Source organism: Pinus tabuliformis, chromosome 1_2 (genome assembly GCF_031772625.1).
Source record: "Pinus tabuliformis cultivar Carrire ecotype Pingquan chromosome 1_2, CPIR1, whole genome shotgun sequence".
Classification (NCBI taxonomy): domain Eukaryota; kingdom Viridiplantae; phylum Streptophyta; class Pinopsida; order Pinales; family Pinaceae; genus Pinus; species Pinus tabuliformis.
Window position 1 is genome coordinate 865,900,989 of NC_142298.1, and position 72,089 is coordinate 865,973,077.

General features: G+C 38.4%; 1 protein-coding gene and 1 pseudogene across 2 annotated transcripts; both read left to right on the forward strand.

Moving 5' to 3' along the window:
- Positions 1–29,324: 29,324 nt before the first annotated feature.
- Positions 29,325–31,544, forward strand: LOC149208673 (SNW/SKI-interacting protein A pseudogene; annotated as a pseudogene). The gene is made up of 2 exons (XR_016252787.1): positions 29,325–29,537; positions 29,651–31,544. The product of XR_016252787.1 is annotated as an SNW/SKI-interacting protein A pseudogene (transcript).
- An 8,270-nt stretch (positions 31,545–39,814) lies between these two features.
- LOC149208674 (uncharacterized) lies at positions 39,815–40,866 on the forward strand. Its single transcript, XM_089394118.1, has 3 exons — positions 39,815–40,089; positions 40,183–40,275; positions 40,448–40,866. Exons 1-3 carry the CDS (start codon positions 39,961–39,963, stop codon positions 40,643–40,645), a joined length of 420 nt encoding a protein of 139 aa, XP_089250244.1. The 5' UTR covers positions 39,815–39,960; the 3' UTR covers positions 40,646–40,866.
- Positions 40,867–72,089: the final 31,223 nt, after the last annotated feature.

Consider the following 72,089-nt stretch of genomic DNA (forward strand, 5'->3'; position numbering starts at 1 on the left):
TTTCCTTTAGAATGGTACTTTTCCATTTCTTTTATTTTCCTACATGAAAAATGACAATAATTAACTAATTTTCCATAATCAATGACCCCTTAGTTTTCAATATAATTCTTTGATTTATTACCATCTTAGGGTAGAAAGGAGATATGATTAAGGAAAAAGACAAGGAAATAAATATCAAATTCATACCTTTCCCATAGCTCAACACACCCCCCTGCTTACCCTTTTTCATGCCCTCATGAAAACCATATAATTTCTACGCAGAGCAGTCAAAGAATAGGCTGGAGAGGGATTGTCATGAAGTGGTCCAAAACCATGATTTGTAGCTAAAACTTCAAACATAAGCCCTGTCTACCCTCCAGGCAATTCATATATGGCCTTATACCATTCTGCAGGATACCAGATGATAGGGCTTCAAAACCTACAACCAACCCAATACGGGCCTTCCATCAAGGTGAGGTTACTATAGGTAACCAGGTGATCTGAAGCTAACTTAAATTTTTTGTAGTTGAACGACTCTCGGTCCTGTATATTCCGATTGGAAATATTCCATTTAAATTTAGCTGCTATCACGGAATTGTCTTTGATAGAGAGGAAATATTTTACCCCTTTCTGGACAATTTCTTTGTGGAGAGGTCCCAAGGTCTGGATCACTCCCTCATTTTTCATTAGGCCTTTGTGTTTAGCCCACAGTTGCAATGGGTTTTTCGGTTCACCCCTATCCCAGAGGTCTAACCCATTCTCTTGTCTGTGAAAAGTGTTATGGGCCTTCAGCCACTTTAACTGGTTAACATCAAATGAAATAAATGCTTGAAACTGTATATCACCCACAAAAGGGCTAGGATTCTTCTCCATTTCCTCTTCCAATATAAAATTATGTAAATAAAACTCACAGAGTAATCGTTGAACTTCTACTCCATGGTGTTTACAGCAATCTATAAAATCATCAATAATTTTTAGTTCTATAGGTTTCCCTGCTTTAATAGCCTTAATTTTTAACTGTAAATATCTTTCTAACAAAACTAAAGCATAGTTTTTCGTACAGGACCTACATTCTAGAACATTTGTATATAAAGAACAGAGAGCATCCATTTGACTCATGACTATTTTTATTTTTTTCTTTACCTCTTCCACCTTTTCTTCTTCCCTCCGATATTTATCAAAGGCTTCATTCTCTGATCCATTGATAAAATTCCTTAATTGCTGCTATAATTCTTGGTATTTCTTCTGAGGAATGGTTTCTTCCTCAAGCTTCTCTATAGTCTACTAGGCGTGTGCCTGATCCTCTTGGAGTTTTGCTACACCTGGATTGTTTTCCATCGAAATCTCTTTGGGTTGAAGATCTGTTTGGGTACTCTTATTACAATACTGAGTGCTTATAGTCTATTCTCTTTATCATGGAATGGAATGCATGAGGTCTATGTTGCTTACTATTCCTTATTGTTTTGAATGAATATGGGCTCAGTTTGAGTCTTTGTGTCCCTTGTATCATGGGGTTCTTCTTGGATAGCTGCATCCACTATTTTCGGGATTCTTCCTGAGATTTTTCCCCTTTTCAATGTCCTTATCTTTCGTTAGAGTTGTTTCACTAAATTTTACAGCTTTTGCTATTCCTTTCACAGCCTCTTAATTTCACTCTTCTTTTTCTTAGAAGGAACAATTATTTCCTTGACTGTTTCTATTCTTTCTAGGCTTGGCTGCTCAACTGGATTTTGTTCCTCAAGGGCTGTGCCTTTACCCTGGCTAGTTTCCATATCCTCTGTTTGGAGTATCTCTTCAGTGTTCACATTATCTAGACTAGGTTCCTTTGAAGAGGTAACCCTAGCTTGGTCTGGCACTTTCTGAGTGGCTTCTGCTCCTACTTCTTCCTCATCATTTATTTCCTCTGATGTATTCTTGCCATGGGCAGGCTGTTCCTGTGATTGCTCTACCTCAGTATTGGGGTTGAGTGGACTTTGGGGCTGAATATACTCACCCATATTGGCCAAAATCTGGGCCAATTCGTCCTCTTGTAATGGGTTCTATGGTGGACTTGTGTTGGGGGTTAAAGGAAGTTCCGCTTCCTCCCTCTCTTCTTCACTAGTGTGCTCAGTTTCTTCCTCCAATTCTGATTCTTGGTAATTTCCTCCTTCAGGTTGTGAGGGTTGCTCGTTTTCAGAACTGTGTAATTCTAAGGGTTGGCTGCTACTAGCCTAGAGGTTCTCAAACATTCCCTTACCTGTTGTTAATCTAGAGGAGTGTCTGTGTTTTTGAGGTCTTCTTGTTCTGCTGGTGGTTCTTTTTCTTTTTGGGGCGGGTAAAGCTAGTCCCCCCTCTATAGAAAATACCAATTCTTCCAAACTGGTTTGTTGCTGAGCGAGGTTATAACTTACTGTCAATTGATTTAAGCAATGGTGGCTCACTACCATACCTATATGACGGGATTGTTTTATGCTCTGAGCAGCATCATGCAGCAAAAAATTTAAATATGCATGCAAATTTACGACACATTTCTATTTTAGTACTGATAATAATTTGAGGTGGCGTGGTCTTATGACATCCTTTCTCCCATCGCATGTAATGTAGCTTTGCACTACCCTAGCTAGTTCCATCCATGGTTCTCCCAAAGATGAAGGCTGGACTCCTTTTCCTTTAATGATCAGGTTTTGTCCCTCATTCCGAAAGGTGGCCATGGTGTCTTGAAGTCCCAATTTCTTATGTGTCCATATGGGTCGCACTGCTGGTAGTCTAGATACCTCTACAACCATTGTATCTGTCATTGTTATTCGCCTTCCTCTTACAATGGAATGATCATCTAGCAAATCCCACAAAAATTCGATATCCATGGCTTCATGGGGCTACTGTACTCGTGTAAAGTAGGCGATCCATCCTACTCTTACCAAAATTTCTTGTGTAGCATCAGAAACTGTTAGTACCTATGGCTCGCTGTGTACTGATCACCCTCCCATTTCTTCCAAATTCTGCACACTGTTAATTTTATACATCAATACATAGAGATAACAATGGAACAAAAAACTGTGCATATCGAATAATATTCCTTTTTAACATTAATACCATTAAAAGTTGGCTATTAAGGGATCTGATGCAGTGTAGTACCTTCGAATAGGAAACTGGCACATATGTAGGAGTATTTTGGAAGTCACCCCTACCCCTCTGAAATGTGATAGGTCATCCTCGACTCGTTAAATGGAGGAGCAACGTACTGGATGGCAATCGTACAGTATAAAAAGGGAAAGTTGTACCTATTCATGACAAGATCACAAAAAGTATCAAATTGTTGAAATCAAGGCTTATGATGAGATCGTGGATAGATATGGAGATGCTATGGAGTGATGTGAAAAAGAGAAGAGGACAACTGACGTAGGTAAAATGCTATGCGGTAATTATGTCAACAAAAGTGTTATGATTGAATTTTTTAATGATATTTCATGCATAAACGGTTCAAAGGGAATTGGGAACATAATCTCATTTGTAATGAAGATAAAAAAAAAATAAGAAAAGGGTTTAGAGTTACTATTGATGTTGAAAAATATGACTCCAATACCATCAGCAGAGCTCTGTTGCCCACAAGTGTTTATAACCTTGATAAAGTTGCTTTTTCACCCTTTGGATCCATAATCCTTTATGTATGCCTAGGAAAATGCTTTTTGATGTCAGAATGGAGGCCACTGTGCAGGCCTGGTAACCAGTTGAATCACAATGCCATTCACTAGGAAGGAGTGAGAGGTGGGCAGGTTGGCTCGTGATGGGACCTCTTGTTCCAAGGACTTTTATTTTTCTGATGTGCCCATTGGATCCTATCCCTGGTGTGGTGGCCATAGTGGGAATGCTACTTCACTACTTTGTTATGACCATGGTAGGCTGGCTCTTGATGAGACCCCCTATCCTCCATCTGGCAAATCATAGAATTGTTAGTAATCATAATACATATTTTTTCTGTTTTTCTTTTCTTTTATATAACACTTCCTATTTATACATAGAGGATGGCTCAACACTCCTTAAGAGTAGGGATGGTGGAAGAAGTCTGAACGTCTCAATAGAAAAAAATATGGCCTTATTCTTGTTCAATAATAATAATCAAAGAGAATTATGAGAATTAGGGAAGAACCAACATGATAAAAATAATCAATCAAATTAAGTTTTAGTGAAGATAAAGATGGAAAAGTTATATAGATAGTTTTGTGCTTTCCTTTTTGTTATCAATACAAAGCAATCTCTTTAAAGATGACAATTTTTCTTTGACTTGCTTATTTCAGTAGGCTTTAATTTTTTTTTTCTTGCATAAATTTGTATCTTTGCCTTGAAAGGATCATGAAGAGTGAAACATTATTTTGAAAAATACTCTCAAAAAATGTTATTCTTTAAGAGAAACAACGAAAAATGCACTGAAAAAGTGTTATTCCTTAGATGGAACAGCTGTTGTTCCTTAAGAGGAACAACAAAAAGAACATCTGCATGCAAAACATAGGTTCCTTTAAAAGGAATGGCCAAGAAGCAAAAAAAAAAAGAAAAAAATTACATGCGAAATTGTTGTTCCTTTAAAAGGAACAACAACTATTCATTAAGCGGAACAATAAGTAAAGAAAATGCAAAATAAAGTGATGATCCTTTGGTAGGACAGCCTAAAATAACTTTAAATCGAAACTGTTGTTCCTTAAAAGGAACGGGAAAAAGTTAAAAAAAAGTAGCAAAACTGTTATTCCTTTTTAAAAAGAACATCAGTTGTTCCTTAAATGGAACAACAAAAAATATGAACACGTAGATTTTCTATTCCTTAAGAGGGACGGTTACTATTCCTTAAGAGGAACAACATCTATTCCTTAAGAGGGACAACAAAAATAAAACACGCAAAAATTTTGTTCCTTAAAAGGGACGATTGTTGTTCTTTAAGAGGAACAACAACTGTTCCTCAAGAGGAACAGCAAAAATACAATCATGCGGAAGTGCTGTTCCTGAAGAGGAATTATTGTTGTTCCTTAAGAGGAACAACAAAAATAAAAACACGTGAAAATGTTGTTCCTAAAAAGGGACAACTGCTATTCTTTAAGAGGAACAACAACTGTTCTTTAAGAGGAACAACAAAAATACAATCATGTGGAAGTGTTGTTCCTTAAAGAGGAACGACAATTGTTCCTGAAGAGGAACGAAAATTGTTCCTGAAGAGGAACAATGAAAATGAAAACACACAGAAGTGTTGTTCCTTAAGAGGAACAACAAAAATACAAACACGCAGAAATGCTTTTCCTTAAGAGGAATGGTTGATATTCCTTAAGAGGAACAATAGATGTTCCTTAAGAGGAATGATTGCTGTTCCTTAAGAGGAACAATGAAAAAAATAAGAAATGCAGAGGTGTTGTTCCTCGAGATGAACGATTGTTGTTCCTTAAGAGGAACAACAACGATTCCTTAAGAGGAACATCAAAAATGATAACGTCAAATGGGACATGCAAAGATGCTATTCCTTTAGAGGAATGGTTGTTGTTCGTTAAAAGGAACAACCGTTGTTCCTTAAGAGGAACAACAAACAAATAAAAACACGCAAGATTGTTGTTCCTTAAGAGGAACGACCGTTGTTCCTTAAGGGGAACAACAACTGTTTCTTAAGAGGAACAACACGAAAATATAAGCGCACAAGATTGTTGTTCCTTAAGAGGAATGGTTGTTGTTCCTTAAGAGGAACAACAATTATTCCTTAAATGGAATAACAGTAAAAATCTGTACAAAAAAAGTAGTTTATACAAGCAAAATTAAAGAGAAAAGTTTATGTACAAAATTTAGAATCAAAGGAATTGTTTAGTGAATTAATGCTGAGGAGTGTTATCTTCCCCAGCAAGAATTTAAATAGTAGAATCTTCCCATAATTGTTGGTAAAAGGATTCCCAAGTAAGCGGTTTATGATAAAGTCGCACTCAATGACCATTTGCTTTGAAAGAATGTCTAGATCCATCGATGGTAGTCAATGTAATGGTGCCATTTTCATGCACTTTCTGTATCTCATAAGGTCCAAGCCATCATGTCTCGAGTTTTCTGAGGAAATCCTGAAACCTGGAATCATATAGGAGTGCCCAATCTCCTTCATGGAAGATTTTCTTTTTAATCAGGGCGTCATGCCACTTTGCTCTCTGTTGTTGAATTAATGCAGTGTGTTGAAGAGCTGAGAGACTGATTTTGTCTAACTCATTTATTTGTTGTAATCTATTAGTCTAGGCCTCATTTAAATTCAAACCCACCTCCTACATTGTTCTTAATGTTTGAATTTCAAATTCGATTGGAAAGATGGGTTCTTTTCCAAATACTAATTGATATGGTGAATACCCAGTGGTGTTTCTCCACATTGTTCAATATTCCCAAAAGGCTTCCAACAATATTGAAGCCCATTCATGTCTATGTGATGCGACTGTTTTTGTAAGTATTGCCTCAATCACCTTATTAGTGATTTCTACTTGGCCATTCACCCCTGGGTGGTATGGGGTTGTAATTTTGTGCAAAATGTGGTAATTTTTTAATGTTGTAGTGATTTTATTACCTACAAATTGCGGTCCTCCATCTGTAATTATGTCCCTCGGGAGGCCATATCACACAAATAATTGGAAAAGAAAATGTATTACTGAATCTTCTATAGCTCTTGGCAGTGCCTCTGCTTCAACCCATTTGGTAACATACTCTGTTGCAACGAGTATGTATGTTTTCTGATTTACTGATGGGTTAATAAGACAGATAAAATCGAGCGCCTATTTCTCAAATGGCTCAATTACTAACTTCAAGTTCAAAGGAACTTCATCTATTTGTCCACGACGTCCCGCCCTATGGTAGCTACCACAGGCTTAAACAAATTTTTTAGCATCTTTAAAAATAGTGGGCCAGTAATAGCCTGTTTGTAAAACTTTGTGACCGATCCTACGGTTTGCAAAATGTCTGCCACACGGCCCATCGTGGCATGCTTTCAGAATGTCAAATATTTCATCTTCTTGGACGCATCTTCTGATGTGCATATCTTCCCCTGTATGAAATAAGTAGCCCACAATCCAAGAGAATTGGGTACTGTGCTGCACTATTTGTTTACATTCATTAGGCGTCAGATGGTTAGGTAATTTGCCTACTGGTAAATAATTTGCCACGTAGGCATACCATGGTGTTCTGATAGTAACAACAAACAAATTTTCATCTGGAAATTGATCTTCGACTGTTGTTGTGTCCGTTGGCTTTGGCATTTGTGAGAGAAAATCAGCTACATGATTCTCTTTTCCATGTCGATCCTTAATTTTGATGTCAAATTTCTGCAAGAGAATCAACCATCTTGTCACTCTTCCATTTGTAACTGGTTTATTTTCTAAATATTTTATGGCAGAGTGATCTGTATATAAAACTACAGGATACCCAATTATATAATGTCTAAATTTATTTACATGTATTACAGCTAAAAATTATTTTTTAGTCTCAGTGTAGTTTAATTTAGCAAGAGATAGATTCTTGCTAATATAATAAATTTCATATGGCTTTTTATCTTCTTCCTGCCCAAGAACTACTTCGATTGCTGTGTTTGAAGCATCAGATGAGATTTGAAATGGCAAATCTCAATTTGGTCCCCTTAGCACTAGGGCTGTTGACTCAAGCTTTTTCAAATCCTCAAAAGCATGGTCACACTTGTTTGTCCAAATAAAATCAACATTTCCTGTCAGTGCATATAAAGGCGCAACAATTTGAGAAAAACGCTCTATAAATTTTCTATAATAACCAGAAAATACCAGAAAACTGCATACCTTTGTTTGTGTGGTAGGAGTAGGTATTAACAAAATTTTCTGAATTTTAGTCAGATCTACTTGTATTCCAGCTGTTGAGATATAATGACCTAAGATGACTCCCTCGGTCATCATCATATGACACTTTTCATTTCTCAAGCAGAGTCTGGTGGCAATACATCGTTGCAGCACCTTCTCTAATGTTTGTAATGCTGGCTCAAAATCATCTCCATAAGGTGTGAAATAATCCATATATACTTTTAGCCCTTCATTTATTAAATCTGAAAAGATGCTGAGGATGGCCCTCTGAAATGTGGCAGGAGAATTGCAAAACCCAAAGGGTAAGACTCTATAAGGAAATGTTCCCCAAGGACAGGCAAAAGTAGTTTTATCCTGATCTTCAGAGGCAAAGTGAATTTGATTGTATCCACTGAAGCCGTCTAGGAAAGAAATGAATTTATTTCCTACTGATGTGTCTAATACCTGATTAATGAATAGAAGGGAGAAGTGGTCTTTCTGGGTTGCTTTGTTCAATTCTCTGTAGTCTACACATATCAGCCACTTTCCATTCTTTTTTGGCACCACTACTAGTGGAGAGACCCACCTGCTGTCAGATATTGGGTAAATAAAGTTTACATTTACAAGTTTTTGTAATTTAGCCTTCACAATATTCTTGAGATGAGGGTTTAATCTCCGTTGGGGTTGGCAAACGGGTCTAACATCCTTCTCTGTATAAATGTTGTGGGTACACAACTGGGGATCAATTCCTTTCATTTCGGGATAATCCCATGCAAAAGCTTCCTTATATTTTCTCAGTAGCTGGACCAACTTTTCTTCTTGTTCAGCGGTCAGATTTTTGTTGATGTTTAAAGTTTTTCCTAGCTTAATTTCTATAGTTGTACTGTTGTAAAAAGAGGTGGCAGGTATTGATTGATCATGAGCATCTTTCAAGGGATCTTCTTCTACATCATTATCAAATGCTCCCTCAATCATGTGACATTGTAAATGGGATCTGGTTTCTAGTTGGTTAATGATGTTGTTAATGATGTCGTCCTCAGTTTGGTCTTTAAATTCGAGGGCATCTTCTATGGTTAATGGTGATCTAATGTTTTCAGTCAGGTATGATATAGGTTGTTATTTTGTTTTGATTATTATTAAACATGGTTGGCCTGGAGAGTATAAGGCTAAATTCTTGACATTACTCCCTCTTGCTATAGGCATGTTGCCTTGTTGACAACCAATGTAAGCGTTAACAGTTGCTAGCCAAGGTCTACCTAAAATTAAGGGATGTCCATCCAGTCAATTTTTAGGATTGATGATCAGGAAGTATGTAGGGTATTCCTGGGAGTCTACAGATACCATTACATCATGTAGTGTGCCTTCTAGTCTGACTACCGATCGGTTAGCCAACTCCAATAAGGTTGTGGTTGGATCTAATGATGTAATGCCAAGCCTTTGACAAGTGGTGGTTGTTAGAATATTGATTTTAGCTCCTAAATCAACTAAGGCATTAGGGAAGGAGTATCCATTGATTTACACTGTAACTATAGGATTCCCTGGGTCCTCATATTTTACAGGTGCTTCTCTTCCTAATTGTAAGTCAGATAGGGTGCCGACTACTTGGACAGTTGGGTTAGTTGTTATTCTCCTCTTTGACTTTTTTATACATAATTCTTTAATGGTTTTTGCATAAATGGGGATGTCTTGGATAGCTTGGAGGAGTGGAATTTTTATACACAAAATTTTTAGTTCTCCCAGAAAATCAAAATCACGATGTTCTATTGGGCGAGGTATGATTAGTCATTCTGGAAATGGAGGAGAAGAGGTGGTTGCTTGTTCATGAGTTTTCTGTCTAACTAAATTATCCTCTTGTAGTGCTTGTTTTGAAGGTAACAAATTTTCAACTTGAGCATTTTTGTCTCCCTCTGTTTCTATTATGCACCCAGATCTTAATTGAATGTCAGTGCACTCCCTTAACTCAATTTCTAGTTGTGGTCCTTCAATTATTTGAATAGATTGAACAAGTCTATTGTTGGGGTTCGAGTTGGGTTGGGCTAGGAGTTGCGGTCTTAAGTTGGTCTGGGGATTTTGTTGCAATGTGTAAGGTGTTGGCAGTGTAGTTTGAGGGAGAGGAATCGTTCCAACTGGCTGATTCATAGGTCTTTGCCAGTTCGACTGCTAGGTTTGACTCTACGAGGTGGAGGGTGACCATTGCGTTGGATATGCATTACTTTGCCAAAATGGTGGATAGTAAGGAAAGTTCGTCCAATTGGTTTTATTTGTTTGATTTGGCCATGATGACATGGGAAATGGATGTTGTGACCAGCTGGGGAATGGTGGCTGATTCTGCCACATTCCATTATATTGCTAAGCATTATACTGAGGAGACTAAAAAGAAGAGGACAGATCAATGGGCATACCTGTTTTTCGCGGCTACCACTGGCGGCACTGATTAAGTAGGTAAACCGATTTTGTTTCTTCCTCTGCTTCCTTGTAGACTGCTTTCAATCCCAGGAGTGAGGGGAAAATTTCTGTGGAGTGATATTTTGTGCAGATGTCGCAAACTTGGACTGTATCCAGTGGGCAGTCTTTATGGCTATGTTTCTTTCTGCATCTAGGGCAGAATATCGCCAAATTTTGTTCTATTTCTACTTGGTTTTGTTTACCTTGCATGATATTGAACTGCATTGTTAGAGTCCCTAGAATATCAGTTTTCAAATCTTCTAGTAAATTACCAACTTTTGAAAGGTTTATACCTCCACCAGGGACCTTGCTATCTCTTGTGATCATATCACGTTGAGCCGGTTTTAGCCTTGTGCTGCCTCTCGAACTCCTGATACATAAATTAATGATGTAAGCAAAATTTTCCTGATATATGTCACCTTTGCCCATAATGTGTAATGCTTCAACCCATTGTTCTTTCATCCCTTTAATTAATGTTGTTTTTAACACATTGTCAGGCAAGGGTAAAGATGCATAAGGAGATCTCTGGAGATTGTATTGAAAGCGTTCTACATATTCCTCGAGTGTTTCATTAGGTCTCGTTGTCATTTGAAATATTTCATCCTTTAATTCTCTGGACCTACAGTAATACTGATATTTCTTTAGAAAAGCACCTTTCATCTGATCCCAGTCTTTTACAACACCTCCACCTAACCCCATAAACCATCGTAAAGCTGCTCCTTTTAGTGTGGAGGGAAATAGTTTTAGATTTTGGGGATCGGTGGTATAGTCATAGCCCCGGCATAATACACCATATTCAAACAGAAATGCATCTGGATCTTCTAATGTTAGGCCATGAAATGTAGGAATATGTTGGAGAGGAATGACATTCATAGGTGCATTAACTACAGTGTCGACAATGGGATATTGCAGTGTAGAGGTTTGAGGTGTTTGTTGGTTCTGGGCCATTTGATCAAATATGTGGCAATATCCTTTTGGGATTTCTAGGGAGTTGTTCCTAGGTTGACTAGAAGTAGGAATGACCTTGATATCACTTCCTTGGTCTGGGATAATGAGTGGTCCTTACTGAACTATTATCTAGGGGGGATCTTGGCTCAGGTTCTTCTGCTTTGTTCTGGATGATCTTGACAACACTCCCCTTATCTAGGTTGCTGAGTGTTTGAACTATTTCGAGAGTGGATTTTGGTTCTTCTATTTCTCCCTGTTTCTCCTCCTCCTTCGTAGAGATTACTAAAGTTCCCTTCTTGAAAAGAATTTGGGTGAGAATTGTCAATTTCTTGAAAATCTTTCTCAGTCTCTTCTGTTTTGCTATGCACATCAACAAAGGCTATAGATGGTGAACCTGTGGCCTAAAGGGAGCCAGTAGGTTGTCTAGAACCAACTTTTCTAGGGCCCATTGATGGTTGAGATTCAACTTGCTTAATGATATCGTCTATGAAGGTTGATCAACCAAGGGTCACTAGTCCCTTAGCTTTGTCAGGCTTGGGTAGTAGTTTTGGAGTATTTTCAAGTTTTTTATTCTTAGTCATAGACACAACTCAAATGTTTATTCCTACCCAAAAATAAAATTCACAAATCTGCTGGACAGCGGGTGGGGGAGCAGGTCTATTACATGCTCCATATGCAAGTTCTTACCTTCCATTTTTAATACCCATTTCTCTCCTAGAACGCACTCACCAGATGCACACTACTCTCTGGGAAAAAGAAATGGCTGCATTCTCCCCAGCAACAGTGCCAAGATGTTGAGGTATAAAAGGTGCCTTTTCAACTCCTATTTGTCGTACATTAATTATCAATCCAGGTGCGATTTTCTATTTGAAGAGTGTACTTAGTTTGAGGCAACAATTTAATCCAAGAGTAATGTTTTCCAATTTGAAGTACAGTGCTTCAAATAGAAGAGTAAATGGATGCTTGAAATAAAACCTACTTGCAATTTAAAATAAACTCAATGCTCTAAAACTAAATCATTCAATTAAGAAATTAACATCCATTATTAGTTAAGGATGCAGTAGAAATAACTCTTTCCTTTGTAAATTGATCTAAATGAAATCAAACATAAACAAGATCCTCAATCTGATAACTCTGACAGTAATAGCCAATGTCCTTTACAGTTGTTGACCTTACACTCCACACTAAAGAAACTAATTGGAAATAGCAAGAAATTAAATCAATAATGCTGCTAATAGAAATGGAATAAATGCACTGACTGTAATAATGCTAAAAGGCAAAACCAAATACTTGCAGAAAGGAAATGAACAACAATGCTATTTAGTAGAAATGAACAAAAATATGTAACGAACAACAAAGTCAGTTTACTGGAATGAATGACAAATCTTTATAATTGAAATGAATAGCATAACAATATAGTTTGCAGAAAGTAATAATCTTATTATGATGAAAAGGAAAGGCAATGTGATTCAGTTACAGTATATACAATAAAACATTTCATAAACTCTTGAAACAATGAACAATAAAGCAATATGATTCAAATAAATGGAAATCAAACCAAACCATCACACGATTGGAATTGTAAAGTAATGGTATAGAATAGCAAGTGTATCAACCAGGGCCAGACCCTTAGCCGTTGGTGAAGCACCTTCGAACTACTTCAATATAAAAGAATGGAACAACAACTGACTTATGTATTAATCATATGTGAAAATGCTTACATCCAATCATACTCTATTTTAATCAATGAGAGTCTATGATCAAAGTGAAAATACAATAGTAAGTTTTGAATAATGATGATGAATGATTGATCCTGAATCTTTACAAGCGTTGTCCCTTTTATAATGGCCAGGTAGATAAAACAAGAAATAACAGATAGAGTTTGAAACAATGATCCCTTAGGATCAAGATATCCTGAGGGATCTACTCAATCTTCTAACTCTAGTCAACTCTTTGTCTTCTTGTGTTGATACTTTGGTCTTTTCTGTTCTTATCCTCAACTGCACACTCCGTCTTGATCTGCTTGTCTAGATACAACTTCCTCGTGAAAGAAAAACAATTACTCTGTTTTTTCTTTTCCTTCAGAATGGTAGTTTTCCATTTCTTCTATTCTCCTGCATGGAAAATGACAATAATTAACTAATTTTCCATAATCAATAACCCCTTAGTTTTCACTATAATTCTTTGATATATTACCATCTTAGAGTGTAAAGGAGATATGATTAAGGAAAAAGAGAAGGAAATAAATGTCAAATTCATACCTTTTCCATAGCTCAACATGGTGGTATGTGGAAGTCCTGAACCTGGTCAGATTTGCATATGATTAATAAAATATGAGTTCTCTTACTTTTTCACTGATTTATATGTGGATTGAATGGCTATCTTATCTCTAATATTTACATGGTTTTATGCTTGTTATAAGAACAGTTAAATGACTCGTTCATGTCATGGTTATTTCAAGTATTTACCTATAACTGTTAAATAAAGGGATGCAAGAACTAATTGATGATTTAGTAGTTCAGTGGAGAAGGAGATGATCCTTCTGGTCATGTTTCATAAGTTGTTCCAGTCATATATGATCTATCTTCTACCATAGACCTATAGGTTGCATTCATGGAAAGTGTTTAACAGAATGCCAATTTCAGTTAAGGAGGCTTAGGCTTAGTCCTGAGGTTGATTTTGATTACTCAACATTGTGTTGGACCAGTGGGGTCTTAACCCAAGTTCAGATTTAGTTGCGCCAACCAAAAAATCGCTACAATACTGGCCCCTTCGGCAATAACCCGTGTATTGCAGGCTGCAGTCTCACTCGAAGCAATATGGGTGGATGAAAGAACCAAGTTTCTCCATAGAGAGATGAGTCCGATGTATTTTAGCACCTGAGATTGGCCTTTGTGTAGATCAATAAGTTCCTAGGGCTCGGTACTGCAACTCTAACGAAACAGCCTCCAAACCTTCGCAAAGGTCTGCAATTGGCTTTTGCAGACCTTTACCAGTTGGTTTGCCCACTTACGTGAATCTGATAACAACCTTTATTTAGTGTTTGCGTAGATCTAATTAATTTATTTAGTAAACATAACATAATTCAACACAATCCTCATGGAATTACATAAACATGCTTGCATACATCATCTAACAATTATTTAATAGAATTGCGCCTTATTAGATCAATATTTGATAAACATATTATTCATCAACAACATAGTTATAAAAAGAAAAAAACAACAATACACAAGATTTCTCTAGAAACAACTTCTTTATTGATTTCCAATTCAAAATACAAACTCAAACTCCCCTGCACACTCAGCTACAGACTCTACCTAGGCCTCTGCACACTCAACTAAAAATCCTTTTTCTCCTAACCGACCCATGTCTCTGCGGTCAGACTTCTCTTCTATCGAACCATTACTAACATCATTATTAGATATCTTAGAATTTCTAAGACACTTATTTATAGCCTTTTAAATACAATCCCATGGTTCGTGGACCATTGGTGGGTCCTAAAGGCGACTCACACTTTAGATAAACAAGGGGCTAAACCCCTTTGGCTCCTAACCATCTACACATCCTGCACCCAAAAATTGTGGAGACTTTACATCATTTATAAAAATTACATCAAAACATGGGTTATCTTAACCCTAAAATTAACCCAGGGGACCCCATCCCAATAGGCCCCCACACAAAGATCATGACTTACGCTCGAGTCACTCAGTTGGCACCATGATCTTGCTATGAAGATCCCCAGCTCCACCTAAACTACAACAGCTTCGGTAATGCTTTGAGTGGCCGCCTGATTGATCTCTTAAACTAGCTTCCCTGTAGTTGGTCCTTTTGTAGCTAGCCTCATCATCTCCTACATCTATTGCAAGCCCTTCAGCTTGATCATTGTCAAGATTTGATAAGATTCTTCCAACCAAGGCTCCAGCTTGGCCTTAAGCAAGGCCTCCTTCTTCTGTGTTGCTTCTACCTGAGTGAGGAGCTGCTTCCCCTCCTACAACATGGCTAGGTGTTGTGCTAGTGCAATGAAGCACTTTGTTGCCCTGACTTCATCATACTCCTTCTAAAGCTCCCTGATCTCAGTATTTAGTGTTTGCATGTTTGGATCATCCTGCAGATTGGTGGCTAACTCCATGGCTTGCTCAAATATTGTTGTGCAGTCTACAACTTTGGCATCCAGAGTAGCCAGGCCTTCATTGATCGAGGCTCTACGCTGCTTCTAGACCTCTAGCGGAGTCAATGGATGCATCTTCAATTGCAGCTTGGTGATCTTCATGTTGAGTTCAACTTGAACTCAATTAACCTCTTCCTTTGCTTCGCGCACACCAGCGGCTAACTTCTAGGTCTTCACTTTTGGGTGTGAATCATCAGGAATATGAAGCACTGGTACTATTCTACATGCCTCCACGACTGCTGACTCCAGTCATGAATTGTGTGCCTTGAGCACCTCCTTTTCTTGCAGAACCTGTGTCTTCTCAGAAAACAACTGCTGATTATTAACCTTAATTTCACTGACATCACAGAGTGCTCGATATTACTCGGTGTAAAGTTCCTCGACGACTCCTTGTAATAGTGCATGCAACGACTCCAGTTGTGTAAGATTCAGACCCATCTTCAGGACTTTATCAAGGACGGCGCACTGTTGCTTTATGTTGGCGTAGACTGAACCTGCAGGGAAGGGGAAGACTCACACGTCCTATGATGGCCACAGAATTATCTCTACACATATACATTGACCTCAAGCCAAACTGCCTACTGTGCCACTCACTTTCCCTACATCTACTTGTGTTTTATTTTCTTGGAGTTGCAACTCTTAGACATCCTTATTAACTCCACCCAATGTTTGCAAGTACTGCTGTTTCAATTGCTACAACACTTCTCTTGCAGCGTCAAGGACTTTGTCACCAATCTGAACTAGGTCACTTTTTGTGAGCACCATGGGATCGAACTATGTTCTCCAGGTTTTATTCTTCTTATGGGATCCAGCTTGTTGCTCCAACTCATGCCTTTTTAGAAGGATGGGGGTGCATTGTCCTTCCTTGCCTCTATCGCCTTGCCCTTTTTCTATTTCTGTTGCTAGCGAAGGTGAATTGTCACCTTTTTGGGTCTCGCGCTCCTCCTCCTCTACCTTCTCCTTTGCAGCATGTTCCGGGTCTTCTCTGAAGCATATTTCTTTTTCTGTGCAGCTTGCTTGGTTGCCTCCTTCCTATTCTTCGCGGTCACACACTCTGCGCCTATGGTTGGCCCAACAACTATATTTGAAGGGGCATGACACTTGGCGATTCAGTGCGTTGCTACTTCCTGCACATCGATCTATGTTACCAAGTATGTAAAATCATGCCACTTCTATGGGATATCCTTCTGTATTTGGGTATAAACCCACTAAAATTCATCCTTGAAGGTTCCATAGGTTTACAACTACATGTACAAGCTTGGGAACAACCTTGGGTGCTGGTTAACTGCCATGCAGAGACTTGCTTCCATCAGGACCCAAAAAAATCTTAGACTTTGTGATTCGTGAGGGGTCCTTCGTGCCCCATAGCGATGCAAACTATGATTCTTCTCGTAATCCTTCTTCCAACAGAGGAAACTGGCTATCCTCTGGAAATTCCCACGCAACCAACATAATGGAGAGAAGCAACCAAGCATAATGAAACGAATTGGTTTCATCCAGGGCCTCGCGACAATTAGCGAGGAACTCCTGCCACAAGTACCTGGACTAGTTGAACAAAACGCCCTTTGTGCATTGAGTAGCTAGGGACACTATGGGCACCAGAACTTCATCTGCATGACACTTCCTCATTACATTTTTGGCCAATCTCTACATGACTAATTGAACTCCAGGGTTTGAGATGGACAAAATATAATACCTGCGTGACATTTTCACAAGTTCAAACTCTTTCTTCATTCTCTATGCAAGGTCATTTTCCCCCCGTTTTTCCACCAAAATCCTTGGCCGGGTTCAGAACTTCATGCGGCAGGTGTGTAATCCTATGAATAAGCATATCTGTGATCGGTATAGGCCCTCCTAGCCATAAAAACCCATCATGCACCAGAGTGAGCAGCTGGCATATGAAAGTTGTGTTAATTAGGGTGTGGTGGTAATGTGGAACTAAAAGAAAGTTGAACAGCTTGGATTGCTCAATGTCGTGAACCAATTCTTCCATTTCCAGCACTATCACACCCATGTCTTCATAGTATACACACTTCATGAAGTTATCCATTTCTAAGTGTGGGAACTTATAGTGATTCGGTAGGTCCCAGTCCTCAATCTTCAATAATGTGACACACAGAAGCCACAGACCTTCAAAAGACACCTACTCAGGTAGCAGAGGCATGGAGATGGTGAATTTGTTCGAGTTAAGGTATTTAGTGATCTTTTCCTTCCCCTTTCTCGGAGGGATATATCCACGGAGCTTTTTGATGAGCTTTGCATGTTCAGCAACAATATCCTTTGTTCCTTGGCCTTCTTCTCCCTCCATGTCTACAACCTTCTACTTGTCTTTTGTTTATTGTTTATCTTTCTTATGGGCTGGTGTCGCAGCATACTTCTTGGGGGAAGCACGTATCTATACTCGCTTCTTCTGCTTCTCCTTTTCTGCAGGTTGATTTTTCCTCGCCATGGATTGTTTCGGCCTTGACAACCTCGGCACCACGGGCATCACAAGCGTAGCTTCAAGACAGGATATTTTAGGGCCCGGGACGTCGGATACAACAACTTACAAACTCAAAGCTTCTGCGGGGTCGGTGGTAGTCATCTTCTCCATAAATAGCTTATGAGATTCCAAGGAAATGTCTTTGTGGGTGAAGAATTCCTCCCAAAATGCTCGGCTCATAAGCGACAGACAACAAGTTTCACAAAAAACTCCAAGTGTGCAAATTGTTCTATGTTGAGATAGCCCATGTAATTTATAGGCATTTTTGAATTCAATGTCGTCCGTTCCCCCCAAATTTCAACCATTAATGTTTTTTTGGCGGCAGATTTTCAAATTCTGGCCTTAAATGCTGCCAGCCTGCTGCTTTTAACCCTCTTCTAGCTATCAAGTCATGAAAAATAACTCCAACAATCGCTTTTTGGCTATGCTACGTGACACGTCCCCCCATAGCGCAACTTCATATATTGTAACTTCACCATTTTCTGCCTAGCCTGCCTACTACGTAGTCCTCCAATCTTGGCTATGTAGTTTATAGTCCTGTCCTCGCTTGCAACAGCCTCAAGCACTAATATTGTCCTATGACCAGATAGTCATTACACAGGATACCTTGTATATAGCCTTAATTGGCTTCCATTCACTCTTCCCAAAAAACACTCCCCATTCAACTTTGCGAGCTAAATTACACCTCCATCTGTAATTTATTTGATAATATATGGCCCCAGATAATGCATCTGAAATTTACCTGGAAATTTAGCAAACTTACTATCATATAAGAATACCAGATCATTTACCTTGAACATGCAAAGCTCGATGTGTCAATCATGCCATGCTTTTCTACATTATTTGTGTACTTGCTGATGGAGTCCAGCCAAGAATCGATCCTCTTCAAGCTCCATAAGCTGCGTGAGCTGGTCCTCTAAGGGTTTGTGATCTACCATACCTGTGAGAGCCGATATGCGCAGACTAGGCATGATATAATCCATTGGAATCACAACTTCTACACCATATACCAACCTCAATGGTGTTTGTACTATCAACTTCTTGCAAGTAGTCCCATATGTCCATAGTATTGTAGGTATGTGCATGTCCTAGTCATTTCATTGTGCGTTGCAGAGCCTTGTCAGCGCATTCTCCAAAATATTGTTGAATGCTTCAACAATTCCATTGACTTGTGAGTGATATGGTGTACTCTTCTGGTGGTAGACCTGGAATGCCTCTATTAAAGCGCTAATTATTTCATTCAGAAAGTGCATACCTCAGTCGCTTATCGACACTTTCAGGTAGCCAAACCTAGTTAAGACATATTCAAACAAAAACTTCACTGTTGTAGCTCCTGTATAATGTTTAACTGGTTGTGCCTCTGCCCATCTGGTTATATACTCCATCATGGTGATGATGTAGCATGCACTTGTCTTCTTTCCTGGGGGCTGAATTAGCCCATCAAAATCAATCGCCCATCTTTCAAATGGTTGCGATGATACTTGAGGTTTTAAGGAAAATTCATCCCTGCGTGATGGTCTACCCATTCTCTGAAACGCATCACATGCCTTGCAATATGATTTTGGATCCTTCTGCAGCATTGGCCACCATAGACCTACAAGCAAAATATTCTGCACAGTTGCATTTCCTGTATAATTTCCTCCCATAGACCCTCCATGAGCTTTAGCGAGAATGTTATTTCTCTCAAAATCTGGCACATATTTTCAGAATATCTCATCTGCGCCCATCTTATATAGATGTCCCACAATTACTAAAATTCTTCCATGCGCACTACTAGGTCCTTCTTTTTCTGACTTGTATACCCTTCTAGTGCCATCCTCATAGTTAAGAAATGAATGATATCTACAAAATGGTTATCTGCTATGTGCACCGCAAAGAGCTACACATCTGTCAACCCGTCCTCCAAATTAATAGGCTCCTCTCTGATTTCGATTTGCAATATATTCTCAGGTCCTGAATTTAACCTTCCTCGCTTCCAAATTGCCTCAATATCATACTCCTAGAATAGTAGCATCCTTCTACATATTTCCCCCCACAACATGGGCTTATTGATAAGGTATTTCAAGGTAGAATGATCTATGTACATCTTGAAATTCCCTCCTAAAAGATAGTGCTTGAACTTCTACAGTGTGTATACCATGGCCAATCCTTCGTGCTCCATTGTGGAGTAGTTCTTCTTGGCCTCTGATAGTTTCCTACTCATGAAAGCGATAGGGTGGTCCATCTCCCCTTCATTAGCTTGTGTTAACACTACACCCAACACAATCACTACAACAAAACCAGCGATTAGCGTCCCTTTTTACTTCTTTTTTTGCATCTAGAGCCCATTTTTGGTGCTATTTGCATCCATTTATCAAATATGGTGCAAAACTTGACACAAAATTTGCATCAAGTTTTGCACCAAATCTTACATCCAGTTTAGCACCAGGTATTGCAATAGGTTTTGCACCACGTTTTGCACCAAATTTTATGCCAAGTTTTGTGTCATCCTTTACACCAGGTTTTGTTCCAGGTTTTGCATCAAGTTTGGCACCTAATTTTGTTTGACATACTTTTGCATCCTCATTTGCATCCACTTTTTGCACCTACACTTGCATCAACTTTTGCATCGACTTTTGCATCCTTTTTTACATCCTTTTTTAAATCATTTTTTTCATCCATTTTTTCATCCATTTGTGCATCCCTTTTGTGCCAAGTTTTACATCGAGTTTTGTGTCTAGTTTTGCATAAAATTTTGCATCTACTTTTGTTACATCAACTTTTCCCTCTTGTTTGGCATCCATATTTACATCCTCTTTTGCATCTATTATTGTACCCACTATTGCATCTAATACTTTTGTGCCACAATTAGCGCCGAGTTTGGCACCTCCTTTTGCACACACTTTTGATTATAATTTTGCATCCACGTTTGCATCCTCATTTGCGTCGAGGTTTTCATCAACTACTACATTTATTTTTGCATCCCTTTTTGTATCCAATTTTGGACCGGGATTTGCATCGGGTTTTGTGTATCGTTTTGCATCTACTTTTGCATCGACTTCTATTGCATCCACTTTTGCACACAATTTTGCATCCACTGTTGCACCCATTTTAAATTACACTTTTTGCATCCCTTTTTACATCTTCATTTGCATCATACTTTGATTCTTTTTTTTCATCTATCATTACATCCACTTTTGTTATGCCACAATTTGCACCATGTTTTGCACTCACTGTTGTATCCACGTTTGCTTCGAATTTTGCAACCATGTTCAGATCCTCTTTTGCATCAAATATTGCATCTATTTTTGCATCCACTTTTATGTCAGGTTTATGCATTGGGTTTTGCATCTCGTTTTGTATCTACTTTTGCATCTACTTACATTATATCCATTTTTTGCATCCATTTTTGTTTTGCCTGTTGCATCAATGTTTGCTTCCACTTTTACATCCATTTTTGCATCTTATTTTGCATATTTTTTGTCTATTGTTACATCCACTTTTGTTGCACCATATCTTGCGCCTACCATTGCAACCACATTTGCTTCCACGTTTGCATCCCCTATTGCATCCACTTTTGTTTCATCCATTTTTGCATATACTTTTGTTTCCGTTGTTGCATCCACATTTGTTTCACCACAATTTGTGCCAAGTTTTACACCTACCATTGGACCCATGTTTGCTTCCACTTTTGCCTTCATGTTTGCATCCAAGTTTGCATTGACAACTGCATCTACTTTTGCATCCACTTTTGTGTTAGGTTTTTCATGTTGTTGTGCATCTACTTATGTTGTATCCACTTTTCATCCAATTTTACTTCTATTGTTGCCCCCATTTCTATGTTCGCTTTGGCATTCCTTTTCCAACACTCATCATATTCTGCATTGATGATATTCCTTATGGCATTGACAATTATGAACAATTGATGACAATGTCAATAATATTGACAATGATGAAAATGAAGATGATGGCGATGACATGAATTGTGATTATGATGATAAGGACAATAGTGGTTACAATGACAATGATGATGATGGCAATGATTATGATGATGACGATGCTAATGACGTTGGCGAATCTTCCCAATTCTAGATGTTGTCATTGTCATAATCATAAGCATTATCTTTGGTGTCATGATCATCATTTTCATCTAGGTCATCATCAAAAACAATAATGGCATGAATGATGATGATGCATGATTACAACAATGTCGATAGAAATTACATTAATGATGATGATGGGATGATAAAAATGACAATGACGATGATAATGGTGGTGATGATGATCATCATCGATCATCTGTCAAATATAGATTTGTTATTTCTCTTACGTATATCAATGTGTCCTAAACAACCCTTTTCTAGCACTGATCACATTTTTTGGGTTGATGATATTTCTTACAACATCTACAATTATGAACAATTGCAAACAATGTCCATAATGATGATGATGATGGCATGAATGGTGACTATGATGATAATGTAATGATGGCAATAACAATGACAAGGATGATGGTGATGATGATGACAATGATTATGATAATGAGAATGACCTTACAATCTTATGGATTCGTGAACAATTACTAGTTTCAATACCATCTTCTAGATACGTATTACTATCATACTTCTAAAATTTTCTGTCTCTCTTGAGGTATCTTACTATAATGGTGTTGTCAACACTAGAAAGATATCTTGTTGTAATGGTGGTTCTAATGTTAGCACTAGCAAAGTTTTTGTTAAATTTTGGTAAAAAAAAACCGATTTATGCAATTATTTTGACAATCTATGTAAAAAAGTAAATAACATCCAATTATTTTGACTGTAGTCCCATTGATTATCATGAATTCACCAGTCTGAAGACCATCTTCTACATACATATTATTATTAAACTTTTTGCATTATATCCCTCTTATATCTTGTGGTAATGGCAATATTAGCACTAGAAAAATATCTTGTTGTAATGGTGATGTTAGTATTAGCACTAAAAAAATCACTAAATTTTGGTAAAAAAAGTTTATCATTTATTTATTTTTAATTTGGGAAATTTTTGTTTTTATATTTTTTGTTTTTAATTCTATTTTTATGAAGTAATATTTTTTTTGGTTGAATTTTGGTAGTAACTAGTTTTTGGTCTAATCATATGTATTAACCATGTTCTTTATGGTACAAGTATAATTGTTGGGACAAAATTGCTCTTTCAAATAAGTTGCAAAAAGCATATAAATGGAAGAATAGCGATGACAACTATTTTCATTGTCCAATTGTTCAGTATATCATGTATGAAAATATTCAACATTTTTATAAACAATGGATTAGAGGTGAGTCTGTAATTGTACATAATGTTTGGATGATACATAAAACAAAGTTTGTTTCATTGATGTGGTTAGGATCTACTTTGGATACGAAACCCTAGGTTTGGAAGTATGCAAATAATGAATTTGGTTTACCTTTGATAACAAATGAAATTTTATTTCTTTTTCCTCGTAAAACCAAGGAAGATATGGCAATAATTCTCGTTAGAAAACTACTTCTTGTTGAAGGTTTATAATTGGTTGCAAAAGTTCAACAACTGGGTATAGAATTTTTTAGTTGCTATTAAGGAAACAATGTGATTATAGGTTTTAGCAGACATAGATCATTCTTGGTATTTGATTCACTTTGACGATGGCCTCTTCTGACTAATATATGAGATTGTGAATTTGTTGATATTTTTTAGATTACCAAGTAGATATAGTTGTTTATAGGAATTTTGTAAAACCTGAAGTATTGACAAATGGTTTTTCACTGTTAAGCAAATTTAAGTCAAATTGGGTTGCAAAACTTAAGGAGAAAGCAAAAACAATTGTTAGTAGTTGTGAATTGATATAGTCATTAAATAATTCCCAACCATTTTCTTTGTGCTACAAGTCTAATTTTCAAGACAAAATTAATAATTTTGTTCAGTTACAAAGAGCATATAAGTAGAATAATATCAACCGTACTGGAAACTATTTGTAGTGTCCATTAACTATTTAGTATATCATGCGTGAAAATATTTAACATTTTAAAAAACAATGAAAATGACAAGTGAACTTGTAAATATACAGAATGCTTGGATGATACATCCAAGACAAAGTTGCATTCATCAATGTGTTCAAGATCTACCTTGGAATAGAAACCATATGTTTTGGAAGTGTGCAAAAAAATAATTTGATCTACCTTTAAAGATAGTCTAGACGTATGGTAACCTTTTATGACCAATGATTTTTTTTTTTCTCATCATCATCATATACATATATATATTAGAAACCAAGGAAGATATGATGATAATCATTATCAAAAATGACCTATGATAGTGGTGGCGATGGTGAATATGATGACGATGACAATGGCAATGAGGATGATGATTAAATGATGATAACGATGACAACAATACAATGATAGGGACCCTATGCCATTAGGGATTCCCTATATGGGGAAAATATTACCTGCGTGTGGGAAAGTTATTATTGATCACAAAAATGAATAAACTCAGTAGAAAATTTGAATCACCTTCATTACCCATCCAAATATCCTTAATAATTCGAATTTTTATTTAGTGTAGTTTAATATATTTGTGTTAATTAATTCCATAAATTCAACTTAACAAGTTATATTTGTGTGTTAAGCTATATTTGTCTATATTCACAATATGTGACAATTTATACACACATAAATTATTTTCATTTTGTCTCAGTCATAACTTCATATTATTTCTAGCCATTTTCAACTAATAGATGAAACTAACCATAGTAACTCTTATCTAACTAACTGAGCTTGTTATTTCCAACCAACAAACCATATTAACTAACATACATTTTAATGACATTAATTGCATCAAGTAATGAGTATACCTATAAGAATATTCAAAACACCAATTTAGATTATGAGTTCTAAACATGGTAATTAAATGACTATTACAACCAAATAACAATGAATCATTTGGAAATGGGACATAATAATTGTCCTTATTTAAACATGAATGACATACCCTGTAAATTATCTAGAAGTCTTCATTTATGTTATCATCTACATCTATGTCTTCCAATGCTTCCTTGTCAATGTTCATATGTTCTTGCAAGAAATTAATATTACTCTTCCTAAACCATTTTGCTAAAGTAATATTGTGATCATCCTCATCTTCACCTTCGTCATATTCTGTATCAATAAAAGTTGTTTCGTCATCAAAAATATCAGTGTTACCAGTTCTATTAATTTGATCTTCATATTGTATATCATCAATATTGCCTTCTTCTATAAGATCATTTGCCTTTGGAAATTGTTGGTTGTCATGGCGAATTGCCTCATCTAATTTATCATTTTGTGAAAATACACCTCTAGCCCTGCTTTTCCATACTGCTAAAGGAATGTTGTCACCATCATCTAGTTCACAGTCCTCTGGTTGAACATCATCATCTTGAACATCATCATTGATGCCAATTTGTTCAATGTTCCCCGATTCTTGAACTATATTTGGTTGGTCATCATTACTTTTCTCTGTATTGATTGAGGCATCTTCGAATATATGCCTTAATCTTGGATCATGATGAATGACAAATATCCATTTTGGATCCAAAATATCTTAATAGAAAAAAACCTGCATGTGAAGAAGATAAATATATTAGATCTCCAGTGGTATCAAATTTTATTATCAATGAGAATGTATATATCCACAATAAAAAATGAATTACAAAATTACATACAACCGTTATTTCTTATATTTCTTATATTGTTTTAGTGAAAAAATACCTGCTCACAATGAATTGGTAGAACATAGGGCTCCTTATCCTGTGGTAGGTATTTTGATGAATCTATAGAAAACAATCCACTATGGATATCATGTCTCCATGTCCTGTTAAATGCTTCATACCATTTACATTTAAAAATACTACATTTGAAAGAGCGGTAATCTAACTCAATAATTTCTTGTATTTTTCCAACGTATTGAAGATTCCCTTCAATAACATTTTTATCTTTTGAACTTGCTCGACTTGATTGCTTGAAATCAACCATGACCCCACAATCGAAGGATCGTCTTTTTGCATCTACTCTTTCTACACGATAATGATGACTGTATGCCCACATTGCAGGATACTTCCTCACCTGTGACAAGCCATTTACTTGAGTGAAATTAAATATGATTGTGCATAGTTAAATAGTTAACAATGTGATTAATGTATTCAAGCAACATTTTGTAATAATTCAAAATTTACCTTTTTTTCACATCCTCTGCACATGTTGATCTCATCTTCTATTATGTTTGCATCTATTCCTTCCTCATCTATTTGGTTTTGAATTTGTTTAGAAACCCATTCTATTGTGCATTCTTTTCCCCATTGACCAGAAATATTAGTGGGAAGTGGGGTATTCCTTGGGTTTGATATCTTAAATTGTGTCCTTGCTTCTAACACTTCTTTCCTTTTTATATCATACATATCAATCCATTTATTCATGAATTCCATTTGGTAGAGGACAAATTTGTTGAGCACAACACTTTCATCAACACCTATTAAAAATCAACATGTATAATTCAAACTTAAAATATTATTCTTTCAATTCGGGAAGCCCAAAATGATATAGTAAATGATTCTAAAATAACTATAATAATGAATATTTTACATACCAATTACTTCTTGAACACCATTAGTTTGAGGCTTTTCTCCATCTATAATATCAGATGCACGTTCTTGATCCCAAAATTGTGCACCATCTTCAAAATCTTTACCAAGGAATTCACATAGGAAGAAAAATGCTTCATTTAGTACATACCCTTCAGCCATGCAACCCTCTGGATGTGCCTTCTATCGGACATATCTTTTTAGGTTTTTCATGTATCTCTCAAAGAAAAACATCCATCTTGTTGAAATGATACTTTCCATTTCAATGTCATCAACTAGATGTATAAGTAAATGGACCTGTAGGTCCATGAAACTTGTAGAGAGCTCCTTTTCAAATACACATACAATTTCTGTGATTTCTTTCTTCCATCTTGGCACTTCAGACTCATGGATCTCTTTAGCGGTCACCCACCTAATTAGATATTGTCATTAAGTTAGTATGAATTTTTAGTGACATTTAGAATGAGATATAATATATCATTGTATCATATAGAGGAACATTTCATACCATGTAAAACCTTGTAAATATCAAGCGACCACATACCTCGTAAAGGCTGACAATTGACATATGGCATTCCTTAAGTCAGTTGTAAGGCATGAATCCCCTCTTATTGCTAGTGGCATGATATGCTATCAAACCAAATTATTATAGTTCATTAGTATTGATTTATCATAATATATCAAAATAAGTTTTTGTAAGTAAATGATAAGAATAACAATTAATTGATGTTAATACCATCATAAAATTGTGATAATCATGTGTTTTGAATCCTGTGATATGTCCCTCTACTGTAAAAGCTTTATTCAATGATGATCCATATCCAGTGGGTGTTCTTATTGAACGAATCACATTTTTTAGTTGATCTAACCCTTTCCTTTTTAGTATCCATGGAGCTTCTGCATATGATTCATTTTCCTTACTTGGCCACAAATGTCTTCTATCAAATTTGGTACGTGAAAGAGCAATATCCCTCCTTGATGACAAAGTGTCTTTATCTTTGCTAGATATATGTCGAAAAATAGAATCAGGGACATTTTTGAAAACATGCATAGGATCTATTAAATGAGATATTAATAGATCCTTCCAGTAAGGGAGATCATAAAATATGGATTTCCTTTTCATTCCTTTTGGCATTTCAACCATAACTTGTTCTGGTTCCTCAATTGAATGATCATGACGAAAAAAATGGTTCCAAGCTTTTGATTCAGCATCTCCATACATTTTAAGCCAATCAGCTGGACCCATAACCTTGGGAGGAGGTTTATTTTCAATTTTTCCATCAAATTGATTCTTTAGGCGGCTTCTGAACTTATGGTCAGGTGGTAGAAAAACCTTGTTGTTTGCATATATAACTTTGCATAGATCTTTAGAATATCGCCCCTCAAATTGTTTTGCACATCTTGGACATGCAAAAATCCCTTTTGTTTGTAGCCCTATAATCAATAACTAGCTTACATAAGAAAACAATAATAATGTAATACTTATATACAACTTGAATTGAAAATAAATTATGATGTACTACGAATATGCAAATTATTTGATCTCTTACCAGAACAAACACCAAGTCCTGGGAAATCATGAATTGTCCAACATAGTATGCCATAAAACATGAAGGACCTATTTGATGGAGGACGTGATATGTCATACATTCTTATGCCTTTCCATAACAATTGCATCTCATCAATAAAAGGTGCAATGTAAACATCCATTTTTTTCACTTGATGTTTTCCTGGAACGATGAGAGTTAGCATAAGGTGTTCCTTTCTAACACTCATCCATGGGGGAATATTGTATACTATCAGTCCAACTGGCCAAACACTATAATTTGAGCTTAGGAAAGAGAAAGGGCACACTCCATCCATTGCAAGTCCTAACCTAATACTGCGAGGTTCATCCTTGAATTTTCTTGGCCATTTTTCCTCTATATGTTTCATTGCTTTGGAGTCCATAGGAATTCGCATGAATCCATCTTTACTCCTATTCTTTGCATGCCAATCCATCAATTGTGCAAGAGATTTACAACGAAACATCCGTTGTAGTCTAGGAATAATTGGCATGTGTCGTAAAACCTTATTTGGAACCTAATTTTGACTTTCACCTCTTCATAAAGTCTATGGACAACGACTCTATAATGCAAAGGAATTTCAAGTTCTCCCATTCTATGGGAATGTACGAACAACATGCAATTCAACATGTAGTTCACGGGCACTCATGGATAATGTTACTTATAAAGAACAACATATAATCAAAGGTTAGATTCCATAATGTATAAAGCAAGTGTAACATATTACTTATTTTTATTTTTATTTTTAAAGAGTGAGAAAATCTATCATAACTCAATTATAAAACCAACAGTGAGGATAACCATCACTAACTGTTATCTGCTAGGCTAATATAGGTTGACTCATTATTATTATTAAAGAAAAACTATACCACTTATAATTACTTGCTAGTAATTTCACTCTTGCAAGATATTTTGAATCTTCAGTAATTAATCTATTTCTTTACCTTCAAAAAAGGCAAATTCTTAACCAAATAAAAACAATTTTTCATTAAAAAAAGTTGATTAAATCTAACTTTACAACATTGATAAAGCATTACACCGTATAAAGAACTTAAAACTCAAAATGAAAAATAAGGTTCAAATAATAATATCAAATCAATTAAACAACATGAAGGGATCTTAATGAAACTAGAAGAGATACCCAATTCCTTGCCTTAATTTTAATGTTATTTTAGAAAAGGTATTTTATTTTCCAATATTTTTCCATTACAAATCTAGGTAACGGGGAGACTTGAACCTCAATAAACTCATGAGATAATTTCATTATGCCAAATTATTTTACGCACCACCACTAAACTTACTCACCGCCGAAAACACAAGGGGAGAAAATCGATGGGATAAATCTTTGAAGGATTTATTTAAATTTCAACGAGCCGGCTGCCGACCAACAAATTCACATTGTAACCTGCATGGTCCCGTATAAGTATTTTGACAGCTTACCGCAGAGAGGGTTTCATTTTTTCGATCAGGGTTTGGTGCTGCTCTCCGATGTTCAACTGCAGAGCTTCGAAGAGAATTTGAAATTCTTCGAACGGCGCGCCGATTCTTCATTCCACGGGTAAAAATATAAATAAAACCCTCAAATTATTCTCTCTGCAGAAGCGCCAGGTTTCATTTTGAAGCTCTTTTTGGACTAGGTTTCAATTGTATTATCTGTTCTTCTGTGTTCAGTGCTTAGTCCGTTTTCGAAGATGGCAGGATCACTACTTGGGAGCCTTCCAGCTCCCAAGGTAAACAACGGGCCACAGTATGATTTTGCTTCGGATCCATGGTTCAGGGATCGGGTAGATCAACACCAGCCCAATTCGGTCGTAAAGGTTAAGCAAATACCCCCTTACGGGAAGCGGGCAGGATTTGTCCCTCGCAAGATCGAAGACTTCGGCGATGGGGGCGCCTTCCCAGAGATTCACATTGCCCAATATCCACTGGACATGGGGCGCAAGGAAGAAAGGAAAGACACCAAGATTCTGCCCGTGAGCGTTGATGCGCAGGGCAATATAGCCTTCGACGCCATTGTTAAGCAGAACGAGAATGCATCCAAGGTTGTGTATTCTCAACATAGGGATCTCGTGCCTAAGCTGGGTGACGAGGTTGGTGGGATCCAGAAGATGGACGAAGAGGAGGAGGATAAGGAGATAAACGAAACAACCCTAAGAACAAAGGCAGCCCTGGAAAAGATTGTAAATGTTCGTCTCAGTGCCGCACAGCCGAAGAATGTCCCCCAGCAGTCCTCTGAAGCAACCCATATCAAATACACGCCTTCACAGCAATCAGTGGCTTTTAATTCCGGTGCGAAAGAAAGGATTATTAGGATGGTTGAGATGCCCAAGGATCCTCTTGAGCCTCCCAAGTTCAAACATAAGAGGGTACCAAAAGCTTCCGGATCACCCCCCGTTCCTGTTATGCATTCACCTCCGAGGCCTGTGACTGTCAAGGATCAGCAAGACTGGAAAATCCCACCTTGCATCTCCAATTGGAAGAATCCCAAAGGGTATACAATTCCGCTCGACAAGCGTCTTGCGGCTGATGGAAGAGGGCTCCAGGAGGTCTAGATTAATGACAACTTTGCGAAGCTTTCAGAGGCGTTGTATGTAGCTGAACAGAAGGCCAGAGAGGCGGTTGAGATGAGATCCAAGATCCATAAGGAGTTGATGCTCAAGGAGAAGGAGAAGAAAGAACAGGAACTGCGTGCTCTGGCTCAACGAGCTAGGATGGAGAGAAGTGGAGCAGGTGCAGGTGCAGGTGCCGGAGCCGGTGCTGGTGGTGGTGATAAGGTCGCTATTGGAGTACCTGAAAGGGCAACTGTCATGCCCTTTGCAGGTGGCAGTGAAAGGAAGACGGAGTCTGATCGTGATGCCCCCAAGGAGAACATAAGAGAGAATAAAGAGGAAAGAGAGGAACGGCTTAAGCGTGAAGCGCTTCGCGATGAGAGGAGAAGGGAGAGAGAAAGGGAAAGAAGGTTGGAGGCTAAAGAAGGGCACGTTGGGAAGAAAAGCAAGATTACCAGAGACAGAGACCGTGATGTTAGTGAGAAAATTGCGCTCGGAATGGCCAATACCACTGCAGGTACAGGTGAAGTTGCCTACGATCAGAGACTATTCAACCAGGAGAAGGGCATGGAGTCTGGATTTGCAACTGATGATCAGTACAATATTTATGATAAAGGTCTATTTACTGCTCATAACACACTGTCCACTCTTTATAGACCCAAGAAGGATGCAGATAATGAAATGTACGGAGGGGCAGATGAACAGCTTGATAAGGTGCTTAAGACTGACCGTTTCAGAGCTGATAAAGGATTTGCTGGTGCTACTGAAAGGGGTGGACCTAGGGACAGACCTGTTGAGTTTGAAAAGGATGCAGAAGAAGCTGATCCATTTGGTTTGGATCAGTTCTTGACGGAAGTGAAGAAAGGGAAGAAAGCAATGGACAAGATTGGAGGTGGAGGAACCATGAAGGCAAGTGCTGGGTCTGCAATGAAGGAAAGTTATGAAGGAGGCTCCAGTAGGACTCGTGTTGACTTTGAGAGAGGGCGCTAAATTTGACTATTGCCAAAAACTGGTAAGCGCTTCTTTTGTGAGAGGTTGGTCGTTCTTAATGCCTCGAGAGAAATTTTATTGGGTGATTTTATACTTGATATGAATGTGAACAACCAAATTAAAATTCTTCTCTTTAGTTACAGAAACGACTTGTTGCCACAACTCTTTCAAGTTTCATGGGTATGTACTTAGCCATGAAATCCAGGGCAAAGCATGTCACAATGCATTTAGTTGTGTCATGCATACAATAGTATTCTCTTAAAATTTGTAATTTTAAAACAGTCCTATTGTTGTAATTTCTGTTTTATGTAATGACTAAAACTACAAAAGGGTTGAGTGTATTACTGCCCACTTTAATTTCCAAAATGTTTTAAAAAAAAACACGATTTCAGTTTGGTGCATTTTAGTTCAAAGATTTCCAAATCGTTATCCTTATTATTGGTTGGATGCAAATTTGTTTTGGTAGATATGCTTTTAATGGTTAAATTACTGTATTTATTATATATTTGCTTAAAATTGTATAAATTTTAACTCAGGAGAAGTATTTATATCATAGGTAGGCTAGTGAGCTGGCACTATGTCATCAGAACAATAAAATTAAGATTGTCTAGTGCATCTTAACATATTATGGGGGCTTTAGCAGAAAATTATCTCTCTCTTGAAACTTTGTCGAAATGTTACGAAGTATGCAAAGTTGCTCTCTATACATATATGGAATCCCAGTTTTATCATTTAGGCCAGCATTATGCTTGTGGGTTCATTCTTGCTAGATGCAAATAAATTGAGTATGCGTGCTGTTGATTAAGAATTGGTTAAACACTGTAGTAGGAGAAGCAGTTTGCATTTGACATACTTATAATGCCCAATTGTAATGATATTAGTTTTTTGATCCCATATCAGTAGAAGACAAAATCAATTATCTTCTTGGTCACAATTATTTGTGTAGGTGTGTAAAAGGAGAGAATTTTAATCTTACTGTTATTGCCTCATAACTGTTGAACTTCTTTGCTTGTATTTCAGTGATACTAAGATGTTGAATAAGAAACTGGTTCATTTTGGAATTTAATCTCAACAGAAAAATGAATTTAATCTCAACAGAATCAAAATATTGTACATTTCCCCCAGCTATACATTTGAGTTACATAATCAGCTAATTCCCCAACTGAGATCTGGTTTGCGGGCTTTTAAAGATATCTCAGAATATATAGAAATGGCTGAGTAACTAGCTATTGTTTACATGTTCTATTTTCCCGTGGGCTGAAAGAGAGACTAATGCCTACTTGTAAAATTTCATCAGACAATGAAGAAGGTCCTATGGGACACTCTCACCCTAAGTCATCTCATTGGGGAACTAACATTTTCCACCCTATGTTGAGCAATAGGCATGATACAATATCTCATCCATCCTATTGCTTCTTGATCTTCCAAACAATAACCCTCAAGAGTCATGTGGTAGAACACATTGCATCATATGTTTGGGTGAGATTCCTGACTTACCAAAGACAAGGATCAAACACCATAGCATCCTTCCAACTTGTTCTTTCACAGCTTCTTCAAGGGTGTGAGGGTCAACTTGAATAAACCTGTGAATACTTCTTCAGGAGTCTTGTTGTCCAATGATTGACGGGGTACCTGTTTTGAACATATACAACTGCATTAGTTGCTTCCCCCAAAGGAACTTCAACAACTTTTGATCATGGAGCATGGCATGGGCAACTTCTACAATAGACCCGTTCTTCCTTTTGGCTATTCCATTTTGTTTGAGATTATAGGGCACAATCATCTCTTTCGTGATGCCTTCTTGCAAATATTTATGAATTCATTGGAAATGTACTCTCCACCAATGTCAGACCTGAAGATCTTAATTTTCTTTCCAGTTTGATTTTTGACCAAGGCTTTGAAATTCTTGAACAAATCGAAGGCCTCATCCTTATGCTTCATGTAATATATCCATGTCTTCTTTAAAATATCATCAATGAAGATAATGTAGTAGAGATGACCACCAATGTACGGGCATCAGACCACATATCTCATAATCACTGAGATGGAGGATGTCTTTTGTATTTTTGTCTTGTTCTCACTAGAGGGAAATGGACCCCTTCTCTTCTTTCCACTAGCACATCCAGGACATACTCCATCGTGTTGGGCTTGAACATCAGGAATTCCAGAAACCAATTTCTTCAATTTCGTGAGGACTGATCATCCAATTTAACTGATGGAATCATATATTATTTTGGCCTGCTAGATTTGTTGGGTTTGAAAATAGGCTTCTAGGCTAAATTTCACACGTCTAACTTCTCTTTGCTAATCATCTGTTGGAACATCATCACATCATGGATAAGTTTTGCATGTGTTAATTTTAGGTATGATCTATGCTTAGAGCAATTTACTTCAATTTTTCATATTAGCCCAATGACAATATTCAGATTAGCAATCGCATCAACATGATAGTAAAGTGCAGATAGAACATAAACATAAACAGTAGAAGACAAGCCAAGAGAAGAGGACACAAGATGTGGCACCAGCCAGGGACAAACCCCAATGTGGGGAACCCTTGATCAATTCTTCTTATAATCTTCAATAGTTCAGTAGAGAGAGAGATAGTACAAATACATAAATCTGAGAGAGAGAGATCGTACAAATACATAAATCTAAGATTTTATGACAGCAGAAGAAGGTACATCATTATGACAGTCTTCAATCATCAAGAGTGCTGAAGCATATCCTGATGCAGCATTCTTCAAATCGCTAGCTTCTCCAGCAATTCTGGTTGCAGGCCAAAACTCCCTTGACTGTGATGAATGGCTAATCTGATCAGTCTCCGAACAGTCCTAAGACAACAGCCCCAAGGTAACCCTTGCTATGGTGCTATGCCCCGTGGCCTAGCACATAGCAACACTGAAGAAAATGTCTTCAAAACATCACCAACCGAATGCTCAAAGCATCTCTTAAAAGTCCTGTAGACTTCTTGCTGCACTGCTGCAATTCTGGGACTGTTTAGGGCACCAATCACAGTCCCTAACAGTTCATCAAACTAGCCCAGAATTGCTTTCCCTTTCTGCGGCTCTCCTCCAATAAGATGCTTCCCTCCATGCTGCTTTTTTAGAGCAGATTCAAGCCTAACATAAGGACTCTCCACCCTCCAGCAAGTCCTAATCTTGGCCTTCAAGATCAGGGCCTTGGCCTTCCAATCAGCAACTCGGACGCTTATGAAATTTTGAGATCAGGCCTTGTCATTCACTGTAACTTCAAGATCACAACATGACTTAAGTCGCTGAATATGATTGACAACTTCTGGTAAAGTAGATTTATTTGATTCTTTATTTTTGTGTTTAATATGGAACCTATTAGTTCCTTTACCAAAACACCACATCCCCGCAATAGCTCTCAACATAGATATTTTATTACTTCCATTTTGGCTCATTATCAATGAGTAATCTCCTTTAGTGTTCCCTAATGACAATCCTTCAATAAGAGTCATAATGCACTATGGTGTATGCATTATGGTAGGTTTGCAACCAAATTTCCTTAGTGGAGCAACAACTGCATTACTCCCATCTACAGTACTGTAAGAGACAGCCCTGTCAGGAACAGAGTATCGAAGAACTTCTTCTCTACAGAAATAGGCTTTCATATCAGCAGAACTTGGGGTGATAGTGATTGAACTTTTTTGAGCTCTAAAGTCCTGAAATATTTCCTTTTCATATATACTTGTTGGCATTTATGGTGGTGGTGGGGTAGGAAGAAGAACAATCTGCTGAAGAGTTTCATTCCAATTTTTCATCCAATGATGGGAATCAAATGAAGGAGCGTGGTGTAGGAACAGTAAAGTTTCTTAAGCACAAGGATACTACAAAGGTTCGGCTGGTCATGAGGCAATCCAAGACATTGAAAATATGTGCAAACCATTTAAGTATGTAAATTTGTTTGTTTGTTTTTTTTTTGTGTAATTTCCCCCCTGAGATTGTAATAGCTTATCTTACGTCCAAGTTTTAAGAGGCTTTCTGTGCCGAGAATTTGTGTTGATCCTTATTATCTGGATTATATTGTTTTTTTTTTTTTTGCCTTGCAGTTCATTCCCCAATGTCACTTCAGGAGCACGCAGGTAGTGATAAAACTTGGGTCTGGCATGCAACTGATTTCTCAGATGGGGAACTGAAGGAAGAACTCTTCTGCATTCGTCTTGGCTCTGTAGACAGTGAGCACTGTTCTTAGACTCTTCTAATCCTTGTTATGATCTTTTCTTTCTGTCTTGTATTTTTCTTTGATAAAATCAATGTTTGAGTACCTATATTCTTGGATCATTTCATTGAAGGGTTGATTTTGCATATGTTCTTAGGATGCTTTTGTGCAGATTATAGTGGGTTGGTAAGGGATCCCCCTCCCCAAACACCCTATCAGCATAGTTAAGACTTGAGTTTAGGGTGGCTTTAATTATCTCTGGTAATAGCAAATGATACGGAGGATTGTGCATAACCCACCCCCTTTTTGATTCCAATAAGCAGAGGTGGTCACTATGGTAATCCGATTTCAATTTGTAGTTAGAAAATGGGGTCACAACTTTCCATATTTTTGTTTTGTTTTGTCTTTTTACATCAAACAATAGTATATTTATTAGAACCATAGTCAACTAAACAAACAGGAAACAATTTATTTGACAGGTGGAAGAAGTGATAGGCTTAGAGCAATTGAATTGTAGGCCATGCTTCTTGACAAATTGATGAACAGATGTCTCCTTACTTGAGATTTAGGTTGGCACCATGGCACCATCTTGTCCATCATTATACACTAATCTTGTCATTATCTTCTTCACTGTGAATGACTGGCCTGTTCCCTGCAAATAAATCTGGGCATAGAGGAGCCAATCCAAGAACAATAATCTCTAGCACAAGACAATATTAATGATCTAAATACCTAATCCTGAAGCTTGAGTTTGATTTTTCTCTACTGGTTCTGAATCTCTGATTGAGAATCTCCCACTCGTCATTATCAAACCTTCTCCTTCATCATTGGCATCAGCTGCACTGCTGAGGTACTTTGGTTGGTTGTCATTGGACTTGGGAGCTTGAAGTTTCAAATGATTATAGTAACAGACAGCGAGAAAAGCCAGTCCACACCCACTCAAGTTTATGATTGTAACCTTTTCATTTATTACAGACAAAGATTATGTTATGAGCAGCCAGTCCTTGACAAGACCAGCAACATTCATAGTCAAGGCTGAAGTCTTTCCTATCAGAAGAAACACTGCAAGATTAAGAGCCAAGGCACAAGCAGAAATGTCATGTAATCCAAATCAAAGGAAGAGACCCTGATTATCAGAAATGGGTATTCTACTAAGGCCCAGGGGGTGCTGAGAAAAACAAGGCAACAAGGAGCAACAAAGATGTGATGGGATTCAACTTAATCCCTTTTGATGTTCGTGGAATTTGTATGAGAACCAATTGGGTAGTCTCACATGCAACTGCACTTAACTGGAGAATCACCTCCCATGCATTCATCTTGGCCTCCCCATAAGCTGAAATAGTAACTCCAATGGATATGGCCAACATATTGGCCTCGGGCTCACCTTTATAAGCTTCTTTCTTTAGGGAAACCACAATCAAATGCACAGCAATGGGAATTAGAGCTTTCAGCATTTGAAATAATGATACTGAGAGGAAAACATAGGCAGAATTTGAAAACTAGAGACCCAAAGAATACACTTATCAATACTATGGGTTCAACGAGCTTGAAGACTCTTACAATAGCAATAGCCAGTGTTGAGTAGAAGCCCATGTGAATCATGGTGGGACTGATCACACTAAAGTTGTCAAGCAATGGCAACTCCAATGGATATGGCTAACATATTGGCCATGGCCTCACCTTTCTAAGATTCTTTCTTCAGGGGAACTGCAATCGAATGCATATCAAATGGGCACAAGAGCTTTCAACATTTGAAATATCGATACTTTGAGAGACATGCACCAAGGGCTGCATCATTTAGGATTTGTACTCAGTTTAGGTGTCATATTCAAGGGGAAGTTGTTATGCTCTCCACCACTTCATAGATTGTTAGAGTGATGAAACAAAAGAGGCTCCCCCTTGAGGCTAGATTATGTCATTCATATCAGCTGTGTTGTTGATGTCCTAGCTCAGCGAGGTCTTGCCAAAACTCTGTTGAGGTGAAAAATTTATTATAAACTGAAATGTCTTCACAAGAATTGACCTCATAAAATGCCATAATTACAAGATATGCCATACATGGCTGTGATTATGGCTCGCAAGACCCTTAGACTTTGAGCAATGAGGCTCGCAACATCACTTACGATTGTGCACTCTACAATTCTGTGACCAGCTGAATGTCAAGCAATTGAACCGCGATTTAAATCCTATTTTGTCAGCAATAAGTACTATACTTTGTCTTTATTTAGTGTAGAGAACCAAGCACTTATTCTGCTCATCTATAGAAGGGACAATGGTTGTTTGCCTATGAGGTATAAGGAAATCCTATCAGATGTTTTGTATTTTCGTATGGAATTGAATCATACTCTTGCACACTGTAACATTCATATATATCAACCTGTGGAGGCTTTAATAACACCTGGTATTCTGGTTAGTGATTTTATTGGACATCATGTGCATATCCTACATGCACAGGATGGACTATTCATATGTTACAGGGTATTATTCTTATTATTTAGGGTGCACATCTTCAGGTGCTCAAGAACGATTACTAGAACAGTCAGTTAATTCTGCAATTTAAAGGATGAAAAAGGAGGTTATAGGAGTCTAGTTTTGGTTCTCATCCACAATGTCACACTAGTCTGCCTGGGCATGGTTCTCATGGTTTAATAGTGACTTGAGGAGTCATAATACCATAGATCACTAAACACGAACAGCTAAGGTAGCCCAAGGACAATAGCCATCTTTACACATTAATTAACAGGTCTTACATTAATTATCCTAGGGGGTTTTAATATTTCCAAATGCTTAAAAAATAGTTAGCAGAGCATTCACATTACACATTCCAGCAATCTTTTCTATAAACCAACCAAATGCAGTCAGGAGAGCCCTCCTTTTAAACTATACAACCTTATTGTTAGTATGATCAACCTTATTTTAATATATAGTGTGACAAACCGTATGTGACAGGCAAGTGGAAAACTTTTCTCGCAATTGACTAAGTGACGTCCTGCGAGCCAGACTTGAGACGGAAACCCTCGTCAGAAGTATATGCTTGGCTCTTTTCCAAACAAATGAAGAGTCAATGAGGTTTTGTGTAATCACTTCTGGTATCGTATTGGGTTATTGTTAGAAGCGATAATTGGATTCGGATTCTCATCGAGTGAGTTGTTCTGCTTTCTCAATTTGAGAGGGTTTGTTTGGAGGGAAAAACGAAAGAGGACATACAAGAATAGTGAGGGGAAAGATGCAGAGGAAGAGGATTGAGAACATCGCCAACAGGCAGGCTACATTTTCCAAACGTAGGTTGATTGCTGAAGAAAGCTTACGAGCTCTCGGTGCTTTGCACTGCAGAAGTTGAACTTGTGATTTTCTCCCCAGCAGGAAAGCTCTATGAACTGTTTTTTAGTGCAAATCCTACTATTTTGATTCTAATAATCATGGCTATGCAAACCTCATGAGATTCTTACTAATAACCCCGGTGGCGCAAGCCCTAGTAAGCTCGATGTTGAAAAACTTAGTGTAAAACCTCCAAATCGCTGGTTTTGTTGTAGTGCTTATTGGAGAGTATATAAAAAATTTCACACCTTTTTATGAGATATGGGAGGAAAACATGTTAAAGATTTTTAATAAATATAAAATTTCCAAAATGATGCTAGTTACGTGTGATTCTTTTTTCATTGTTTGTGATTATGAAAAATGAAACTCAATGTTTTTTCATTAGTGCACGCATATTTCATTATATAATTGCATATAGAAAAATCATTCCAGAGCTGATAACAATAGAAGTGAAGAATTTATGGTCCAATATTATATTTAAGGGAGATGTTTAAGGATGATGTTTGAATTTTGTTTTTCATTTTAAGACATTTGGAGCAAATATTAGGAAGTACTTTGAGAAAGGATTGTCCTTGATTTTCGAAAATGGAGTTGTTCCTTTCCAGCCATATGCCCCAAGTGACCATCAAAGGGAGAGCTCATATGTTTTTTGGATGTTTTCTTTATAGCCATTTTTTTACACATATCCATAGAGTCCCCATGCCATTGATGTGAATTACTTGTTCGGTTTTTTTTAACCAAACAAGAAAAATTAAAAAAATGCCTCAAGATCAAAGACTGAGACAAAGGCCTATTGACATACCTTTTAAAGTATGGAAAGAACTTGTAAAATCATATGAGAAGTTGGATGCACAAAGAAAAGCCGGCAATGAGAGCATTCAGGTATTGAATTTTTCATTAAACATTATTTAGAATGTATTAATACTTATAAGTATCTTAGACATGTATTTGTGTGAAAATAAATTGAATTGGTTTATGTTTAAGGACAAGGCATCCAAGGCAAGGTTAACCAAGACAAAAGTCACTCATCGTAGTGGCCAGAAAGGTTTAAAAGCACTGATAACAACCTTTGTAAGTATATTAAACATGTGATATTTTTTTAATAAATTTTGTACTAGAAGAAAGTCATTGTTATCTAATTTCTCCCTATTTACTGATTGATAGGAACTAAAATATGGAAGACCTCCAAATCATTTGGAAAAGGAGGTGCTGCAGCAAAAGAGATGGGTTGAATTTGTTGTTTGGATGGACTCTATGGTATGTAATCTTAGTTGGATTTCCAATATACTTTTAAACCATATTTTCATTTTATTTTTTAGTACTATTAGATATTATATCTTACCTCATTTTATGGTTAACATTGTATAACAAAAACATGCGTTGTGTTATGTAATTAATACTAACATGTAATATTGATTTTTTTTGTTAGAATGCTATAGGTAATGATTGCCAAGACGATGATCCAAATTATGTTCAACATATATCAGGAGATGATGAGGAAGAGGATGAGGATGATGGTGGTGAAGGAGGAGATGATGATGATAGTTGCGGTGTTGGTGATGATGTGGATCAGAGTAATGAGGATGGTCAAGATGATCATGAGGATGATCTTTGTGGTGGTACCTAGGCATGCACATGCATTGTTTTTTATGAAGAAATTATTGTGTAGAATGACATTGTTATGTTTAGATGGGTGTTGTGAATTTACCCTATATCAATGAGACATTTTGATTTTGTAATCATACGATGAGTTTGATTTATGTATGTTGTTAATTTATCGTAGAATAACGATATTCATGAAATATTTTGATTTGTTAATCATATTTGAATTTTAGTTGTTTTGATTAAAAATAATACTGATTTTATTAGTATTATGTTGCTATTTTATACATGTTTTGAAAATTGTTAATGACACATTGTTATTTTTTTGGATGGATGTTGTCAATTTCTCTTAAATTTCTTTACAAATGATTTTGAATTGTGATATCTGCTTTAATGATATTTAGAAACTATCATATATTTCACTATGAATCTATAAAGGGGGTCATATATGTAAAGAAAAATATACTCTATATAAAAAGTCAAATGGCGGATGTAACCATGGATGCAAAATTGAAAGTAAAATTGGATGTTAAACTAGGAATTAATACAAAATGCAAACAATTGACATACAAAGTGTTTTAAATTAGAAGTGAAAAATTGTGCAATAGTTGACACAAAGAAGGGAACAAAACATGGCATACAAAAGGATATCAAATTGGGCAAAAACAAGGACACATAAATGGGCACCAAATTAGATGCAAAAAAAGACAACAACTAGATGTAAAATAAGATGCAAAGTTGAGTGTTAAAAAGAAGCAAAAAATGTTACAAATTAATATGCCAAATGATGATGCAAATAATGGTGTAAATTTGGGATGCAAACTTGGGTGCAAAAAAGAAAAAAAAAAAAGATGTAAGAAAAGACATAAAACATGATGCAAAATGGGGCTGAAAAAAAGGTGAAACCAAGGATGCCATATTGGATGTAAAAAATGATTCCTAATCTCATGCAAATTTAGGCTCGAACTCAGACACAAAATTATATGCAAATGTGGACACAAAATGAGGCAAAAAAAGATGCAAATTTGGATGGTGAAAACGATGTAAAACTAGACACCAAAAAAATGCAAAATTGGATGAAAAAGTCGGTGTAAATAATGGTGCAACATTGGACACAAGTAGACACAAAAAAATGGTGCAAAAAGGGGCATAACATATCTTAAAATTGGATGCAAAACTTGGTGCAAAAACAAATACAAAATTAGACGTAAAAAATGGCTCTACATTGAATGTACCATTAGACACAAAATAAGATGCAAAGGTGGACACAACACATGACTCAACATAAGATGCAAATATAAATGCAAATTTGGATGCTCAAAATGATGTAACATTAGATGCAAGAGATGGTGTTAAAAATGATGCAAAATTGGATGAAACAAATGACGCAAAATATGGTGCAAAATGAGATGGGAAAAATGGAGACAAATCAAACGTAAATGTGGATGTAAAAAATGGTCCAAAAAAAGATGCAAAAATGGGCACAAAAATGGATGCAAAATTTGGTGCTAAATCAAATTCAACACATGGTGAAAAGATAGGCACCAAAGCTGGTGCAAAAATAGAAGCAAAAACTAGTGTAAGACTAGATACAAAACCTGGCGTAAGACTAGATGCAAAAACTGATACAAAAAAGGACGCTTTAAAAATTGTACAATAGAGCCAGATTTAGCGCCAGGTTGCTCATCACAATTACAAAAAAAATGCACTAAAATCTGGCGCAAAATCTGGCGCAAATCGCTGGTTTTGTTGTAGTGAATGCAAGACCCATCAACATGGACATGAAATGCCTTCTTCCAATCCACGAATACCAAGATTGATGTGGTGACCATATTTTCTTTCAATTCATCCAAGTTGTGCTGACATTCTTCGTCCCAATAGAACGTTGCATCCTTCTTTAGCAGCTTCTCCATAGGCACGGTAATCTGAGCATATTCCTTAATAAATTTTTTGTAATATCTCATATGTCCCAATTTTGCAGGAAGCTACTTTACGTTCCTTAAGGCCTCCATATTCACTATCACCGCAATCTTGGCAAGGTCCATCATCAAGCCTTGCTAGCACACCACATGATCTAGCAATATTCCAAAGGGAACACAGAATATGCATTTCTTCAGATTCATTGTGATCTGGTATCTCCGACACATATCCAACGTTAAGCATAGACTTGCTACATGGTGCTTTACTAGTCCAAACACCATCCAGTCATCAAAGTACACCTCCAAGAACTTATGAATAAACTCTTTGAACGTCGTGATGACTAAGTGATAAAATATCACAGGCACATTCCTGAGTCCAAACAACACTACAATGTATTGAAAACATCCCCATTCTGTCACGAAGGTCATTTTTCTCCTATCCTCAGGTGCGATCTTAATCTGGTGATATCGCAAAAACCCATCAGTGAACGAGTAGGCCTCATACCCACCAATGTTGTGTAATACTTCATCTATAAACGATGTCAGGGATCGGTCATGGACATAGGCATCATTGAGCTTCCTCAAATCTACGAAAATCCTTATTTCACCATTATGTTTCTTTTTCTAAATCACCATTGAGCTCACCCAATCAGATTCTTCCAGCATCTTATCCAACTCCAAGCGAACTTTTTCCTTATACTTTGGGTTCAAGCAATATGGCCTTTTCTTAATAGGCTTCACCTCTAGTTTCAGAGTGATTTTCATAAAGCCCAAGTCTCCTATTATGCCTTTCAAGTCTGAAATATTGGTAGGGAACAGATTGTGGTATTCACGAAGTAACTCATCAACTTTATCCATAGTAGCATCATCCTAGTAATATCCAATCTTCACAAACTGTTCTGTGATGTGTACTTCCAGCATCTTATCCAACTCCAAGCGAACTTTTTCCTTATACTTTGGGTTCAAGCAATATGGCCTTTTCTTAATAGGCTTCACCTCTAGTTTCAGAGTGATTTTCATAAAGCCCAAGTCTCCTATTATGCCTTTCAAGTCTGAAATATTGGTAGGGAACAGATTGTGGTATTCACGAAGTAACTCATCAACTTTATCCATAGTAGCATCATCCTAGTAATATCCAATCTTCACAAACTTCGGTTCTACTTCACTCCCAATGTTTACTTTCCTTATTTTCAATGGCGCAGTGATTTCCAGGTTGTCTACTTGTGGGCCCTCGAATTCACAATGCTCTTCCACCTCTAGAATGTTAATATTCCTCAAATCATCATCCTCCTCTTCAGCTAACACATTATAACATTATAGCACATGGCACAGCTAGGTGCTCCAATCTGGTTGGACCCATTTCAAAGGTTCTTGTGGCATTTTGAAGATCACTACCTTAATCTCCTGTAAGGCTTCATCGATGGTCGCAAAGCCATCTTCAAAACTGAAGTTCATTAAGAATCCTTCTGTCAATATATCCCACTCCACGGAGCCATGGTGGAGCTCTATTTCCAAATACCAGTTCATGGGGATTGTATCCAAAGTATGGCAAAATATGTGTAACCATTATGGCTTTAGCTCGGTTCCATAAGCTTTAGTCCACTTTTCTAGGTGATTACACGGATGATCCCTCCCATCTTATTTCTCGGACAATCAAATGCTAGGATCCCCAAACCATAATCTCATCATCCTTCTATAATCCAGACATCCATCAGATCTATCCTTATGCATATCCACCATCATTCAGGCATAGCGCACAGTGCCAAATCTAATGCTTGGAAACGGTGATGCTCGGAGACCTCACACTCAAACACATCCAAAAACTTATCCACATCAGTTAAACCATCATAATAATCTAATTTCATTACCTCTAATGAAACACAGTGTAACAATTTACTCATCATGTTACAGCGTAGTGTAGATACTTGATGTAGTTGATTCTGCAGTTGCTCCAACTGTTCATATGAATCAAAGGTGTAGAAACTCTCCTGATCCCATGTAATCCATCCATATACTATTGGGTTGATCCAATCTTGATCCCACACTATTATTTTATAGATCTGATCTAAGTCATCCTCAGTTTCTTCATAATTGGGGACCGGTTCAGTGTAGTGCGACCCTTTTGTAGGGTCGAATGACACTACAATTTGAAGTGATTTCTTTTCAAATGACATTGTCCTCTTCTTCAAGTTGATGACTCCATTCATGTCAATGGCCCAGTCAATTTCAAGGAGCATGGGGTGTGGATTACTGTCCTCAATGATCTCTATTATTTCAAAATCCATCATCACGCACACCCCTTTCATGTTAGTAGTTACTCCATATAATCATCCCATAGGGATGACCTTTTGCTTGTTAGCCATTCTAAGCTGGATCAGAGAACGCTACAACATAGGTCTCCCCATTCTTTCCCATGTTTGTTTCGGCAAAATGTTCGCATCAAACCCCAGATCCAAAATGACCTGGACCATCTCATATTCTTCTATCTACATGGTGAGCCTCATCTCATGCCCTATTCTTGCCTTATGTTTACCAATTTCTCTAACTATGTAGTGTCCCTCCAGGACATTTTCTTTGCTGGAAAATTTATTTATTAATTTTTGTAGGCCTTTCACAACTTTTCTATCATGTAGTAGTTTCATGCAGGTTTCTAAGAATGTGGTAAGGACATAGGAATCAACCTCTGCAGGCGCACTGGTTTCTTTCAATTTGTTTTGGCTTCCTGAGGTGGTGGCCTCAACGAAGCTCTTCTTGGCTTCCATAAATGTTTCCTTTGCATGCTCCAAATCAAAAAGAACTTCATTTTTCAGGACCTTGCAAACCCATTTGTTGTCTTTAGGTTGTTTTCCCTTATCATCGCCACTTGTTATTTCACTCCTCAACACTATATTCACATTTTGATCTTCTTCGTGGGGCTCCACTCTCATCATTTGTAAGTTCTGTGGACGTTGTTGAGGCTGCACCTTCTTCTCTTTCATCTTAGGTATCAGCACCAGGCATTCTTCTATAGTGTAGTCAAATTGGCTATAGTGTTGACATGACAGGCGTGTATGATTCTGACACTCCCGCGTGTAGTGCCATGGCATTCCATAGTTATAGAAAATAACCTGTCCGTGACCTCTACTAGGTCATCCTTAATAACCCACACACACTCCTCTGACGGGGTGATTCGGAGGCTGAATTTCTACTTGCATTCAGTAGGTAGGAATTATTTCCATCATTAGCTCATAACTATGATAGTGCCACTCATCATGGCCCACTAATTTGTAGAAGTTACAAAAAACCTTCTGCGGTGTCTCGATGAAGTTTTGAAGAAAATGACAATTATCCATTGTGTGTTTTCCAACAACCTGACAGATAGAAAACCATAGCGCAGCCCCTAAGCTCGGTACCACTGGAGATTCTGTCCTCAGGGAAATTCCCCCCGTGATATAGTTCACAAATTCAGGATGGTGGTCTTTATTGTGCCCCTGGCCCTTACACTTCAGACACCAGATTTCCGCGCGCACCTCTAGTTTTGTATCTTTGTCTTTCTTCAAGATTTTCCATTATAAGCATAGGCTTTGTAACTAGGAATGGATTTGTTGTACCACCAGGGTTGCATCCTACATAGTTGTCGCATGCATCCTCATCATGATTTCCAGAGCCTCTGCCTGAGTTCCTATCTTCTGTTATGACAAAGAAATCCTTAGGTGGGGCATAAGCAAAGCTATGAACCACACACAATGCTAACCATCAGTGAGCTACATGTTAGCTTTGTGGATCACACATTTCAACCTTTGATCTAACTCCCAAGGCATCTCATCAACCCTCACCATGATCTCCTTAAAACCAACCATTGACAGCGAGTCAGACTTAGGATTACTAAACTTTTTGCTCAAAGTAGTCTTACTATCTGCTAGTGTTGCCAAATGATTAATAGAATAATACTTAATATACCAAGTCATCACACAATCCTGCAGACTGGTGAGCAATTGTACCTTGTTTATGTTGTCATTAGTAATCTGTTGAATATTCGTAACAAACCAAAACCAAACTGTATCATCGCTCCCTATGTCCTTGAAAATCAGTAGCTTTATTGACAATTGTAGTCGACATATTGAATGGTGTTGGTGTTGGTGGAGGTGTGGGCAAAGGTCTATGTGGCGGAGGTGGAGGTGGAGGTGGAGTGGATGGATGATGTGTTCGCAGAAAACCCTGTCTTGTCATCTAAACGACACTCCGCGTGAAGCTTGTATCATTCGCTCATCGTCACTCGAAGGAAGTCCAATCAATGGGTTATATTCAGGGCCTAATATTTCTCAATCTCTGAAGATTTTTCCACTTCCCGTAGCTATGAACATCAAGGAAATGGCATAACCCATTTGTCATATAACAACATCTTAATACAAGCATTCAAAGATCTTAAATACGTACCTTGCAGCCCCTTGAAAAATCTTCGCTCTACTTCGTTGTAGCTGACTGAGGTATGAACTACGAATTTTCTAACAAATCCTCCTATAATTCGATTAAGCCAGTGGTCGACAGCCCACACGATTTTGTCTTTAGAGGCTGATAATCATCGTACCAGTTCTGGAGTCCTCTCTATTGGACTGTCAAGCTTCCACCTCCCTTGACTATCTCCCAACTTGGCTAGCCATTCGTATAATTCGATCAGGATGGTGTAGAAGAAAATTTCATGTATATCCATATACAAATACCTATCCAACAATTCTTCCTTTAACAGGTGCAGATTCCTATTTTCCTATGCCATTAATTCGTGAATTTTTCTATCCAACCACTTTTGAATTTATTTCTTCATTGGACTCCAGTGATGCGACATCACACATCTCCTTCAAGCAGATCTTAGTCCTATCAATGGAACCATTTGTTGGCTTAATGGGGTCCTAACCTAGGTTCAGAGTTAGTTGTGCCAACCAAAAAATCCTTACACTACTGGCCGTTTCGGCAAGATCCTGCGTAGCGTAGGCTACATTCTTACCCGAAAAAGTATGGGGGGATACAAGAACCATGTTTTTGCATCCACAGATGAGTGTGATGTCTTTTAGCATGTGATATCTTCCTTCATGTAGATAGATAAGTTGCTAGGGCCGGTACTGTAACTCTACTGAAACAACCTCCAGACCTTCGTAAAGGTCTGCGATCGGCTTTCACAAACCTTTATCAGTTGTTTTACCCAATTACACGCATAAGAGAAAAACCTTTAATTAGCGTTCACGTATATCTACTTAAGTTATTCAGTAAACATAACAGGATTCAACACAGTCCTCGCGGAAATACATAAACATGATTGCGTACGTCATCTAACAGTTATTCAATAAAGTTACTCCTTATTAGATCAATATCTCATAAACATATTATTCATCAAAAAAATTATTTATAAACATAAGTAAATTGAAATACACCATATTTCTCAAGAAGTAGCTTCTTTATTGATTTCCAGTTCAAAATAGAAACACAAACTTCCCTGTGCACTCAGCTGCAGGGGTCCATGCACTCAACAGCGGACTCTACCTAGGCATCTGTGCACTTAGTTGCAAAGCCTTTCTCTCCCTTCTGACCCACTTCTCTATGCTAATATTTCTCTTGTATTGACCCATTACTAACATCATTATTAGAGATCTTAGATTTTCTAAAACAAAACTATTTATAGCCTTTAACATACAATCCGATGGTTCTCAAACCATGGGTGGGTCTTGAAGCTGACTCAAAATTTACATAAAAAAGGGGCTAGCACCCTTTTAATCCTAACCATCTACCCGCTCTGCACCCACAAATCATGGAAACTTTACAAAATTTACAAAAATTACATCAAAACTTGGGTTATCTTAACCACAAAACTGACCTAGGGAACCCCATCCAAACACATTGTTATCATGTATTTAATGAATTTTTAAGGTTGTAGCAAGTTTTTGGTAGAGGCGGAGATTCTTGGCTAGAGAAGTGGCTTAAATCTCGAAGGCACTAGCACATAACGGTTAATTTTGGTCCAAAGTCACTGATATACAGGCTTGTGAGAGTGACTTTAGGCTACAGGTTGATCCCTTGTCCATAGCATGAGAGAAACTATGGCCTAATAGATCCAAAACAACAATGGGACCCAGGGACAAGCTATCAAAGTGGTTGACTTATCTCCTAAGGGTTATGTTGATGATGCTCGATGACTGTGTGATGTTCCATCAATTCCACTTTCTTAAGGTACATATGAGGTCGAATATGATCATAGTACCCTCTCCTCTCATGTTTACCCTTGTTGGCATGGTTACTTTGGGTAGAAATGGGAGGCGGTGCTACATCCTAGACATCTCTTCACTTGGCATGGCATACCAATACACTGTCAAGAATGAGCATAAGTTTAAACAAAAGACTCGAAACTTTGGATCTATGAATCTGAAGCAAATAAAAGGTTCCCCCAAACCATAAAGAAAAGGCCAAACCCAAGGCGGGGTAGCCCAGGACAACGCTCGAAAGCTGGAAGAAAATAATAACACCACAAAGAAAAATAAGGACATGGGAAAATGGTGTGAGTTGTATAAGATCTCCACTCACAACACAAGTGAGTATCGGGCCAAGCAATCACTTATGGCCGAGCTTAAGGCTTATGAATCAGATGCATGTTCTAACTTTAAGTCAGAACTTGACAAGGAGAATGACAAAGGGAAGAAGATCATTGATGTGGAGCCTAGTACCACCCTGGCCACCACCGAAATCCAGAAGAATGAGCTTGAAGATCCAAAGGAAGGGGAACACCTCTTCCACTCATAGATGTGGGTGAACAATTCTCCACTACATTTCATTGTCAACATCGGGAGAGAAAAGAACCTCATTTCAGCAGAGGTTGTGAAAAGGCTGGGCCTATTGATGAAAACACATTTGCAACCATAAACCATCGGGTGGCTTCACCAAGGATGAGATCTCCACATCAACCAACAATGCCTTCTTCCCTACAACATCAAGCCCTTCACATATGAGGTACGATGTGATGTTGCTCCTCTTGAAGTTTGTGATGTATTATTAGCACAACCATACTTGTGGAAGCAACATGTTGTATATGAGTCTAGACCTCACTCTGTAATTTTCAATTAGGAAATAAGTTATATAGGATACTGGAGGTAGCCCCGCCTACTGCCATATCTTTTATCACTAAAAAGAAATGTAGCAAGGTCATATCCCTGACCATGCAATTTGTTTTCCTTATGATTCTCACTCAAGGAAAGAATAAGGTTGTGGCCACGACTTCTAGACAAGGCTCCACTGCACAATAGCAGTAGATGGACAAGGTCATGGAGGAGTATAGGGATACCTCTGCACTGCCAGGTGAAGCACTCCATTGATCTTACCTCGAGCATGCCACTACCAAATGGACCAATATATCAACGCTCTATTTTCGAGAATAATGAGATCAAGAGGCGGATTCAAGAGTTGTTGCAAAAAAGGGCACATTAGGAAAATATCATCACCTTGTGGGAGCCTGATTATACTAGTACAGAAGAAGGACGGGACTTGGAGACTCTGTATTGACTATTGGGCACTGAACAAGATCATTGTCCAGAATAGGTACCTAATCCCACATATTGATGACCTTTTGGACCAACTCAAGGGGGCCAAATATTTCCGCAAGCTTGATTTGAAGTTCAGTTATCGCCAGGTGCTTATCGAACCCTCCGATGTGTGGAAGACTGCCTTCGTATCCAAGGAGGGAATTTTCAAATGGTTGGTCATGCCTTTCAGGCTAACGAATGCCCCCACAACCTTCATGATATTGATGGAATACATTTTGTGACCCTTCACCAAATCATTTGGGGTAGTGTATTTAGTTGACATCTTGACCTTCATCTAGAATTGGGAAGAGCACCTCCACCATATTCGGCAAGTCCTTCAAACCTTGCGACAACACAAGAAGTATACCAGTTTGGAGAAATGGAATTTTGTCATGACCGAGGCTCAATATGTATGGTAAATCATTAATGATAAGGGTGTGCATGTGGAACCAACCAAGATACATGTCATTCGGGATTAGCAAGCCGCAACCAATCTAAAAGAGATCTATAGCTTTCTAGGCCTTGCCAATTTCTACCGCAAGTTCATGTTGGAGTTCTCTCATATCACTTGGTATTTAAGTCAAGTCACCAAAGGCGGAGCGAAAGAAAATGTTTTTTTGGTCATAAACCCAATAGAAGGTGTTTTGTTAGTTGAAGCATCACCTTTGATCTGCACCACTGCTCACATTATGAGACCTACAACAACCATCTAAGATTGAGGCAGATGCTTCCGACTATGCTATTGGTGTAGTTCTTACTCGAGAGGGGTATCTAGTGTCTTACCACAGTGAGACACTTTCACACACATTATGAAAGTATCCCGCTTACGAAAAATAAATGTATTCCATTGTGTAGGCATATTGTTAATGGAATAATTACATTATGGGGATGGAAATGGTCATCCACATAGGCCACCGACCCATATAGTTCATATCAACTCAAGGGAAGTTGGAGAATGATCGGCATCAGAAATGGCCCACACACATGAAGCAATTCCATTTGAACATCAAGTATAAGAAGGGAAACCCCAATAATCTTGTAGGCTATCTCGGCCAACCACCAACCATGGTGTTGATCACTATGCTCGACTCTTATGGGCACAAGGCTTTGGGGTGGATGCATCTTAATGAGAGTGATCCAGAATTCGACAGCACATACCAGATACTCCTAGAAGGTAAGAAAGTTCCAAATTTTCACCTCAAGTATGCACTTTTATGCCACCTGAGAAACATTTGTGTTCCTTCAAGCGAGCGTGCCAAGATGATTTAGGAAGCACACTAGAGTTGGGTCACTGAACATTTTTGAGTAGAGAAAAGAGTGGTAGTACTACAAAATTATTTTTATTGGCTGAACCTTCATCGGGATGTTGGGAGGTACATTAACCCCTGCATTTTCTATGCCATTTCCAAACCAACCATCAATAAGCAAGGCCTATATACTCCTCTACCTAATCATAGTCAACCATGGGAACCCATCTCCATGGATTACATTTTAGGTCTTCCTTCTACTAAGCACAACAATGACTTTGTTTTCATGGTCATCGAAAAATCCTCTAATATGGACATTTTGGCTGCCTCCAAGAAGAGTGTCACAGTAGAGGCCACTTCTAATCTCTTATTTGAGTCAATGTGGGTACACTTTGGGATTTCATAATCCATTGGTTGTGATCGGGACAATAGATTTCTCAATGCATTTTGGTCATGTCTTTGGTCAATGTTGGATACCAAACTCACTAAGTCCATGACTAAGCATCCCCAAATTGAGGGAAAAACAAAAGTCGTCAATTGGATGATCTTACAAATTATGTGCTTGTACAATCTAAAGCATCCATGCACATGGAATGAAAGCCTCCCCTATGTCTAACAAAGCTACAAAAGAGCTGTCCACAGTTCAAGGAGCCACAGACCCTTTCAAGTAGGGCTGGGATTTCAGACATTATGTCCCATTGATGTGGCCATAACATTTGTAGCTACTCTACTCAATAAGATTTGGCTCATGTCAAGTTCGAATCTGATGGGGATAGCAAATTGATTCAACACATCTGCCAATAGGTCCATGATATATTGGACAAAACCGATGCTAAGTACAAGCAGTGCCATGATCAGAATCAGGTACCAGACAAGTTCCAGGTGGGCGACAAAGTTTGGCTACATTTGCAGAAGGAGTGCCTCAATGGACACCATTGTAAGCTTCGCCCCCTTCGATATGGGCCATATACCATCACCAAGGTTGTAAGGGAAAATGCCTTTGAACTTAGCATTCCAGTGTTCCTTGGTCTGCACCTAGTGTTCAATGTAGATTGCCTTCGGGCATACTTTTGACCATTCTTGGACACATCCGACATTGCAGAACAACTCGAACCAATAGAGCTAAACCTATACTACATGTAAGAGGCCAAAACTGATCAAATCATGGACACACAGATCAAGAACAATTGCTAGCAGAAGATCAAACTGTATCAACTTGTCAAAGTTGGCCAACTCTTGCACCAAGGCCAGTGGCACACTAGAGACCAAGTTCAGTAGAAGTTCCCCATCTCATGGAGGCACTCAATGCAATTGGGACCATTGCTTCCTAAGGGGGGGTAACTGATGTAGATAGATATTGGTGGCCACTATCCTATTCCACTTGAACCCCCAACACTTTCTTTTTCAGTTTTTTGGTTTCCTTAATTGTAGCACATTTTACTATTTTTGGTATTTTTTTTTGTCTTGAACTTCTGAAGCTGTTTTGAGACCCTAAACGACGTTTTCAAGGAATATGGAGAGACAAAAAAAGCCCGTTTCCAATTTCATTACTTTTTTTTGGCCTCCTCTTCAAGATATTTGAAACGAGGTATTATGATAGCCAAATAGAGGTCATATGAAAAAGTTAGGACCTTGGGAAATTGATGTACCAATTTACACAAACGGGGCCCAAATTTTTGGTGCTTCATCTCATAGGCTTATGTTTTTGGATGTTTATGGTTTTCCATTGTTTCTCAATAATAAATAGGCCTTAGAGCCTCATTGTAACAGTGTTCTGAGGCATGTAGCCACCACATCTCTTCTCAAAGCTAAGCTAACATCACCCAAGCTAATTTATTTCCATTATATTTGTAAGCATATTTCAATATTATGATATTAATGAAATGAAGTGTTATTTCCACTTCATTTATGTATTTATGGTTATATTTGTAACTAGTTGCATTATTGTTTAAGTTCAGATCACCCACTCACTCCATTTCTCATTGGCGCCCTTAACAAGACGTACATTTTATCTCAGTCAGTCAGTTTATTCCTCTGCTTGGTCTTCCTATGGCGATTTTCCCACCCTTGTATCACTACCCTGACATTTGACAACCATGAGAAACCAACCTAGATAGTGTGAATGCAACCACCGAGGTGGGAGGGGTGACCACGAAGCTGAAGGGGACCAAACTTCCCATAATCAAGCGTGTTCCTAACCACATGCCCATGAGGTAGTGAAAACCTACTTTATTATTATTGCATTGTGGATTTGAAAAAATATATGATGTCTTGAAACTATGCGTGTTGATCACAACTTGTTTTTTCATATTCTGATATTATTAAAGATGTTTCCCACTAGATTCTTGATTTTATCCAAACCAGGATAGCCCAAAATTAGTATCTCAAATCAATTACTCTCCACTGGAAACTCAAAATTTCACTTGGTAGAGTTTTAAAGGAAAAGGAGTGTTAGGTCCCTATAATGCTAGTGATTACCCCATTACTATTGTAGTTTTATCCCTTATTAATATTGTTGTGCCCCTATTGCCCCGATATTGTTATTATTGTGCCCCATAGAAACCTTCTATTGTTATTTTTGTGGCTTTATATTACTATTGTTAGGTCGGCTAGGTTATATTGTGACTCCTTAGACTCCTATATATAGAAAGGAGGTTTTGTCATTTGTATCATCCAAGAATTATTCATTTATGTAATGTAAAGGACGTTTCCCCATCAAAGAGGTTGAATTCTAAGACATTGATCTATCTCTTATATCTTTTTGTGAGCTGGTTTCATAACATTTGGTATCAGAGCTTTGGATTCTAGGGTTTCACTGCTCCAAATAGGTCATCATGGCATTTTTGCTATAACTTTTTTTCTTGCAACGTTTCAGAAGCTAAAAAAAAAACTATTTGAGATGAAATTGCACTGAACCTCGGGTCTGAGGAAGTTGGTCTTTGTGCAGACTCTTGAATTACATTCCAAAAGGTGGCCTCGGGAAAATTGTCATAACCTTCTCTCTGATCATTAGATTGAAATTTCTTAAAATGGTATAGAAAGATGAAGGACTATAGTTTCTTGTATATATTTTTTAGAGCCAAAGGTTGAAACAATGACTTGTGACACATCATACAAGTTCCCTCTACTGAACTAGTCTATAATCAGGTCACTGTGGGAGATTTGGCATAACTCTTCCCTAGAGTCCAATTTGGATCAGATTGGTGGCATTGGAAAGAGGACACAGAGGGCTACCATAGGTTGTAATTTTAGAACTAGATGATCCAAAATTACAGAGATATATCAGATTCAATATCAAGCTCCTACAAAGTGAAAAAAGGTGTATAGTTTTTTTAAATTTTTGCATAAGCTTGGTTTGAAAAATTAGTTTGAAGGAATTCAAAGGGTATATCAAGGTATTCTTAGCGATAATTGATGCCCCGAGGAAAGAAAATGCAAACATCTAGTAGGCAACCTGAAAGCTCTAGCATGACTCATGAAGAAGAGGAAGAAATGCAACATGATATATCAAAATTACAAGACCAAGTGCAACAAGTATCACTTGCACAAAAAGCAACAGAATCTAAGATGGATGGTTTAAAGAAAGATGTAGAAGCTAATATGGATGGTTTAAAGAAAGGCGTAGAAGCTAAGATGGATTGTTTAAAGACAAGCATGAAAGATTTGAAGACAGGCATGGAATATTTGAATACAGATTTGAAGAAAAATTTGACAAAGTTTCTACAAGAAATGCTTACTAATGGTGAAAGGGTAGTAAAGGAAACTCATGATGAGAACAAAAGAAATTTTAATAATGATTTCATAGACTCTAATGTTGGATCAAATACCCACCATATTCCAAAAATCGATATGAGGAAGTTTGATGGCAAGGATCCCACAACATGGATATTACAGATGGAGCAATTTTTCGATCTCAATAATGTGCAAAACACACAAAACGTACATATTGCAACTTTATATTTGGAACCAAATCAGTTTGTATGTTATCAATGGATTTTCTCGAGTAAACAAATTATCACTTGGGCAATTTTTACGGAAGCATTGACAACACATTATGAGGATACAAAAAGAAACACTTTTTTTTGCCAATTGATAAGTCTCAGACAAAAGGGTTCAATAATGGATCACATTGAGGGTTCCAAAAATTGAACATAAGGGTAAAAAATATTCGAGAGGAGCATAGGATTGATGTGTTCATAGGGACATTAAAGGATAATATCTGACATGATATTCGCCTTTGGGAACTTGATTCATTAGAGAAGGCATTCAGGTTAGCAAGAAAAATGGAAAGCAAAATTATGGCAACCAAGAAGCATATCATGCACAACTATAAAAATGGAAGTGTTGTTGCCCCTAGTCTTCCACAACCTATAAGTTTGACACCACAACAATTGGAAGAAAAAATAGCAAAAGGGATTTATTACAGTTGTGATAACAAATACACTAAAGGTCATAAGTGTGCTGAGAAGAAATTATTCTACATAGATTGTGAAGAGGAAGAAGAAAAGGAGCAAGAAAGGTCAAAAGAAGAGGATATACTCTAGGAACAAAGCCTAGATAAAGAAGAAATGAATCCAACCATATCTTGTAATGCATTTGCTGGAATTACCACTCCTCAAACCATCAAGATAGAAGGACAAATCAAGAAGAGAAAGGTAATAGTGTTGATTGATTCAAGAAGTACCCACAATTTTATTCATTGTAAGGTAGCAAAAGAATTGAATTGCTTCCTATATCTAGCATCAGAGTGTCAAGTGATGGTTGCAAATGGAGGAACGACAAATTTCTCTAGAAAGTGCCATAATATCAAGCTATCCATGGGAGAATATGTATTGACTAGCCTAATGCTTTCAATTCCAATGGGAGGTGTTGATGTTGTACTATGAGTCCAATGGCTACAATCCTTGGGTACAATATCTTTTATTTTTCAAGAACTTTTCATGGAATTTCATTTGGAAGGAAAGTAAGTTGAATCAAGGGGTATTGCAAGGAAACCAGGAAAGATAATTAGCTCTAACGATACAACAAAGCTTGTAAAAAAGGAACAAAGAGGTGTAATTGCATAATTATGTTCAGTAGATGTTTCCACATCGGAATCATATATTTCTCCATATCTCCAGAAAGCCTTGGACAATCATTCCAATGTATTTGAAACTCCCAAAGGTCTCCCACCTATTCGTGATCATGATCATGCTATTCATCTGATTCTAGGAAGTGCTCCTCCAAACATCATGCTGTACATATATCCCTATGCCCAAAAGAGTGAAATTGAACGTATGGTTACAGAAATGCTAGAGGCTGGTATAATTCAACCTAGTCAAAGTTCTTTCTTTGCTCCAGTTATATTGGTGCACAAGAAGGATGGATCATGGTGCATGTGTCTGGAACATAGGGAGCTCAACAAGCTCACTATTAAAGATAAGCTTCCCATTCCTCTCATTTATGAATTACTGGATGAATTGCATGGATCAATTTACTTCACCAAGTTGGATCTTCATTCAGGATATCATCAAATTAGAATGAAGATTGAAGACATTCTTAAAAAAGCATTTAGAACACATTGAGGGTAATTATGAATTTTTGGTCATGCCTTTTGGCCTCACCAATGCACCTTCTACATTTCAAGGTTTGATGAATTCCATTTTCAAACCCTTCCTTAGAAAATTTGTGTTAGTATTTTTTGATGATATACTAATCTATAGGAAGTCTTGGAAGGATCATGTTGAACATGTTGACAGGGTGCTACAACTATTGGAGGAGAAACAATTATATGCAAAAAGATCCAAATGTTTCTTTGGAGCACAAGAGGTGGAATATCTGGGTCATATTGTATCTCATGAAAGAGTTAAGGTAGACCTTAGCAAAATTAAAGCCATTAAGGAATGGAAAACCCCCACATCCATAAAGCATCTGCGAGGATTTCTCGGGTTGACAGGGTATTATCACAAGTTTGTTAAGAATTATGGGAGAATAGCAGCACCTCTAACAGCATTATTGAAGAACGGTGCATTTTCATGGACTCCAGAAGAAACAAAGGCCTTCGAACATCTTAAAGAGGCAATGTGCCAAGCACCGGTCTTAGCTACACCGGACTTCACGAAAACCTTTATTGTGGAATGTGATGCTTCAAGAAATGGAATTGTTGCTATTTTAATGCAAGATTAAAGACCCATTTCTTTTGAAAGTCGTCCAACGAAGGGAATTTTTTTACACAAAGCTATTTATGAAAAGGAAATGTTGGAAATACTACATACACTTAAGAAATGGCGACCCTACCTAATGGGAAGACACTTCAAGGTAAAAACGGATCATGATAGCCTTAAATACTATTTAGAACAAAGATAATCCTCTAAAGAGCAACAAACGTGGGTCACAAAGATGTTGGGTTATGACTTTGAAATCATCTACAAAAAAGGGAAGCAAAATGTGGTGGTAGATGCACTCTCAAGCAAGGATGAGGATGTGGAAGCATTGTTGTGCGCCATTTCTATTATCCAGCCAGATTGGATAAATGAAGCAAGGGAGGAAAGGAAGAATGATGAAGAAGTGTGGACACTTATTCGAAAGTTACAACAAGATACCAATACATCTGATACATTTAGCTGGAAAAATGATTCGTTATGGTACAAAGATCGCTTATACCTCTGTAAGAATTCCCAACTCAAACAAAAGATTCTTATGGAATTGCACACTTCTCCCTTAGGAGGGTACTCAGGATTTTTAAAAACATACCACAAGTTTAAGAAGGAATTTTTTTGGGATGGCCTTAAATCAGATATTCAAAAGTTTGTGGCGGAATGTTTGGTTTGCCAACAAAATAAAGTTGAAACAATTAAGACCTCGGGTCTATTACAACCTTTATCGTTTCCAAGCCAACGTTGGGAGGAGGTTTCAATGGATTTTATCACAGGTTTACCCAAGTCTGAGGGAAAGAGTGTCATCATGGTGGTAGTTGACAGACTTACCAAGTATGCACACTTTTGTGCATTATCACATCCATTTAAAACCAATACAGTTTCTGCTACATTTATGGAAACAATTCAAAAGCTACATGGAAATCGAAAGATTATTGTAAGTGACAGAGATCCCATCTTCACTGGAAATTTTTGGACAAAATTATTTTCTTGTCTTGGTACTTAGTTAGCTCATATCTCATCTTATCATGCTCAATCTAATGGGAAAACTGTGATAGTAAACAAATGTTTGGAAGGATATCTTTGTTGCTTTGTCTTTGATAAACAGACACAATGGATCAAATGGTTGCCTCTGGCTGAATGGTGGTATAACACATCCTTCCATACAACAACAAAAATGACCCCATTTATGGAACTTTATGGATATAAGCCACCATCCATCACATCATATTTAAGATAAAATTCTAAGGTTCAAGCAGTGGAACATCACATCGAACATCAACAACAAGTCCTCCAACTCTTAAAGGATAGCCTCATGGTGGCACAACATAGAATGAAACAAAAGGTAGATCAACATCATAGCGTAATAAGTTTTGATGTAGGTGATTGGGTATTGCTACAACTACAACCATATAAACAAATGTCCCTGAAGCAAGCTAAGAAGGATAATAAATTATCACCAAAGTATTATGGTCCATGCAAGGTGTTGCAAAAGATTGGTACTATGGCATACAAATTGGAGCTTCTTGCAACTTCTCAAGTGCACCCAGTTTTCCATATTTCATGTTTAAAGAAGGTTATTGGTGACAAGCTCCCAGTTCAAACAATATTGTGAAAACTTGATGTGGAGGGAAAAATTATATTGGAACTAGAAGCAGTCACAGAGACAAGAACACGACAGCTACGAAATCGATCAATTTCGAAGTATCCCATCAAGTGGAAGAACTTATCCGTTGAAGAGTCCACATGGGAGGATGAGAATTTCATACAAAAGCATCCATAACTACTCAAGCGTTAAGGTTAACACTTTTTTGAAGGAGAAGGGCATGTTAGGTCCCTATAATGATAGTGATTACCCCATTACTATTGTAGTTGTATCCCTTATTAATATTGTTGTGCCCCTATTGTCCCCATATTGTTATTATTGTGCCCCATAGAAACCATCTATTGTTATTTTTGTGGCTTTATATTATTATTGTTAGGTCGGCTGGGTTATATTGTGACTCCTTAGACTCCTATATATAGAAAGGAGGTTTTTTCATTTGTATCATCCAAGAATTGTTCATTTATGTAATGCAAAGGAGGTTGCCCCCTCAAAGAGGCTGAATTCTAAGGCGTTGATCTATCTTTTCAATCTTTTTGTGAGATGGTTTCATAACAAGGAGAAGGAACAATACAACTATTTTTAACTTTGAATGACATCAAGCACACTAAATTATTCCAATTTCATTGTTTGGAAACCACAGACTCCAGACTAGGTCACCTTGAGAGATAGTTAAAGTGTGATACTCAACCTTCAACCTTACCAAGCACCAATGCCAAAGACCCCACACCTGTGACCTCCTTGGATACTTCAATTTTTATGTGTTTCACAATTATTTTTTATTATAAGTTTCTGATTGATAGTCTAACTGGATTTTTTCTACTATGGTTCAATACATTTATTATCTCTTGGGGGATATTAAGATTTTCTTCCATAATATTGGAAAAACAAGGACAAATGGAAAATATTTGTTGGTAATTTTCATTTTTGAGGCAACACAAACTTTAACTTACAAAAAAAAATTTAAATTGAATAATAAAAAAACTATAATTATTTTTTGAGATGAATTTCAACTCTTTATTTTAATTACTATTAAAAATATATTTTGTGTAGGCTAAATATCTACCATCCACCCAATAATTATTCATAATTAAATTAGTATGTGAGTTAAATGTACATACATTTAAGAAAATAGGTAACAAAAAATTATAATAATAATAATATGTAATAAAATTTTAATGAAGCCCCAAGGGATAACTTAGTTGGTCGAGTGTTTTTGGGAAAAGTGTCTATTCAGAATGACCCTATCCCACAGGGTTGTGACAGAGACCTCAGAAACAAACAAGGAAAGATACTCTTGTATTCTTCTTTATGAACTATAAACGAAGATGATTAAGATGAACCGACCTGTGTCTTGCGCTAGTTATTCGATCCAATCTATCTTCTCTTTGCCAGCTTCCACCGATCTGCTGCCTCACTTGCCCAGCGTCACCAAGTTCCTGCAAGTTCACAGAAGAGAGAAACTACACAAAGACATAGATTTATGTTCATAAAAAGCTTAGGATCAGATTTAAGCTAAACATACAAATATAACACACATCAGATATACAAGCATGTAGGAGAAACTCAAGTAGTTTTATTGATAAAACAAGAAGATCCAGGAGGAGTTACAACCGATGATTCCTGATCCAGCATCAGCCTCCCAGCATAGAATCGCTTCTTCACCTCCAACAAAGCATAAATCACCCAATACTCTGATATCAATCACAAAACCAACAACAATTCTCTGCAATGTACAAAATTCCAGCCTCTGGATCTCTTGGTGAGGGATCCATATATAGATGTATGCAGAGAGGATGAGTCAGCTCATGAATTGATTAGTGGCTTCTCTCTGTCAGTTCTTGCTTCCACTTGGAGACTAAGAGCCTCTTACTCATCACTAGTCGAATTCAGTGGGGCAAGTGTCATTGGAGAAGATTCTGGAAGCTTCCATTGTCTCTCCACCTCGTTGAACGACTCTGCCACTTGTCATTTCCCGCTCAACGCACCCTGGTAGTGCATTCAAGTGCATTACAACGCACCTAGCCAGTGTATTTGGGTGCTTTGCAACGCAGCCAGCTAGTGGAGCACTTGAAATGATCCTGTTTTGACTAGTTTTTAGCAGTTTCTGGTGGAGAACTTCTGGGAGAAGCTGTAATTTGTTGACCTTGTTTCTTTAGGAGCTGGAACAACACTTTTAGGGACTTAGGATCCCTTGGTTTACAGACATTTCATGCTTATATCTGTAAGGCACAAAAATGTCTATAACAGTTGCCCCCTAAAGTATGAGGCCGTTTATTGGGTGAAATGCTTTATTAGGAGGATCCGAAGTTCTTCTAATGCTGGAGAGGAGACCTATAATGAGATACAATACAATACATTATTTTCATACTGTTTTCATGATCTAGCTGAGGCGGGAATTCCCATGCTCAGCTTTATAAACTCATTTCCATGTACGTAGGACAGACAATCGTCTGATGGTAGACTAATGATTCTGATGAAGTCATCATCCCTTTTGGTAGGATGATTATCTGTGCTGCAATGCTGTACATTTCAATGTCTTTATTTTTCCTGAATATATATCGCAGCCGGGATGGATGAAACTAGATTCGGGGTCTTCAATCTCGTCCGATCTTCACTCTAAGTACAAGTCGATCCATGTGAGAAATGTTTTGAAGTCGAACATGGAAAGACATCGCTTGATTACCAGTCAATGATGTAAACTGTTAACAAGCGCGAGAGGAATCACCAATAATGATAATGACCCTCAAGGTACTGCAGTACAATTCATGTGGTGTGAATAAAGGACTTGGCATCGAACACCACGCAAAATCTTTCGGTCGAAGGTCATTGATGTATACCTATCGTCGGAAGTGAGAAACTTGCCATTGAGGCATGCAAGCTTCAAAGTACTGAAGGGGTGTTCCTAGATCAACTTCTTGGATAATGAGCTGATGTCGACAAGAAGCGATCTGTCAAAGGAGGGCCTTAATGAATCCCACATCAATGACATGGAATGGAGCAAATGATTTTGATGGAGGTGAAAACGATCTGATGACATACGGTTCAGGGTGGCGGTCATGAAAGAGTGAAATATAATGTATGGTAGTGGATGGGACACGGGTGACTTCTCTGGATGACTTCTCTTGAACATGTCGGTGACACTTGTGTGATGGATCGGTAGCATTTACCCCAAATGTGGATGGTATGGCGTGACCATGGTGATGTGACCGGTGAATGAAACAACCCAACCCGACTCTGGCACGGAGTGGAAGTGTCACGTTCAAGAGCGACTTGCTACCAATAAAGTTTCTTTGAGTTTTCTTCCCAATTTTTCCCCAGTCATTTCTGACTAGTACCTCTTTATTTTTGTCAAGCTTGAGGAGGATAACATATGCTTGTTCTATAATTTGCCCTTCGGGCAAACCCATCGCTATGTTTTAACGAGCCTAGCGATAGTGAAACTCGTTCTCGTCTAAAGACAAGTTTGTCGCTATTAATCTTTTTATCGAGTCTAACGACAAAGATAACTCGGTCCTTTTCCTTTTTAGGGAGTCTGAAAAGGTACGTAAAGATAACTCCGGAATTCCTTTTTCGTCATCTAATCCCTTAAGTCCGAAAAAGTATAAAATAATACAGAAGGGATGAATTTTCGATAGTTTTAACGAGCCGAACAAAACAAGCACTCGATCTTTTTGTGCAATAATCCCTCGGGTCCAAAAAGATTAAAATCTAGAGGAGGGATAGCACTTCCTATCGCTTTAACGAGCTGGAAGGCCAAAACTCGGCAATCTTTTCATATTTTACGAGTCAGATGAAAAGAGCTTAAGAAAGACTCGTCTTTTGAGGAACGAGTGATAAAACGGGTAGCAGCTGATTCCAGGTAAAGTTTGGAATTCTCCAATCACGGCAGTGTCACAAGGATGGCTGGTGAAATCACTCTTCACAGCTGTTCCTCAAAATGGGTAAACAATCAAATGGAGGTGAATGATCGGCCAATGGAAAAGTGGAGGTGACAATGCAAACACGACCACGGCTTTAATGGCTGAAAATGTTTCATTCACGATGGTTATTTACCTAGAGGATAGTTCATTTTTTAACGATCTTAAACGCGGGTGGAAACATTTGCTCGATCTTATGTTTATTTTTTAACGAGCTTGAACTATGTGCTAAAACTGCTCGATTAAGTGGTCTTGTTTTGATTTTTACCATAGATAGCTCTGTCCTTCCAAAGAGTACTGTATTTTTCAACTGCTTCATCAAACTAGTTAGAAATATTTTCTTTGAAAATGAGATTAAAACACTAATACCTTACTCCGAACTACGTGAAAGTAATTAAAAAGTTTTTTTTTACCTCTCATTTTACCATTTCATTTGAACTTGGTTTGTTGGAGCTTTGGAGGTGTTTTCCCCCTCGATTTTCATCAGCTGATTTTGGGAGATTCTGTGGATGATTCTCGGCGCCGTCTGGACCAGGTAGGAGCTAAACCCGAGCCCTTTCATTTCATGGTTTCCTTTTTGCATTCTGTGCCCTGTTCCCTGCTTTTCTGAGCCCCTGGGGTTTGATGGGTTCGTTCTGTCATCAACACACCCTGGGTACATCGAAACCTGCGCTGAATGTTGGTCGTCATGAAGGCAGTCTGACATTCAACGCACTTGTAGCACTGTGCAGGTGCGTTGGGCGCAGGAAGGAAAGTTGTTGCATAGTTTTTAATGGAATTTTTCCCTGTTTCTCATCAAAATCAGGATCTAATCTCCTCTCTTGTTTGTTTTTGCAGAGATATTGGAGCAAAATGACCCTTACATGGCGAGAACGAGAACATGAAGAAGAGGACATGATTTCCCTACATGATCCTGTTATAGTGAACGCGCTGCGGAACTGTGGCTTGCTGAAGTTCTTCCGTATCTCTAGCATGAGACAGCAGATTAACTTGCTGAAGTATTTGCTTGACTCTTGGGACCCTATCAGCCAGGTTTTCTAGATTAGGGGCAAATCTATCCCCTTGACCGTAGTAGACATCTATTTCTTGACTGGCTTGTCGAGGCAGGGTGCCCCTATCTCTTTGTCAGGTTCGGTTCGAGGAGGCGATTCTGTGAGAGATTATGTCCGTCAGTATTGCAGGGAAGGATCTCAGCCGAGTAAAGACGGCAAGATCATCATCCGTGATGTCACTGATAGGTCCCTTAGGACTATCCTATTTACTTTTGGTAGGATGGCTGGTAGCGCATCTCTTCATGTAGCCAACAGGTTCTATATGCAGCATGCCTTGGAATGCCTTCAACCGAAGGTGTTCAACTGGTGCGACGCAGTACTTCTTGTTATGAAAGAGCAGTTGACCAAGATAAAGAACGGGAAGCTGAAGAACTTTGGGTTTGGTTCCATACCACTGATGCAGGCGCAGTACATTGCACTCGACTTACCTTCTCCTACTGAACCACGCATGCAGAGATGGGTTGACCATATGTCTAGGCATGCTGGTCAATCTCAGATTTCATTTTCTGATACCTTCTTCAGGTGGTTTGATCGTCAGGAGATGGTCTATTCCGAGTATCCATATGACGGTATGGACTTCCGGGGTGATCCAGATTTGGTACTGCCGGATGGCGAGCAGTGGGGTGCTATTGGTAAAATCTCTGACCATATTGTTGTTTACTGTTTTTGTTTATAATGTCCTTGTGCTTTGTTCTATCAAGACTCTAATCAAACTCATGTGTACATGCAGATGTCGGTCCTGTTCATCCAGTAGCTCGCGTGAGAGTACCAGCTGTTGTCCCAGCAAGAGAGGCCGCCGAAAGGGTTATTCTTCATGACCTTGATGTGGCCGAGACTCTTACAGCTGTGCAGGAGCAGGTTCAGAGCCTTACTCTCGGTATCCCAGATGTGAGGATCGACGAGCTACCTTTGCAGTTACAGCGGCATACTACCAGTGTGCCTCGACGATGGACTCGTCTCTTACGCATGATTGCACAGGCTGTGACTTGCTATCACGAGCATCATTAGACTAGGGTGCCCCCTAGCATTTTGAGTTTTGGGTCGTGTGACCGATTTTGTCTTGGTTACAGAACATTATGTGTAAACCATAAACAGCTATATATGTATTTTTGATTTTCGGAGTTTTATTCTGATTGAGTTATGTGATCCACATGTAGAACATTGATGATGTGTTTCTTTTTATAAATGTTGCAAATGTCTATCTAACACATAGTTTGCTAATGAGTCGGTTAATGTGTTTAAGTTTCTGGAAATATGTTGGTATTGAATAAGATCAAATTGTCTTTCCAAAATCTTAACCCTTAGGAACATGCGATAAATAGCTGGGTTTCAGACGGAATATATACCATTGAGTTGTAGTATTACGAGCTGTGAGTCTAGCCTGATGATTAGCCGGCGTATACCATGAGCGATGGCATCAGAGAGAAGTTCTATCAACGCACTATATTCATCGATATTGTTTGTTGATTGACCAATACATACACCTCTGAAACTTACTAACTCGCCGCTTGGATCAAAAATGGCCCAGGCTGCGGAGGACAGGTTCCGCGAACTACGACTTGCTCCGTCGGCATATCCAACACATGGTTCCAATGGGTTTTACATCTGCAATAAATGTAAAAAGGTGGATTACTCGACGAAAGCAAACACTCTTAGTGAAAACAAAAATATAACAAAAGCATATTGGTTACTACTAGGCGTAGTAACGCTTGAGGTACAACCCATTACGAGGTTGCGCCAGTGGAATCCCGTCGTAATCCATCAACTCGTAGGCTCCTTTTGCTAACACCCGCTTAACAATGTAGGGGCCCATCCATAAAGAGTTAAATTTACCTGCTCCCAATTTATCGGATTCTTGGTCGTAAAGCAGGACCAAGTCACCTTCCGAGAAGACACGGGGTTTGACATTTTTGTTGAATTGCGCCTTGACTCGTTTCTTATGGGCTTCATTGGCCAACGCGGCGTCACGACGGGTTTCATCCAATTGGATTAATTCCAAGAAACGAGCTTCTTCTTCTGAAGTTCCGGGGAGGAGATCGATTGCGAGTTTGAGAGACGAGATTTCACACTGGACTGGTAAGACCGCTTCTAGGCCATATACCAGTTGGAAGGGTGTGAACCCGGTCGCATTCCTTACCGACGTTCGGTAAGCCCACAAAGCTGAGTACAGGATTAGGTGCCATCTTCTTTTGTGAACTCCGATCATCCTTTGCAGCATGCGCTTCAGGACCTTGTTGATCGCTTCAACTTGTCCATTGGCCTGCGGATAATATGGAGTAGAGCTGTCGTGAGATAGCCCTAGCTTGGTAGCTAATTCAATCATCATGTGATTGCGAAAATGCGATCCATGATCTGTGACTATAGCCTGTGGTACGCCGAATCTGGCGACTACATGATTGAAAAAGAAAAGGGCAGCTGTTTCACCATTATTATCTAATGTAGGCATCGCCTCGGCCCATTTGGTAAAATAGTCCAGGGCAACTATAATATACCCATGCCCCCCAGTCGAGGTGGGGTTACATGTCATGAAATCGATGCCCCATTTGGTGAATGGCCCAACAACAACTATTGGCTGTAAAGGTGCAGGTGGTCTTCTGGTTTTGCTATCAAAAATTTGACAAGCATGGCAACTTCTGACTGTGGTTATGCAATCCTTGAACATGGTTGGCCAAAAGTATCCTGCTCGTAAGATTTTTTGTGCTGTAGCATATCCAGATTGGTGCCCCCCACACGCGCCTGAATGACACTCATTCAGGGCTTTTTCGGCTTCCTCATGGGTGAGGCACCTCCTCAGAACTGTGTCAATACCACGACGGTAAAGTGTATCACCGACGATCATGTAGTCTTTTGCTTGGTGTCGAATACGTTTTTGTTCAGAGTGAGAGGTTTTTGGCCTGAATTTTTGGGTCTGGAGATAAATGATTATATCTCCATACCACTCATTGTTTGCGGATATCAGAAACAAACTTTCATCCATGATTGATTCTTCGGATGTTTCATCGTTGGACGACGATGGGAGATCGCATAATAATTCTGCGAAAACTAGAGCTTTCTTTGACTTGGATTTTACAAATTCTAGGTCAAACTCTTGAAGGATTTCTATCCATTTTGAATATTTGCCCCCCAGCAACTGTCACGACAATATATAAGTCATGGGGTTGCAATTTAATAGAATGGTAGTTTTCCGAAAGAGGACATAGTGTCGAAATCTTTGTATCGCTTGAACCGCTGCAAGCGCTAGTTTTTCAACATAAGAATATTTGCTTTCTGTATCATTTAAGTTCTTACTTAAATAATAAATAGGATGTTCTATTCCATCGACTTCTTGAACTAAAACCATTGTGATGGTCGTATCTGCTGCAGCCAGATATAGGTTAAAGTCTCTTTGATAATCAGGGGCATACATTAATGATGCTTTCATTAGGGAATCCTTTAAAGCATCAAAGGAAGCTTGCGCGACCTGATCCCAGTTAAAGGGTACCCCTTTTTCAAAAGACGTGTATAACCTTTAGCAAGTTCGGCGTAATTTGGAATGAACCTCCTTAGAAAGTTTGCTTTCCCTTGGAGTTTCTGAATCTGAAGCAAATTCGAAGGTGGAGGCAAATTCATGATTGCCTGGACCTTACAAGGGTCGAGACGAATCCCATCCTCGGAGACTACAAAGCCAAGTAAACGACCAGAACTGACGCAAAATACACATTTGTGCGGATTGAGTCGTATCTTGTAGTGTCGGCAACGTAGAACTATCGCTCTTAAATGCTGCGGATGATCAGTCCGCTTTCGCGAATGAGCTGGAAGGTCGTCGAGATAAGGTTGAACGATGTTTTTGATGTCATGGAAGGCATAATTCATTGCCCTCTAAAACGTCGCCACTGTGTTCTTTAAACCAAAGGGTAATTTTTGATATGCGAATGTGCCCCAGGGACAAATGAATGCAGTCTTTGACTAGTCCTGTGGGCGGATATTTATTTGATTATACCCGGAAAATCCATCCATGAATGAAAAGATTTCGCATCCGGCGCATTCATCAATTATCTGGTCAATGAAGGGTGTAGGGTAGTTGCCTTTTGGACAAGCTTGGTTTACATCCCTATAATCGATGTACACTCTAATCGTCCCCTGTTTTTTCATAACCGGGACAATGTTCGATACCCAATCGGTTAGCGGAACAGGGTAGATGAAACCAGCATGCAGGAGTTTTTCGACTTCTGCCTTGATGGCGGCGGCTTTCTTGGGGTGCACCTACCTCAGCCGTTGCCGTACCGGTTTAACATCTGGATACATCTTGATTTCGTGTTCAACGATACTCGAGTCGATGCCTGGCATTTCACTGTATGACCAGGCAAAGATATCTCTGAATTCGCGAAAAAGAGCGTTATATATTTCCAGTTCTGAAGGAGAACAACCTTTGCCGACATAAATATTCTCTACAACATCTGTTTTGGTTGAGATATTTATGGCTATAGTCTCTTCAATGTTGGACAAGTTTCGCTCAGAATCCACTGTATTTACAGTATTTGATAGAAAATCAATTACCGAAGGATGGTAGAGGTCATTTTGAATATCTTCTTCGTAATTCGGAAGAAGAGAACGATGGTGGGAATCATTCCATGGTGCTCCTTCAACTACCATGGCTTGGAGAATTCCTTCGTCGGTGTCATGCACTTGCGACCAAGGATTTGAAGGAGTACCATATTCTCTAGACCTGTCCATCCAAACGCTTGATGAGCGTTGATTTGGGTTCGCCTCCCATGCCAGAAACATTGATTGCTATAATATTTCTATTGGGCTCGGGAGCAAAACCATTTCGTGATCCATGTGTATATCATTTTCTGAGATCTTTGCGGAAGATATCATATTGCAGGTTCCTATCGACGCTACTTCCGCCAAATCAATTGGAGGTGGAAGAGCGAAAGTTCCCATTAGTATAGGATCTTTTAGTAGGCCTACTCTGATATTCTGAAGCAAATGGGGGCTTCCATGGATCATGGGAATGCTTCCTGTAACTTGTGAACCATTGGGGAGGAAGTTTTGTTGGTCGACGATCGTAATTCCCCCCTGAAAGGGAAACGCAATCTTTCTAAAATAGGTCGACACCACAGCTACCATGGCATATATCCATGGTCTTCCTAGTAGGATGCTGTAATCAAGATTCCCAACGATGACTTCAACATCTATTTCTACTATTTTCCCTCCTAGTTCAACTTTCAAGTTATTTAGGATACCGTACGGGGTATACGTCCTTCCGTCGAATGCTTTTAATGTTGTCACAGACCGCGACAAGGTTGGAGATCCTAAAGTTTTCCAGCAGCTCATCGACATGATACATGTAGATGCCCCCTCATCAATAATTGTTCGGTGAACAGTTTTGTTGAGGGCTTTCACTTGAACAAGGAAAGCTAATTGAGCTGGTAACTGAGGATCGTACCCTTTGTGGTCAAAGGATACAAGATTGGAATCCTTCGGATCAATCCCACCAATGGCTGATAACAAAGCCTGCCTTTGGGATGGGCAGTTTTGTAGTACTTCAAGAGTTGACATTGCAGATGGCGATTGGGCCAAATCTTCCACTATGTTATAATGCTGCACCGCTCTAGCGCGAGGATTAAATGTCGACTTGTGTACTACTCCCTTTGGCAGTTTTATTGTCAATTCAGGGATGGTGGGTGGTACAACTTCTGTCGAAGTTGTTGTCAAACTACTTGGTTGATCTTTATCCTTGTTGTTCGACAGCTGAGGATTCCCGTAATCTTTGTTCCTTGTCGAAATCAAAGCATCATTTTGCTGTTTCGAAATCGACAACATTAGCACTTGAGACGGGGAAGCATTTCCACTTTCAACCAGATTTGTTCCTGGATTGGGAAACGGATCGGTTAACACTGCTGAGGTTTTCGAACTTTTAAAGAATCTCTTAATCTCAGCTTTGTATGGACATTCTCTTGTCCAATGATCCTCGTCGCATATCATGCATCCTGTAGAGGGTTTCCTATTTCCAGGAGGGTTTGAAGAAGATTTTTCGGGAGATTGCTCATCCTGTTTCTTCTTCTTCCCTTTTCCTTTCTTCTTGCTTCCTGGTTGTTTGGTTTCTTTGCCTTTATCTGTCGATACGGCATTTACTTCCGAAGCAAGAGGTTCATCTTCTGCATTTTGACCTGAAACCTTACGGGCCTTTTTGGATTTGGCCTTTGTCGATTTCGCGTCTGTCGTGCCAATCACGCCATCGCCGACATGAGAGTCATTGTTTGATTTAGGACGAGGAGGAATCGAGGATTCTGGTCTAGGGGCGTCAGGTATTTTGTCGTAGAGCGTGCCGGACTGAGTGTAAATCAAATCCAGATATTGTGCACGAGCGATCACTTGCTCTTCTGTTACGACTCCCCCCTTTGCCACACCTTCCGTGATGGAAGGCAGTAATGACTTGATAAACCATTTAGCTAATAGCTGATCGGGATTGTACGTTTTTACCATCCTACGACGACGTCGCCACTCATGTATATGATCAGATATGTGAGTGGCTGTTGTCTCTTTAAAGTTGGTAAGCAGTTCTGTTCCGGTTTCATACCTTATCGGTAATTGAAAATGGGTTAAAAAGGTTGTGGCCAAGGTACTGAAGTTGTCAAACGAAGCTCTAGGCAATTCAATGTACCATTTTGCCACCGGACCTGTTAATGTCCTCTGAAAAAGGCGAAGCCTTATCAAATCATTATTTAAAGTGTTTGATGAACACCATAGATGAAATGTCATCACGTGATTCGATGGATCTTCACCCGGATTTCCAATAAATTTAGGCATATCTGATGGAAGTTTGTGTGGAATCGCTGGCCACCAAGGGGCGTAAGCAATTGGATTGTTTGTTAGCCAGCTTAAATCAGGTAACTCTAAAGTTGCCACGAATGGTAACTGTTGATTCAGGTTAGGTGAAGCATACCCAGGATACGATGGAATCGCCTGAGCAGTTGGTCTTTGCATACCGGCATAATGCATTTGATGCTGATATGTTTGGTAAGGTTGGTGGACTTGACCATTATAAAATGGTTGATTTTGACCATTTTGAATGTATGGTTGTCCACTGTTTGCAAAGATCTGTTGCTCAGCACCTTAGTATACTTGTTGGAATTATGGTTGTTGGTATTGCACCAGCCACGGTTGTGAAGCCATGTGTTGTTGCCCAATACTAACCGTTTGACCAAGGTGAGGGGTAATTGTACCCGTCTGGGCCTGTGTCACCCCACTAGTTGGCGATTGTGGTTGAGTCGCAGGGTCAATAGGCTGTTGTATTACAACCTGAGAAACTTGAGGTTGACACACAACAGGCAGTGCTTGAACTTGCGACACAGTCACAATAGCTGGTATAGTGGGTATGTTCGACACAGGTACGCATTGTTGCATCGAATATACAACCCTTGGTTGTTGGGGTAGTATAGGTACCCAACCACTTGATGTAATTCCAGTATAACCTGAATGCTGTTGTGAACTCCCGTATGGATATCCTCCTGGAGGTGGTAATGAAAGGGCGTACTGCCCCCCATACGGTGGTAATCCAGAACTCAAGGGAATTGTTTGCCCTTGGGGACCGGACTGCCCAAATTGACCTCTAAATGGATCAATTTGTTGAGACTCAACATAAGAGTTTCCGGGTATAATTCCAGATGAACAAACAGGAACGGACCAGACTGTCGAAATAGCCCCTGGATGGACTCCTTCTAGCGGTTGTGAGCTAGTCGGGACAGATGGTATGCCGGCAAACATTGTCAGAGTGACAACAAGGAGTTCTGTCATCGCTGTGTCAGAAGACACAGTCCTAGATGTTGACGGTTGTTCAGACATTTGTAGTCTATCCAAAAGATTACCTAGCGATTCTACAGGAACTTCCGCTGGTGGTAGACTAACTTCTGATGTCGAAGGAAATAGAGTGACCCCGACTCCAAAATGTGTTGGAGTACTTGCTTGCGGATCTTCTACAATTTCCTCTATCACAATCAGACCAGGTGGAAGGGGAAGACCGTCAGGTCCGTAAAATATTTCTGGTGCCGAAGAGGCAGCGACAGATGTT

Bases quoted from the DNA above. Each gene is read 5' to 3' on its own strand.
- LOC149208674 (XM_089394118.1), top strand. From the start codon at position 39,961: ATGTATTTGTGTGAAAATAAATTGAATTGGTTTATGTTTAAGGACAAG. The intron at 40,090-40,182 runs GTAAGTATATTA...ACTGATTGATAG, and splicing joins AAGCACTGATAACAACCTTT to GAACTAAAATATGGAAGACC. The intron at 40,276-40,447 runs GTATGTAATCTT...TTTTTTTGTTAG, and splicing joins TTGTTTGGATGGACTCTATG to AATGCTATAGGTAATGATTG.